This window comes from Homarus americanus, unplaced genomic scaffold (assembly GCF_018991925.1).
Source record: "Homarus americanus isolate GMGI-L3 unplaced genomic scaffold, GMGI_Hamer_2.0 scaffold51859, whole genome shotgun sequence".
In the NCBI taxonomy this organism is placed as follows: Eukaryota; Metazoa; Arthropoda; class Malacostraca; order Decapoda; family Nephropidae; genus Homarus; species Homarus americanus.
The window spans coordinates 9,574,715-9,646,803 of record NW_024711292.1 but is presented as its reverse complement, the minus strand read 5'-3'; the positions used below and the strand labels follow the sequence as shown (position 1 = coordinate 9,646,803).

The 72,089-nt window shown below is 44.1% G+C and overlaps 2 protein-coding genes and 1 long non-coding RNA gene across 3 annotated transcripts in view; 1 reads left to right on the top strand and 2 right to left on the bottom strand.

The window, feature by feature from the left end:
- Window positions 1–33,325, top strand: part of LOC121878087 — a 105,499-nt gene extending 72,174 nt beyond the window's left edge. Inside the window, exon 4 of the long non-coding RNA XR_006091096.1 lies at window positions 33,290–33,325. This is a non-coding gene — a long non-coding RNA (uncharacterized LOC121878087). The remainder of the gene's footprint in view (window positions 1–33,289) is intronic.
- A 10,791-nt stretch (window positions 33,326–44,116) lies between these two features.
- On the bottom strand, window positions 44,117–58,486 carry LOC121866312 (adhesive plaque matrix protein-like). The gene is made up of 3 exons (XM_042365962.1): window positions 58,384–58,486; window positions 48,747–48,855; window positions 44,117–45,485 (listed from the first exon to the last, which is right to left on the bottom strand). The coding sequence occupies exons 1-3, from the start codon at window positions 58,484–58,486 to the stop codon at window positions 44,117–44,119; spliced, it is 1,581 nt and encodes a 526-aa protein (XP_042221896.1).
- A 667-nt stretch (window positions 58,487–59,153) lies between these two features.
- Window positions 59,154–60,531, bottom strand: LOC121866216 (mucin-6-like). Its single transcript, XM_042365859.1, has 2 exons — window positions 60,480–60,531; window positions 59,154–60,313 (listed from the first exon to the last, which is right to left on the bottom strand). The coding sequence occupies exons 1-2, from the start codon at window positions 60,529–60,531 to the stop codon at window positions 59,154–59,156; spliced, it is 1,212 nt and encodes a 403-aa protein (XP_042221793.1).
- Between the last annotated feature and the right edge of the window lie 11,558 nt (window positions 60,532–72,089).

Below are 72,089 nucleotides of genomic sequence, written 5' to 3'. Positions count from 1 at the left end.
CCTGCGCTCCTGCCTCACCATATAAATCAACTCGCTCGCAACCATCATCCAGCTCATCATACTTACCATCATCATCATCAAAACCAATATACCCCAAAAAAACCCTATGGCGATGGGGACGGGCAAAGATGACTGCCGGGAGTCTCTCGTCACAACTCTGCACATGATTGGGATAAATTAAATGGTCGTTTATACACTGGGATTGAGGCAGCAGCGCAATCTGGTCCTGTCTTTGCGACTGAGCAGCCCTTTCGAGGAGCCACTCTGCTCACCCCACATGGGGAGGGGGCTAGCAAAGGTGCCCTAATCATAGCCTGCCAAAAGAACCAACCTAACTGAGCAACTGGATCCACCGCAAGCCGCGCTTGCCCATGGACCCGAGGACTCCACCCCCGGCTACCCTTTCCCCATCGGCATGCCGGCACCTGGGGCCCATTCACTCCAGTTCTCCACATCAATTGACCACCATGCAGAAATGCTAGTGGACTACGTATCTACGCCAAGAAGGACGTCCCCTACCAACCTCTCAACATCCCCCTTGAGGCCGACACTACCGACGTACACGCCATCACAATCACACTAAAAGGTATGTTCCTCAATATTGTCAATGCCTATGGCCTGGCACTTGACATTATTAGGGACCTGCCATGCTTTGCCATAAACAGATAAATTGTACCAGGAAATTTCCCCCCACACACTCATCATTCTGTCACTTTATGTAACTTGCTGACAAAACCCATGACCCTTCAGGCTTTTATGCCCTAAATGCATGAGTCAAAAGGCAAGCATGAACTCCGCATGCTTCCAAGATGGGCGCTGTAAACGCTTCTCCGCTTCACCTTGCACAGGATGTAAGGGGGTGCCCAATAAACTAGCCCCCTCGGGGGCAATCTAAAAAAAAAAAATCTTATCATATCACAGATCAAAACTAAGACAAACTATACAACCTCTTATGGTTGCTGCATGGAATGGCAGGACCCTTTTGGATACTGGCACAAAAGAGCATCCTGAAAGAAGAACTGCCCTTGTGGCAAAAGAGCTGGCTAGGTATAACATCGATATAGCAGCCATGACTGAGACTCGGCTCCCAGATGAGGGTCGACTCACAGAACGAGGGTCTGGCTATACCTTCTTGTGGAAGGATGAGCTTGCTGCGGAGAGAAACAGCATCTATGAAGTTGGCTTTGCCATCAGCCACTACATCTTACATAGGCTAACTGAAATGCCTATTGGGATCAATGACGCACTGAGTCCCACTGAATCACTCACGTCATGCCTTCTTTGTAAGTGCATGCACCCCAACACTGAATGCAGAGGATGACATCAAGGAAGCCTTTTACCCTGACCTTGATAAAGTGCTAACCTCTATCGGCAGAGAAGATAAGGTTGTGCTCCTAGTTGACTTCAATGCTAGAGTTGGCAGAGATGCTGACATTTGGCAGGGAATCATAGGGAGAAATGGACTAGGCAAGTGTAATCCCAACGGCCGACACCTCCTCAGCAAGTGTGCTGCACACAACCTCACTTTCACCAATACCTTGTTTAGGCAGGCCGACAAGTTCAAGGGTTCGTGACAATACCCTCGATCCAAGCACTGACATCTCATTGACTACCTTATTGTCAGAAAAAGAGATCGCCGAGATATCCTCATCACTCGGGCCATGCGTGGCTCAGACCACTGTGACACTGATCATCGGCTCGTCAGAGCCAAGTTCTTAATTCATGTCGCCCCAGAACGGCGAGGGCAATTAGCCTCTAGAAGAAGTTTTAATACAAGCGTCTGGAGGATTCAGCGGTAGCACGTACCTTCAGACAGCAGCTCGAGCATGGCTGATAAACAACCTGACAACAAACAACCCAAATCCCATTGACGAATGGGGTATTCTTGGCACTGTCATGACAAAAACCTGCTGAGAGACCCTTGGCCAGATTGAAAGAATATACCAGGACTGTTTTGATGAAAATGGCCTGGAAATCAGTGTACTCGCCATTGATAAATGTGCTGCTTTAACTGACTTGCAGAAACACCCTCAGTCCAAAGCTGATACCTTCCTCAAGAAGAAAGCGGCGGCCCAACATGAACTTCGCAATCTAAAGAACGACTGGTTTAAAAATGAAGCAGGTGAAATGCAAAAATTTGCAGATCAACACAAGATGCATTCAATTCCACTACTACATTTTATAGGCCAATCACCCACCGCTTACCCAAAGGTGACTCCTTAATTAACGACGAAGAAGGCATCCTTCAGCGCTGGAAAGAGCACTACCATTCGCTGCTCAATCGAAACACCGTTGTGGATGTCCTGACTACCCAGCAGGTCCCTCAGCATCCAGAGCTGACTCACCTCAATTATTCTCCATCCCTAGATTAGGTAGCTACTGCACATCAAACAGATGAAGAATAAAAAATCCTCAGGGCTTGATGGAATTCCAACCGAGGTATATAAAGCAGGAGGACCTTTGCTTACCAGCCGTCTCCACTCTCTCCTGGAGAATATATGGGAAAAGGAGGAAATCCCCCAAGTTCTTAAAGACGCCTCCATTGTCAATATTTATAAGAACAAGGGAGACCGGTCAGACTGTGGCAACTACCATGGGATCTCGCTGCTGTCCTTAGCTGGCAAGATTATCACCCAAGTCCAAAACAGACTTCTTCCTGAGGTGGAGAACTTCCTCCCAGAATCTCAATGAAGCTTTAGACCATCACGTGGCACCACTGACGTGATCTTTGCTGCCCGCCAGATACAGAAACAATGCAGAGAATAGTGTCGCGACCTGTACATGGCCTTCACCGACCTAACCGAGACCTTCAACTCGGTCAACAGGAATGCCCTCTGGCGGACCCTCAGCCGTTTTGCCTGCCCACCAAAATTCATCGCTATCGTGAGGCAACTCTCTACGATGGCATGAACGGTAATGTCTTGCACAATGGCGCCCAGTCTGAGTTCTTCCTCATCCAAACAGGGGTAAATCAAGGATGTGTACTGGTACCAACTCTCTCCCATTTTTTGGGCTGCCTTCCTTACTCGTTCCAGTGCCAATTTAGCCGGCGGGGTGGACATCCAGCACTGGATGAAGGGTCTTTTCAACATAAGATGACTCCAGGCAGGAACAAAGGTGTCGGCAGCTTCCATTACTGAACTTCAGTATGCAGACGACCTCACCCTTGTCGCTCACACTGAATGCTACCTACAGGATATCCTAACCACCTATGCAGATACGGATACGTATGCACACTTTGGCCTTGAGGTGAATTTATGTAAGACTCGGATTCTCTTTCAGCCTGCCCCTGGTTCAGCCACACCTCCACCATCCATCCAGCTTAATGGTACTACCCTCTTTAATGTTACCCACTTTCTGAATGTCGGCTCCCACCTGTCCACCACCGTGAACATTGATGAAAAGATTCAACATCAGATCAGATGTGCCCCCCAAGCCTTTGGCAGACTCCGAAACTGTGTTTTTAGCTGTAGGGAGCTGAAATTATCTACAAAGTTGCACATACAGGGTATATCGAACAGTGGTCCTGCCCACCCTGCTATATGGCAGATATGGCAGGGAGTCATGGGTGACATACAGGAGGCACCTCAAGGCACTTGAAAACTTTCACCAACTTAATCTACATTCCATCCTCCGAGTTTGCTGGGAAGATAAGAGAGCAAATGCCAGTATTCTCGCTGACACCAACTGTAGGAGGTTCGAGGCTACCATTATCCATGAACAACTACGTTGGACTGGCCATGCTACCCGCATGGACGACAGTAGACTGTCAAAGCAGCTATTTTACAGTCATCTAACGAATAGGAAACGTAACGCTAGCGGGCAACTGAAAAGGTGTAAGGATAGACTTAGGACAAACCTGAATATGTGCCAGATCGACCTCTCTTTCGGGAGACGGTTACTCGACACCGTAACGCTTGGAAGAGCACCACTCGAGGTGTCAGTACTTAAGAGTTATCCTGACTGCATGCCGAGGCAGAGAAGCACCAACGCCGGAAAGACGCTGCCGCCGCCCTTCCCGCACTAGATGTAACCCTCCACAGGTGTAACATCTGTGGACGACCCTCAGAGCTCAGCAAGGAAGGTGACATCCCTAATAACTCATATTTGAATGATCATCATACTTTATAGTGTAATAATAATAATAATAGTAATAGTAATAATAATAATAATAATAATAATAATAATAATAATAATAATAATAATAATAATAATAAACGGTTTATTGAAAAATTTCTGCCGTCCAAAGGCTGAAAATATACATTGGACATAAATTATTACATACATTGGTGGTTAACAAAAGCCTTCATAAGAGAAAGGTAAAGGAACTTACAGTGAACATACAGATTAATGTTACAGTGAAGGTCACGTAGATCTTGTGCGCTGAGGTGTTGAACAGGTGGTGTTATCAGGGGCATCGCGTGGTGTAGTAATTCCCTCACAGGTGGTGTTATGAGAGGCTTGACGTGGTGTATTAATTCCCTCACAGGTGGTGTTATAAGGGGCATCACATGGTGTGGTAATTCCCTCACAGATGGTGTTATGAGTGGCTTGATGTGGTGTAGTAATTCCCTTACAGATGGTGTTATGAGGGGACCTCACATGGTGTGGTAATTCCCTCACAGATGGTGTTATGAGGGACATGACGTGGTGTAGTAATTCCCTCACAGATGGTGTTATGAGGGACTTCACATGATGCTGAATCAATTATAGCAAATAGCATCCGATCGCATTTAGAGAAAAACAAATTAATCTACGACTCTCAACATGGGCTTACAAAGGGAAAATCTTGTGTAACAAATCTGCTGACGTTTTTTAGGAAAGTCTTCGAGGTAGTAGATAATGACGAAAATTACGATGTTATTTACTTAGACTTTAGCAAAGCGTTTGACAGAGTACCGCATCAGAGGCTTCTGAGAAAAGTTAAGGCTCGTGGTATCGAGGGGAAAGTTTTAAATTGGATAAAATCATGGCTCACCGATAGAACACAGAGGGTCAGCGTAGATGGTGTTAAATCTGAGTGGGGCTGTGTAACCAGTGGGGTTCCCCAGGGGTCAGTACTGAACCCACTCTTGTTCATAATCTACATAAACGATCTAGATACTGGGATCAGCAGTGATATAGGCAAGTTTGCGGATGACACCAAAATAGGGCGGCAGATTAATCCAGGGCAGGATGCAAATGCACTAAAGGAGGATTTGAATAAACTGCAGGAGTGGTCAGAAAAATGGCAAATGAAATTCAACACCAGCAAGCGCAGCGTACTTGATATTGGTAGAACAAATACTGTCAATGTATACAGCCTTAACAACGTCAACCTAGAGAAGTCGACTTGTGAAAGAGACTTTGGGGTACTTGTAAGCCCGGACCTATGGCCTAGAAAACAGGGCGTTAATGCTCGAAATAAGACAAACAGAGTATTAGGTTTTATATCTAGAAGTGTAAGTAATAAAAGTGCAGAGGTCTTATTGCAACTATATCTTGCGTTAGTCAGGCTGCACCTCGATTATGCTGTTAAGTTCTGGTGCCTTAATTATAGAATGGATATCAATTCACTGGAGTCGGTGCAGCGAAGAATGACGATAATGATTCCGGGAATTAGAAATCTTCCATATCAAGATAGGTTAAAGAAACTAAACTTGCATTCCTTAGAAAGACGAAGAGTGCGGGGAAATATGATAGAAGTATGTCAGTGGGTGAAAGGAATCAATAAAGGAGATATAAATAAAGTTTTTTTAATATCCGAGCAGGATAGGACTCGTAGCAACGGATTTAAGTTGGAGAAGTTTAGGTTTAGGAGGGAGATCGGAAGGAACTGGTTCACAAATAGGGTGGTGGACGAGTGGAACAAGCTTAGCAACTTTGTAGTAAGTGCTGGAACTCTGGAAAGCTTTAAAAGGAGGCTTTATAGATGGATGATAGAGAGTGGTAGTAACTCTCGACAGGAGCTGCCATGCACAGGCCAACCGGCCTATTGCAGACTCCTTATTCTCTTATGTTCTTATGTACTACTTGGTGTCCTAGCATGATGGGGATACCACGTGGTCTGGTGCCACAGGACCTCACTCACTCAAGTGAGTGAGGTGTGGTCCCAGGCCTCCCTATCGTGGACGTATTAATGCATAGCTGGTGTTGTTGAATCTCATGGGCAGTTATCACTGGGTACCTGGGACCTCACTGTGTGAAGGTTAACTTGGGTACGACTCCACTGTTACTGTTGAGTTTCTTTCACTGGCTTAAGCACTGTTCACCACAATTCAACACTGGTTCCATTCATTTTCTAAATGAAATAGTAACTTCTGGCGAGAACTTGTTGATATTCCGGCGGGGAGGAGGGTTAAGGGGAGGGAGTTGGTATGGGCCAACATAACAGCTGACCTGGCTGCTGCCAGAGCAGCGCCGTGTATGTCTTGACCCTGTGTGTGTGTGTGTGTGTGCAGGCAGGCAGGCAGGCAGGCAGGACGCAGTACAGCCGGCCAGACTTGAGTGCTCTCGTTTCTTCCCTTGATGGGCGTGCAGCAGCGACAGTAGCTTACCTCCGCTAGTGCTGGCTGTGAATTTACCACCAATGCTGGAGATGGAAGCTGTACCACGAACTTAGTTTAGAAACCAACTCCCAAATTTTTTATACAAGCTTAACACGGCTAATTTAACTTACAGTCAAGGAGCCAGGATCAGCTAAAGTTAAGGTTTGATTAAAGTTCGGATCGGCGGTTTTTGAGTAAGTGAAGTTTTAGTATTCTGGGTTTCCACTAAAAATATTTTACGCCAAAGTTAATTGAGGAACTTAGTTAAGTCGGGCAGGTTAAGTTGAAATTTATAAAGCGGTCCTTAAATAGATTCGCCATAAGCAACAGACAAGTATCTTAAAGTGGGACGATGTAGTCAGGTAGTTTGTAAATATTAATATTTCGGGTACATACTAGTGTGTGGGGGGGTTGTGTGGAACACGCCACTGTTGCTGGGGTGTACACGCGGTAAAAAAAAAAAAAAAATCTGTCCAGATGGGTCCCATGAATTTCGAAAGATCATTATGATTCGTGTTGTCTCTGTAGGGTTGTCAAAACCTTTCGTCCGTGGTATCTTATTGTTTCACCCAAAGTGTGGACATAATCTTTTTTTACCATTTGTACCTAGTACCTGTGCTCTCAACATAGGTCCTGGGGTGTACCTAGTGCCCGTATTCTTAACATAGGTCCTGGGGTGTACCTAGTACCTGTGCTCTCAACATAGGTCCTGGGGTGTACCTAGTACCTGTGCTCTACAACATAGGTCCTGTGGTGTACCTAGTGCCCGTATTCTTAACATAGGTCCTGGGGTGTACCTAGTGCCTGTGCTCTCAACATAGGTCCTGGGGTGTACCTAGTACCTGTGCTCTCAACATAGGTCCTGGGGTGTACCTATACCTGCTCTCAACATAGGTCCTGGGGTGTACCTAACCTGTACCTGTGCTCTCAACATAGGTCCTGGGGTGTACCTAGTACCTGTGCTCTCAACATAGGTCTGGGGTGTACTATAACATAGGTCCTAAACCTGTACCTGTGCTCTCAACATAGGTCCTGGGGTGTGCCTAGTGCCCGTATTCTTACCATAGGTCCTGGGGTGTACTAGTACCTGTGCTTTCAACATAGGTCCTGGGGTGTACCTATACCTGTGCTCTCAACATAGGTCCTGGGGTGTACCTAGTGCCTGTATTCTTAGCATAGGTCCTGGGGTGTACCTAGTACCTGCTCTCAACATAGGTCCTGGGGTGTCCTAGTACCTGTGCTCTCAACAGGTCCTGGGGTGTAACCTGTGCTCTCAACATAGGTCCTGGGGTGTACCTACCTAACCCTGGGGTGTACCTAGTACCTGTGCTCAACATAGGTCCTGGGGTGTACCTAGTGCCCATTCTTAGCATAGGTCCTGGGGTGTGCCTAGTGCCCGTATTCTTAACATAGGTCCTGCCCCTGTGCTCTCAACATAGGTCCTGGGGTGTACCTAGTGGTATTCTTAACATAGGTCCTGGGGTGTACCTAGTGCCTGTGCTCTCAACATAGGTCACCTAGGTCCTGGGGTGTACTGCCAACATAGGTCCTGGGGTACCCTAGTACCTGTGCTCTCAACATAGGTCCTGCTAGGGTCTGGGGTGCCTAGTGCCCGTATTCTTAACATAGGTCCTGGGGTACCTAGTACCTATGCTCTCAACATAGGTCCTGGGGTGTACCTAGTACCTATGCTCTCAACATAGGTCCTAGGGTGTACCTAGTACCTGTGCTCTCAACATAGGTCCTGGGGTGTGCCTAGTGCCCTATTCTTACCATAGGTCCTGGGGTGTACCTAGTACCTGTGCTTTCAACATAGGTCCTGGGGTGTACCTAGTACCTGTGCTCTCAACATAGGTCCTGGGGTGTACCTAGTGCCCGTATTCTTAGCATAGGTCCTGGGGTGTACCTAGTACCTGTGCTCTCAACATAGGTCCTGGGGTGTACCTAGTACCTGTGCTCTCAACATAGGTCCTGGGTCCTGTACCTGCTCTCAACATAGGTCCTGGGGTGTACCTAGTACCTATGCTCTCAACATAGGTCCTGGGGTGTACCTAGTACCTGTGCTCTCAACATAGGTCCTGGGGTGTACCCTAGTGCCCGCATTCTTAGCATAGGTCCTGGGGTGTACCTAGTGCCCGTATTCTTAACATAGGTCCTGGGGTGTACCCTGGTACCTGTGCTCTCAACATAGGTCCTGGGGTGTACCTAGTACCTGTGCTCTCAACATAGGTTAGTGCCTGTATTCTTAGCACATAGGTCTTGGGGTGTACCTAGTGCCAGTACTCTCAACATAGGTCCTGGGGTGTACCTTGTGCCTGTGCTCTCAACTTAGGTCTTGGGGTGTACCGAGTGCCTGTACTCTCAACATAGGTCCTGGGGTGTACCTAGTGCCTGTATTCTTAGCACATAGGTCTTGGGGTGTACCTAGTGCCAGTACTCTCAACATAGGTCCTGGGGTGTACCTTGTGCCTGTGCTCTCAACTTAGGTCTTGGGGTGTGCCTAGTGCCTGTATTCTTAGCATAGGTCCTGGGGTGTACCTAGTGTCAGGTGCTGTGTAGTGGGTGGCTACACTTTTACACTTACTATCCTTCGGCAACAGTGTTGTCCTCTACGGTTTGTCTTGGTTGTTTTCTTGGTTATCTGGGGTTTTCATGAGTAGCTTCACTGTTCTACTCTTATTTTAAGTTCACCTTCACGATTTACAATAAGAATTTAACAAAAACACCAACCATCTGTGTACACTTGATTTTCTACTATTTACGTACGAATTGAATTTTATTCTCCCGGCATCAGCTTTCTTTTGGCATTATGGTAACAATTGTTAATGCTTCGTCACCCCCACAGTGTTGTTGTCTCCTTACAACATGTTTAGTGTGTTAGGGCCACGGTTTATGGTACTCTAATAATGTAGACTGAGGAATGAACTTTAATGGCCGTAAAATACTCGTGTCTCCTCATTCTTTATCCGCATAACGCGTTGTACAACATTTATTTATTATTTTCTTGTGATTGTGATGTTGACTTTTCACAAACAATCAGAAACCTGAATGCTATTAGTTTGTTGCTGAAGTGAACCTCGGGATGAGTTTGATTCACCTGGCTTATCGCCTTTTCGTAAACACAATGTATGATACAAATATCAGGTACTAGAATAATATAATGATCTTTATTTTTAATGGAAATAAAAAATTCGATTTGGCAATCATTTTTTCGTGAAAATAGTGTTATATTTTGTATAGGTGTAAATTACTATAATACCTTCGTAATTTATACTGTAGTACATGTCCAAGAATATGGCGACCAGATTAAGAATAGAGGATTCGGCGGCCTTTCTCTTCTCTGCATGAGACTCAGGATGGGAAACGGTGGAAGGTAACTCGTATTGGTGTGTGGCACTTGACCTGGCCCATGTTGTGAGGTGGGGGTGGTTATATCCCTTAGAGTACGATGATTTATCCCTTTGAGGACGATGGCTTAACCCTTTGAGGACGATTAATTAACCCTTTAAGGACGATATATTAACCCTTTAAGGATGATTACTTAATCCTTTGAGGACGAGAACAACCCTTTGAGAACAATGGCTTTAGATTTCGTCCTCAAAGGGTTGAGTTCCAGATTGTGTGTTGTCTGTCCGTTTATATATACGTTTATGGTTCTATATTAACTGAAGAAATCCACTGAAAAAATTATCATCAATTTTCTTCTCTAATTCCAGACTACTTACATCTTGAGCTGAAATAATCATAAAAGCTTGCCGGGATACTACATATGGAGTAAATTAGAGAGAGCTTACAAGTGTGTTTTCATTTTCCATGGACCTTTGTATGGATAGTATATACTGTTAGTTATTATAGTCGTTGAATGAGTAACTCGTGTCCTGTTGACTCATTTTTTCTCTCGTTTCTGTGATCTGTTTTCTCATCAAACTGAATTTGTTTCTTTAAGCAATCTCCCATTTTCTCTCGTTATGGTGACCTATTTTCTTTCATTTCAATGACCCATTTCCTCTGATAATTGGCCTATATTCTTTCTTTAGTGTCATTTTTCAATTGGTTTGCCCCCTTTTCTATCTCGACACTGACCTATTTCTTTCACCTAGTTGACCTAGTTTCTCCCAGAACAAATTATATGCTTTATCAACCTATTGACGTAGGTTCTTAGACTAACCCTAATTTTATATACTGACCCAGTCTCACCCACCCAGTATTGTGACCCTGTTTTTATCTCTCTTTTCAGATGACCAAATATCTCGGCCTAATTGCCCTAATTTCTCAAAAGTGACCCGGTGTTTCTTCCCATTTAATTTATTTTCTTTCCAGTGACCCAGTCTCTGAACAGTGACCCAAAATTTCACATCCCTCATCCAATACCCCATCAGTCGCCCAGTGTTTTCATCTCCATGCCTGAATCTCACTAGCGACCCAATTATTTTATCGTAGTTAAGTGTAGCTTTCATCAGTGACCCAGATTTTAATCACTAGAATTTTTATCTGAATAGTGTGACCTTGTTTCTTATTCTTTCTGTAGGTATTAGGCAGCTACCAAACAGGGAGGTACTATCGCCTGGGAAGATATTGGAAGCATAATGTGTTGTCTAATGGTAGACCCTGCTGCCATATGGCACCACAAAAATTGTGACCAAGTCCCAGGTTGCTGATATGACTTTATGCCTCATTTAAACACACTTGCAGGGTCTCAATTGTTTCTCTTACTTTGACAACACAACATACATACAGTATATTGTTTCTCACTCTTGATTTTTTCTCAGTTTTGTATTTCTTTATGGTTCTTTATTATTATTACTATTATTATTACCTGTATTATTATTATTATTATTATTATTATTATTATTATTATTATTATTATTATTATTATTATTATTATTTTCATTATTATTATTATTATTATTATTATTATTATTATTATTATTATTATTATTATTATTATTATTATTGTTATTATTATTATTATTATTATTATTATTATTATTATTATTATTATTATTATTATTATTATTATTATTATTATTATTATTATTATTATTATTATTATTATTATTATTATTACATTTTCGCCCCTTTGGCCCCTGTGTGGGTCAGTGACCTGTGCCCAGGTGGGCTAGTCCCCGTAAAAAAAAAAATATCCTCGTGACCTCGTGGTAGCACAGGTAAGACAGTCGGTGTCTTAACATGAATGTCCGCGCCATAACTCGAAGTAGGAAAAGATATGAAGTGTTCATACTTAGATCATGAATTAACCAGGATGCGTATAGGCTCTTAAGATAGATCCGTGAAGATTCACCGCCAACTTATATCAGCGGATGATTAAACACCCTAATGCAATTTGAGTTGGATTAGTGTTAGATTAATGTTAGGTTATGTTTGGTTAATACTTGGTTATGTTAGTGTTAGGCAAGGTTAGGATAGTTAAGGTTAAGTTAGGTTAGTGTTGGGATAGGGTAGATTAGTTTAGTTTAGGTTAGGTTAAGTTAAGTTATGTTCGTTAACCATAGCATTACGGCGGTTAATCTTAAGATAAAATAAGCAAGGGGGTAGAGGAAACTGACAATACCCGTATTAAGATTTTCTGCGCTAATCATCATGTGTTCATTTTATTTACTTCAGGGCATCAAAATGTCAAGGCCATACAGCTTTGATAAATGACTTTGTCCACGGCATGATCGTGGACGGCAAGACTTACTGTATAGTACGAGTATACCCTGAAATACCTGTATACTATTGATGTATTACAGGACACAAGGTCACAGTTTTCATGGTTTTCTCTTTCCCGTTATAATTCGATAATGGGAAGAGCAAGAAACTACCATTTTTTTTGGGGGGGGGGTGAAATTTTGGTTGGTCAAAAAGATGTAATTCAAGAAACATTTTTGAAAAATTCACTTGTGAATGACACCAGGCTGGAGACGGCATAATTTAATTCTCTTAGAGTTTTTTCTCGTGATTTTCCAGTTTAATGCCCCAGTGTTGTTGTTTATCGTCGTGATAGCTTTAATACCCGCGAAAGAATAAATTTTAGTATGTGTTGTAAGTAACCTATTTTCTTATTACATCGACCCACCTGTACAGTATATACGCACACCTGCAGAGTGGTGTGTGTGTGTGTGTGTGTGCGCGTGTGTGCGCGCGCGCGCTTCAGAGAGAAAGATTTATTCAGTTCTATACATTCATTAGTATCTTAGTATAGCCCGAAATGTAATTATAACACTCACACCAGGTTTTTACATATGTCGTTAGTGTAGACATTTTATGTTGGATAGGCGAATAACCATGACAACTCCCTCTCCAATATCTTCTCCCTCCCCCATCCATCACGAGGTGTGCGTGTGGTGACCTTTGGCGGGTGTTGGTGCAAGTTTTAGTTGACCTGCTGCTGGTGGGAGCTTCTCCACCTCACCAGAGTCTGAAGTTTGAGACGTTGATGCAGTTGTGTTGAAACGTAACGGAAGCTGTTTATTTAGCCAGAAAATTTACAGATGAATAGTTTACGGTAACATGAACCCTAAACTTGGTCGTCAGGGAAAAAAGGCACCGTCAAACACGCATAACAATAACCATTTAAACTTAGATACAACCAGAAGAGTTATATCCTGGCTATGTCATCTTTTGACCCTTTTTTTTTTTAGTTTATTATACCCTGCCTGGAAGTACACATTTTATTTATTTTTTTTTATTTTTTATTTTTTATTTTTGCAAAGCTTGGAATACTATTTGTCTACTCTGAGTAATTCAGTCAGGTCTTGACACTGAGGGGGCAAACACTTCTCACTGCCATGCAGGACAGAGGTTCATACACAAAAGGGATAAAAGTATAGGTCATATTCATTAATAGTATTGGGTGCTATCACTTTTTACTGCCACATAGGACAGAGGTTCATACACTGGTACGTGGTATAGGAAGGTTCTTGTCTGTTGGTGTTTACAGCTGTCTGCCTCCATACTGTCTGTAGTAACGTTGAAAGTTTGTACTCAATTATGTCCATGTTGATCGAGATGCAGGCTACACCTAGGAGTAACTTTTTTCCTTACTATCTCTTCCCCCCCTCTCTCTTTATCACCACTTTCTCCTCACCATTATCTCCCCCTCCTTCCTCACCATCATCTCTCCCTCTCCACAGCAAATTAAACTGCACCACACTAACAAAGCGTACAGAACCAAACTGCACCACGCTGTAACAAAGTGAACAGAACCAAACTGAACCACACTGTAACAAAGTGAACAGAACCAAACTGAACCGAACAAACCAACACACGTAGGGAACCAAACAGCCTGACTGAACTGATCCTACCTGAACCATATTCTCGCGAACATAATGGAGCCTCACCTGCACGATACATACGTAAACGGTGCACGTAAAAATATCTTGAAAAGTCAAATTTGCTGACGTGTGATTGGTTAGACTTTAAATAGGCTTATTATTGCTTCTAGCCATTATTGGTGATGGTGATTCGTCTAAGGTGACAATATTTACCCATCGATTATTTTCAGTGGTACATGGCAAGGTACTGTGCGTGTTTGGTTGTTTTCAGTTTGATCAGTCGCCGCCTGTCTGGGCTGACCGCTCGAGAACTGTTTTGTCCAAATAAGGGATTTTTTTGTCTTCATATTCTTATTATATACGCTGCCGGACGTATGATCAGATCAACAACTATAAAGCAACTGTGACCAATTCTAGGCTTCATTTTCCGGATCACCTGCAGTGTAGGCACCCTAGTTTATTTCACATGATGATTAAACGCCCTAACGCTCCCCTAACATAAACTAACCTTACTAGCCCAGGTAGCATTAGGGAATGTAATCATCTGGTGAAGTAAGCTGGGGTGTTTAGTCTTCAACTGAGGTAACTCCCATTTTTTCTTGTATTGTTTTTGTTTAACATGGAAAGGACTGTTTAGGGCCAGCGAGTGAACCGGCGGCACCGCCCACTCAGACGCATGAACCTGAAACATTTACAAGGCGATCGCGTCATCGATCACGTGGGTCTGACGTCACGTTTGACAGGCAGGTTGAAGTAGGACAGGTGTTGCTACCAATATGACTGAATGTTTTTATAAACCACTGGAGAGTTTTACGTCGAGGGGTTGTTACTTTGGTATTACACCCGAGATGGGGGTGTGTGTCTTTTTTTTTGTCAGGATATTTGTGAATCATTTGGGAGCCAAAGTGACATATGGTTATACCACTTGTACTACCTGACTGACAGGTTGAGATGGGATAAGGTGAGCTACCGTGTTTTCAGTTGATATTGATAGAGGGTGTGTTGTAAGGGGGTGGGGTGAGTCATGTTGGTAGAAGATGGAGGTGTGTGAGTGGAGGTTTGGCTACAGTGGGTGAGGAGGTCCAAGATAAACAGTTTACCCTCACACTGTCGTTGCTGCAAGGTAAACAGTTTACCCTCACACTATCATTGACTGCAGGCCCTGAACGCCACATGATCTCCTCCCCCTACCTGCCACACACACACACACACACACACACACACACTTTTATTTATTGTTGTAGAGGAGCGGACTTGAAGATCTCGACCTCTTCATACTCTTAATTGCCGTCTTCCTCCTCCCCCTCCTTACCACTTGTCCTCTTCTTCTCCCTCCTTACCACTTTTCCTCCTCTTCTCCCTTCTTACCATTTGTCCTCCTCCTCCCCCCTTACCAATTGTCCTCCTCCTCTCCCTCCTTATCCCTTGTCCTCTTCCTCTCCCTCCATTTCGTCCACCAACCGTGTTTGATTGCATCCATCGAGTTACACCGAAAAAAGGACATTCGATGTTTTCCGGTGAAAATAGGGAGTGTTGATATACCTAAGTTAGATGGAATATGACATACATTCTTTTATCGTTGCCTTAATGGTCAGTGTCACTCATTTCTCGTGTGTGTCCATAAAAGTCTGAGCCATTAGAGGGAAGACAATTAAGGGTCAATGCTCGAGGCTGTGTCACGTAATATTTTTGTTGCTACTTTTATATCAAGACTCAAGAGTCACAAAATTTAACACTTGCAAAGTTGTTTATAACTGAGATTATAAGGTATTAAGAGGATATTTTGTGCGTCTGTGAATCATATTTTGAGGCTGTGTCACATACGATTTTGTTGTTGTCCTCAATATCATATTGGCATTCAATACTTCTGAGTTTCCTATTATTTTCAGTTATTGTCATGAAATTTGGTGTGTTTGAATCACCACTAGAGGATGTGTCATCTCTCGAGATATGCTGCCATGAAGGTCATAAGACAAATTCAAGGTCCAGTTGAAAGTCAGGATATTAATGACTCTACCAAAGGGTGTGTAACTTATTTACTTTTTTTTTTGTCACCCTCATATCCACTGTATAATTTCACAGAATCGAGGATGATAATTCATTTCCCTGCTTGTTAAAACGTAAGACCCCGAGAAGGTGTAATCAAGTCATTTATAATTGAATAATGTGAGGAATTTGTGGCCATATTCGTTTAAGGGCCATATATATATATATATATATATATATATATATATATATATATATATATATATATATATATATATATATATATATATATATATATATATATATATATATATATATATTTCATGTCGCCTCTGAAGATGTCTTGAATAAAGACGAAAGCTAAGGTACTGTTGTTTCCATTTTCCGTGTGATTTTATCAAGATATATATATATATATATATATATATATATATATATATATATATATATATATATATATATATATATATATATATTATAATGTGTGTGTGTGTGTGTTGAGCGTGTAGCGTTGACTTGACTGCGTTTGTTTTGTGTAGTGATAAGCGTGTAGGGTTGATATAGGCGAGGGAAACAATGTGTGTGTGTTGAGAGAGTAACGCGTAGGATTGGCTGTGTGTTGAGGGAGTAACGTGTAGGGTTGACTCAGGCGCGGGGAACAGTGTAGATGGCGCGACGCCCCCCCATGTAATGTGTGTAATACATGGCGCTCAATACCCGCCACAACCCCCAACTTGGCACAGCGTTCCCCCTCACTCACTCTATCTCACTGGTTCTTCCATCATTACTCGTCACCCTCTTCCCTTTATCCTATCCATTCTATCCACTCTTGAGTACCTCTTCCCATCCCAGTTAACCCTCTTCTCCTTAACCAGCCGTCACCAGATGTTGCTTTTTTGTTTAGGTAGTGAGTTAGTCAGCTAGAGGTGGTGTGGTGTTACCTGGTGACAAGCCGTGCACTGTAAACGTGAGTAGTGTGCGTGAGAGAGAGAGAGAGAGAGAGAGAGAGAGAGAGAGAGAGATCTGTTGATGTCTTCATTATACTTGAGTCTCACACTTTTACATAACTTTAATCTTCCGTAAGGTTGTTTAATCCAAGGTGTGGTTGGTGGGGATACAAGGGGCAGATGCCGTCCGTCAGTGAATTTTTTTTTACAGATAATTGCAGTGAGAAATGTTTTGAAACTGTATCAGCGCTCTGCACCTTCCTGGGATGATGAGACACCCCCCCCCCTTTTGTGTCTTTAAAAAATAAAAATATATTTTTTTGAAAAACAAAGGATTCTTTTTTTTTCAGATGTTTCAGGGGTCATTTAGCGGAAGATACGTGTTGATAATTGTTTATCGTCATGTTTGTCACTTTAATGCGATCCTTCTCTTTTGTAAACAGATCCCTCTCCCGTTCTTCCCGCTTACCTCTTCTGTTCGACTTTTCTTTCGTAGCTCACTTCTATTGTATTTCCCTATAATTTTGTGTGTGCTCAAGTATTTGTTTTCGACCGTCTCATTCTATCCCTTCCTATCTCTTTCTACGCCTCCACTTAATCTATATTCTCCCTTCTATACACTCCTGCTAATGATGCTCTTCGCTTCACTCCTTTGCCTCCCCCTCCTTCTCCACCTCATTACCTCCTCCACTTGTCCATCCACTTCCCGTCATCACCGCACGGCTCAGCCCCGAACACCTCGCCTATCACTCCAACAACGTCTTATTCTTTGTTAGCTTAGTAATATAAAGATACAGTTTTGTGGAGCACTTGATTGTGTAGTTCTGCAAGTTTTGTGTTTCAACGACGTTCATTTTTAACGTAACCTTCGTGTTTATGTAGGTTTACTGTAGTTGTACTTGTTGGCTGCGGTTCTTGATGTACACTACACAAGACCGTGCCCACTGCTACGGGTGTAAGACGGGCGAACGTTCGTCTGGCTCAGCTTCCGTAAGCTTACCATTGCGGGATGGGTTGAGAAGGGAACACCAAGCGCTAGTGATTTCTCGAACCGGCGATATTTTTGTGGTAGGGGTCTTACAAGTTGTCGTTCCAGAGGATGATGGTTTGATTGCCTGACTGTGTGAACGGAGGATGAGGTGGTGCCAGTAAGAGAGGCACGTGGTGAAGAGCGGCAGCAGCAGTGATGACGGGGTGGTGCAGCAGCAGGTGGAGGGAGTGGTGTAGGGCGTGCAGCTCCCGGGGTCGCGCACGCCCTCCCAAATGTCAGGGGTCAACGCTGCCACCTCCTCCGTCCTCCTCTGCGCCTCAAAACAGCGCTGGCTATACAGACCTCCTCCTGCTGCTCTGCCACACCGCTACTTCATACCCATCCCTGCCACACCAACCTTCCGCCGCCTGCCACTCTGTCACACCTTTACCACACTATCTTCTCACTTTTGCCACACTCATTTCTCTCGCACCTTTCTCTGCCACATGCACATCTATAACACCCAACCTTGCCACACCCACCTCTGCCACGCGTACTTTTGCCACACCCACCTCTGCCACGCCTACTTTTGCCACAGCCACCTCTGCCACGCCTACTTTTGCCACAGCCACCTCTGCCACACACTCTTTTGTCGTACCCTTTTCGGTCACACCCTCTTCTGCCATACCCACCTCCGCTACACCCACTCCTACCACACCTTTTTTGCCACACCCTCTACCACACCTTATTTTGCCACACCCACCTCTGCCACATCCTCTTCTATCACATCCTCTTCTGCCACACTCCTACACACCTTTTTGTCACACCCTCTTCTACCACATCCTATTTTGCCACACTCCTACCACACCCTTTTGCCACACCTTCTCTTACCACACTTAATCCTACCACACCCAATCCTACCACACCCTTTATTACCACACTTACTTCTACCACACCCTCTTCTACCACACCACACCCTTATTACCACACTTATTACTACCACACTTATTACTACCACACCCTCTATTACTTCATCCTCTTCTACCACACCCTGTTCTACCACACTTACTCCTACCACACCCTTATTACCACACTTCTACCACACTTATTCCTACCACACCCTCTATTACTTCATCCTCTTCTACCACACCCTGTTCTACCACACTTACTCCTACCACACCCTTATTACCACATTTACTTCTGCCACACCCTTATTACCGCACATTTTTCTACCACACCCTCTTCTACCTCATCCTCTTCTGCTACACCCACTCCTACCACACCCTGTTCTACCACACTTAATCCTCCCACACCCTCTTTTATCACACTCACTTCTACCACACCCTCTTTTACCACACTTACTCCTACCACACCCTCTTCTACCACACCCACCCTTACCATACCACACCACACCCTCTTCTGCCACACCAACTCTTACAGCACTTTAAACTAGAAATAATCAAGATTAAACTCATTTTTCTGTACAGTAATTACAGGAGAACTTTTGTTGTAACTGTTCTCGAGTGGGTGTTTGTGTATGCTTGTTTTATATATGTTTAAGTGTGTGTATTATTGATAGGAGTTGTAATATTAGAATTAGTATGTATTAGTTTTGAAAGTAGTAGTAGTAGTAGTAGCAGCAGTAGTATTAAGTAGTAATAGTATTAGTTGTTGTAATAGTAATATAGCAACAGACGTAGGGTTAGTAGTAATAATAAAATTAATAACAACTATAGTAGTAGTAATAGTAGCACTAGTAGTATTGGCAGTAACAATAGTAGTAGTCAAGTAGTAGGAGGAGGCGGCAGGTGGTGGGCCAGGGTGGTGCAAGTAATGATTACACGTTATTATCCAGTAACACACGAGGTCACCTCCACCTGCTGCGTCACCCTCCTGCACCACACTCTTTGTCCTGCACCACACTCCCTTTCCTGCACCACACTCCCTTTCCTGCACCATACTCGCCGTCCTGCACCACACTCACCGTCCTGCACCACCCTCATCCTCCTGCACCACCCTCATCCTCCTGCACCACACTCACCGTCCTGCACCACACTCATCCTCCTGCACCACCCTCATCCTCCTGCACCACACTCACCGTCTTGCATCACACTCACCGTCCTGCACACCACGTTATATAACTTGTGTCTGACCACACCACCATACTAACACGCCGATCTCGTCCGGCCTCCCACTGTCCCAGAAACAGCTTCTTGGAAGATTGGCATTGCAGAAAATGGACACTGCAGGTGGTATGACAGTGCGGAAAGTTGACACTGCAGGAAGTATGACAGTGCAGAAAATTGATACTGCAAGTGGTATGACAGTACGGAAAGTTGACACTGCAGGAAGTATGACAGTACAAAAAGTTGACACTGCAGGAGGTATGACAGCGCAGAAAGTTGACGCTGCAGGAGGTATGACAGTGAAGAAAGTTGACACTGCAGGAGGTATGACAGTACAAAAAATTGACACTGCAGGAGGTATAACAGTGCAGAAAGTTTACACTGCAGGAGGTATGACAGTGCAGAAAGTTGACACTTCATGAAAGTTAGTACAGCCATAAGTATTGGAGGCTACAAAGTTACGATTTTATGCATCAAAATTGGCACTGAGGAAGAGGACCGCGATGGTTGACTGGCAGGAAGGCCGTGAGGCTGTGGAGGGGAGGGAAGGGTGTTGGGTTGATGGGGCTGGTGCGGTGTATGGTAGGGTTGTTATAGTGTGTGTGGGGAGCTGAAATTATCTATAAAGTTGCACGTACGAGTATATCAAGCAGTGGTCCTCTCCAAAGTCTAATTAAACCAAGTCAACCCACGCGCAGGGGCAGAGCTTTATGTGCCGCTGTTGGCCATAGTGGAAGATCACGGTTGTAAGGGAGGACTCGTATATTATACCCCGGGTGAGACCGTCCTACTGTATTAGAAGATATTATTGCCATATATCCTGATTTTCTCATCCCCTAGCACACTATCTTTCAGTTAGCCACTTGAACTTCTCATGTAATCTTTATTTTTATGATATTCCTATTCTTAGTATTAAAATTTTATTAGAATTTTTATTAATAATCCTCTTCTTCCTTTTTTATTATTATTTATACTTATATGATTTTGCTGCCAGTATCAGTGTAAAAGCTAATAAGGAATCATAGGCATATGGGCTAGCTATTTACGGGTTGGGGGCAGAGAATTAAATAGAATAGTTAAAAAAATAATATAAAAAAATATTAATTATTGTTCTCATCATTTTCTCTCCCCAAGCTATCACAGTAAATCAGTGAATACAAGTATAAATGTGTAGAGGTTTTAAATTTATCAATATGGCCACTAGATATATTACAGATGACGAGCCTTTACAACAGCTTCAAGCAACAAATAGCTACTGTCTCTTCATATCCGGTTTCCTGCCCGAAGTTAGACTTTAGGGAATTTAAATTTAAACCTGCCTGTGGCTCTCAAGTATTGCCCTTCCTACTGTTGCACCCTGTATATTTGCTGTATGCACAATAAAATCCAAATTTTTATCTTTTTCGTCCTTTGTAAATCGATGAAGTCTGAAACTTTTAGCATGTAGTCTGTAATTTGATATGCATCCCCAATATGGAGCATTTATCAGGCATTGTCACAGACCTTGGCACCACGACGGCCAGCTGGTAACTAAGGTTCCACCCCGGAGCCTGTACCACCCCCGGGCTGCCGGCCAGATGACGTCATGCGCAACGAAGGACGAATTTCCGACTCGAAGTGGGTTGACTTGGTATAATTAGACTTTGATCTTCCCCACCCTGATATATGGCAGTGACATGGGTCACATATAGGAGGCACTTCAAGGCACTTGAAAACTTTCACCAACGTAGTCAACTTTCCATCCTCCGAGTTCTCTGGGAAGACAAAAGAACAAATGCCAGTATTCTCGCTGACACCAACTGTAGGAGCATCGACGCTACCATTATCTATGAACAACTACGTTGGACTGGCCTTGTTACCCGCATGGACGACAGTGGACTACCAAAGCAGTTACCTTACAGTCACCTAACGAATAGTAAACGTAATGCTTGCGGGCAACTGAAAAGGTATAAAGATAGTCTTAAGACAAACCTGAATAAGTGCCAAATCGACCCCCTTAACTGGGAGACGATTACTCCACAGCCACACCGTAACTTTTGGAGGAGCACCACACGAGAAAGTGTCAATACTTTCGAGTTAACCCGACTGCATACCGAGACAGACAAGCACCAGCGCTGGAAAGATGCTGCCGCAGCCCCTCCCACACTAAATGTAGCCCTCCACACGTGCTACATCTGTGGACGACCCTGCCGATCCGTATCGGCCTCTCGAGTCACCTCAGAGCTTACTAACAAATGTGGCATCTTTAATAACTCGTATCATTGTATCATAGCTGGATGATCCTCATACTCGATTCCAAATGACAGCAAAGTAGTAGTAGTAGTAGTAGTAATAGTAGTAGTAGTAGTAGTATACCTAGACGACGATGACCTCTCACCGGGTAGGGAGTCTCATCGCCACCTTCCTCATAATTCTCCCCTCCTCCCCTCTCTTTCTCCTCCCTTTCTTTCTTCACCTCTCTCCTCATTCCTTCTTCCCTTCTACCTCTTCCCCTTGTATTTGATGTTTAGTATCATATTAAGCGCTCCCCAATCAAAACGCACGCACGCACGCACGCACGCACGCACGCACACACACGCACGCACACACACACACACACACACACACACACACACACACACACACACACACACACAGTTTTATCTTTTCCCTTCTCACGTATATGTGACAGATTATTGTCACCTTTACACAAGGGGGAGTAAGGAAGAGAGTAAAAATCAGAGACGTGTTTAAACAAGTCAAGATGATGTCGAGTATCTGTGTTTTACCGTCCATCAGGTTGGTGTGATGTTACTGTGTGTGTTCCAGGCCTCCACATCCGGGTACACCCGTTACTAGTTCTCCAGACTATATATATATATATATATATATATATATATATATATATATATATATATATATATATATATATATATATATATATATATATATATATATATATATATATATATATATATATATATATACTTACTTTGTTGATGCGTCGTTGTGTCAAACCTACCTTGTGTATAGAAAAGGCTGTGTTGGTGGCAAAGGACAAAAGTAACCTCACCACTCACATTCACATTGGGAATATTACACGGCCAGAATAGTGTAACACTCAGCCTTCACCAACCATCAACCATTTACCTTGTTTGGATTAGCACATAAAAGTTTTGCTCTTTCTATGGCAACGCAAAACTATTGCTAACAGCTTACCCCAAGAGTGTGTGTGTTTAACACATTCCTCAGTTGATTTAATATCACCTACTGTACACCACTCGATGCTTTTTAGCCCGTTAGGGCTATTTACATACACTTATTTTTCGGACCCTGTCTCAATTGCAGTTCTCTTGTTAAATGTTTATTCTACATACATAATTATGTATTTCATAAGTCCTCCACGACCCCATCTCTTCATTTGCTGTATACAACCATTATTTTATTGCTACTATGTCATTATCTCTCCTTTTATGTTTGGCCACTCAGATCCCATAGCGTTATGTATCCATTATTACTGTCACTGCTACAGTAACTCGTACATATTGCATGGAAACACTTGTGCGCTACTCCGCGACACCCTTCATCACCTCCCAGGTACTTCCTTTACAACATGAATGATGAGGGAAGGTAACCAGTGTATCAGGGGTGACAGTCTGACATTGGTGGGGTACTGGAGGGTGACACGCTGACCCCTCACCTGTCTACAGTGTGGTGTACAATGAAAGACAAAAGTTATGTCGTGGCAATTTGGTGAAAACGTACTGTATGTGGAAGAGCTAAACTTTTGGATCGCTCTGCCTTGCGGACAAAACCACGACACGACTTTTGTCTTTGCTTTTACACACATTTCTCACGACACCCGCTCAAACAGTAACATGTTTGCATTTCTAGATATTAATTCCATATCACGTTGTTTACTCAATCTGTCATATGGAACCATACTCTATATTGTTGCAACGTAACACCTGAACCTACATTTAAAAACAAATACGTGTCTTTAACTTACATTATGACATATGTTGTGGTCATAGAGTAATTGTCTGACTGTTTTTATCGCTTTTATCGTCGTTAAGTGCGCCAGTGACATAAGTTCTCACATTTCCATTACGGGAGATATTTATTTAAACGAGTCTTTTAAGTACTGGGTATTGAGCACCTTTAAGATACTTAAACCATATATGGGGAATTATTGGAGATGTGTACACTCGGTAAAAAAAAGTATCTTTACAATTCTTGTGTGAAACAAAATAACACCACGAATGGAGGTTTTAGTAACCAACTAATTTTATATTTCAAATGTAATAACTAAATTAAGCCTACCATAATAGGAAGCAAATCTCTTACAATCACGCCTACCATCCTTAGTGAGACAACACGATTATTCAGTTTGAAATTCATCGGACCCCTCCTAAAAATAAGATACCTGTTCAAAATTGTGTTGAGGATATAATATGACACAACGGACTAGTGATTTTGACAACCCTACCGAGGCAACAGGAATCGCAGTGTTCATTTTGAAATTCATCGATACCCAAGTACAGATAGTTTTTTGAGTGACTGTTCTAGTTATTTTTCATAACTGCAACTGCTGATTCTGAGTACATGCTGCTTTCTGGCGCTGAGTAAGAGGAGGCCGAGTGGTGGTAAGGAGAGTCTCGCCAGTGTTGTAAGCTGCGCTAGTGCTGAGGCGGTGTGTTTAGTGGGGTTTTAAACTAACCAGTCAGTTGTCTCTGAGGAAGCCTTGGTCGGTCTGCGCTCTTTTAGTCAACACCCCTTTGCTTTGCTAGCACTACTGTTGGCTACTGTCGCCGCTTGTTGTTACCGACTTCACTTATGATGTTATTTGCCTGTTGCCGCTTGTGGTGGTCATGACTTTCGTGTTGATGTCACCCATAGGTTGGTTGTACAGCAGCATTCCCTGTTTTCTTCATAGCCATGACTTCTTGATGCAGCTCTTGTGCTCCTGCGTCAATGTATGTACAGATAAGATGATGTGAATGATGATGGTAGTGTGTGCGGGCCAAGAGATAGGTGTAGCAGACTTGCGTGCTCTAGGTGTTACTGTATGTGTATGTGTATGCAGTATGGGAGGTAGATGTAGCTGCATGTGTATGTGTAGATAGTCAGAGGAGGTGTTACGTGTGTGGTGAGGCCGGGAGGGTGGTGTAAGAGGATTAAGTAGAGAGGTAGACAGGGCAGACAGCACTTGAGTGCCTTCCCTGCCTACCTGCTGGCCGGCAGTGCTTCAGTGCCTATCATGGTGTGGCCGTGAGTTGCCTCGTCTCTGGCTGTACCACACGCTTCTTGTGGTGCTATACTTTACTGTGTTGTGGATATTCCAGTCGTGACCCAGTGATTCATCCTGGTGGATCAGCTGAGCGTCACTGGTCGTACCTCACCAGACTTCTTACTCGAGGACCATGTTTCCACTCCCGCCCAGCACACTGTCACCGTGTGACATCCTCGCTTTAGGGGTTCAGTTCCAGTCAGAGTTACTACAGAAGAGCCACCCGACGCAGGGTTATTGAAACCATGGCATACTGTTGCCACGCTAGCTGCCCCCTGCCGGTGTAACGGGGTGAGCATTCGCACCTAGTTTTGTTCCTCCACTTCTTGGCAACACACAGCAACCATTCGTCCACGCGACTCCCACCCAACTAGCGTCTCCAAACTCATCTTTGGAGACTTTGCTTCCCGTGGAGATCATTACAGCCTTGTGTCAACACAACTTTAATAATGAATTAAAGTGTATTTTCCAACACCAGCAGAGATTCAGTGAATGGGCTCGTGCATGGGAATACCTTTATATCTGGCTGTGGGACTACTGTGTAAGAAGAAAGGTGGTGAGGTGATGTGGTAACAATGGAAGGGAACAAGAAAGTGTTTCCTCACAGGGATCAACTTATAGCTTGTGGATGACGAAACCTTGTGGAGGGGAGTAACTGGGCGGTGGAGGAGGGAGGCTTGTTACACCGAGAGAGAAAAAATAAGAATATTGGCAAAATCTTGAGTGTTGCTAGTTTGACTACATTTATATGTGTGTTTACCTTGTTGGAAGATAGTGCCAGTGATATGACCTGTTTTACTCAGGGGCTACCACAATAGTGTGTAGCGATCATCGTGTAATCTAAGACACCACATCACTAGCACCAATAGTGCCACTAGTGCATAGTGATAATCTTACAGCTGTGCAACACTGTTAGTACCAGTGCTGTGCTTGCCTTGTAAGTGAGCCGCCACAGTGGTGTGTGCAGTGATTACATTTAGGATACACCATCAGTGTCACCATCCAGCCCTCTTGTTCTGACCAACTGTTCCTTGATAATGACTCTACACCGAAGTTTTGGCTGGAAATACTCGAGTGTTTGATCGTCAGTGAATACTTGACCCTACAACTCATTGTAAGTATACTGTATTTATTACTTGTGACTGAATTTTTCTTGCAGTTTTGGAAATTAGAATTGAGAAATAAGTTACTAAAGGGGGATGATGTAACCCATTCTGCATTGTCACTTCTGGTGACGGAAAATATTTATATATGGCTTCAGAAGGTTTTTTTTTTTTTTACCATAGGTGAAATTAAATTAACTTTAAACACATACCGTGCCTTAAATACCTGAGTTCCTTTTATAACTGGAGCCTGACACTAGTTTTTACTGAAGGAGGTCTTCCGTTGTCTCTCTTTCTCTCTTTTTGTAATTAAACAAACTGATTCGGTAATTAAGTGGGTGTTAGATAAAGGTGTTGTAGAAGAGTGACGGATACGTTCATGTAGGAGGACTTTAATTAAATCCTTGTTCCTGCTCCCTCCGTGCCCAGCCCGCCTCTGTCCCTCAAGGCGTCCCAGATGTAAAATTAACTATCACTCGCTGGAAGAGCAAGTTGTCTTTCTCTCTCTATCATAAGCAGAGCACTTCTTTATATATCTTATTCCCCAGTTCCAGTTCGCTTGATTCTTTAAGTGATAATATAGGTAGTGCTGCTTGCCGTGAAGTTACTCAGTCATATTATCGAAAGTGTGGCCTCTATTGCCCCTCCATCACTCACTGCTATATATATATATATATATATATATATATATATATATATATATATATATATATATATATATATATATATATATATATATATATATATATATATATATATATATATATATATATATATATATTATGTATTTATTTATTTATTTATTATTCACGTTTATTTTTTGGACACGTTTTGTCATAGGGAAAAGAAACTGAACCAGAGAAGAACATTTTTACTGGAAAGTCAATAATGATTGATTAATTAATTGATTTTTTTTCTGTTAAAATCATCTTGTATTTTTGCATCAACTTAAGCATTTAAATAAACAGTGTAAACATACATAATAAACAATTTATATATGTATATTACATACGTAAACAGTGTAGACATTCAAACGTAGATAACGTAGATATACTGTACAAGCATAGACAGCAGGGGCACACATTAACAGTATAGACAAAGGTAAACAGTATATAGATCTAAACCAAGCATAACCCATAAAAGCAAGTAAAGACTTCGGATTACCTGCATATTGGACCCTTAGCTTATATCACCTTAAGATTACTCTCTCTCTCTCTCTCATTTTTGCACGTTTTTGTTTAAGTTTTCCGTAGAGAGAGATAGAGAGAGGGAGAAGGGTGTTAAAAGAATAAATTATACCAAAATAAAAACATTGGAACACCTTAAGGTAAAACTATTATCAGGATGTTGGTAAGGCTCGACACGCCGTTATCAGTGTTGCTTCAGCGTGTACTGCATAATGAGCTGGTCAAGTTTATGGCGAGGGTGTAGGAAGGGGGAGTGTGCTATAAAACGTAGTGTGTGCCTTTACACCTGACGACCTCCTGTAGTATTATGTTTAGGGTAGAATTAACCAATCATTTCAAGGTTTTAGTTAACCAGCCATTTGTAGGATATAATTAACCAAACATGCAAAATGCTCAGAACTATCCTCCATGGGTAGGACAAAATAACCATCCTTACAAAGATTGAAAATTACCATATCAAGGTTAAAATAAATTATATTAAAGCTAACATTACCCCCGCGGGTGCCTCGGTACCAAGAGTCCTTTTCGCACGGATGGGGTCGATGTATCGATTCCTCGCCAAGATTTTTGAGGTCTGGAGTGTATCGATTCATGTCATACCCTTTGTTTTTGAGGCTTCAACGAGAGTGGAGAGACACTTTAAAGTGACCGCCCGTGTGTGCGTTGGTGTGTACGTGCGCGCGCTTTTGTTCTGTATGCTCCATGGTACCGGAATTCAGTCGAAAATGTTGATGTATGCAGTGAAAATTATTCTCCATGATAATTAAGATTAGGTGTACCCTTTGGAAAGGTGATTTTAATATCATTATTATTAGTAGTGCAGTGGTAGTTATGATAATGTTATTATTACATCACAGTATCATTTTGTTTAAAGGGTTCAGAATATTTTTCTAGAGATTCCTTGGAATGGATTGCGTTATTGAACAAAAGCCAGCTAGAGTTAAGCTTTACTTGCGTTAAGTAGCTCTTGAAGAAATATTCTTCACACACAGACACCATACATCAGTTGTGTCAGGAAAAATGAATAACAAAGCCCGATACAAGAATATTATGTTAGACTGAGTAACCAAGTACATTGTACAGTCACTAATTATATTGTACAGTGAACTAGTAAGTGTGTGGTAGAGTGAACTAGTAAGTGAGTGGTAGAGTGAACTAGTAAGTGAGTGGTAGAGTGAACTAGTAAGCGTGTGATAAGGCAGTGTATTGTGTGGAGTGAGGCAGTAAGTGTGGGCAGGTTCATTAACGTAGTGTAGGTAGAGAGAGTGTGGCCGGCGGCTCACCTCTGGTATGTAAAGCTCATACCATGTAATTAGTGTGTGAGGGGAGAGAGAGGCAATAGAGGAGTAGGCTTGTACCTCGCTGTGACCCAACCTCAACATAGGTGGGTGGGGAAACTGGTATGTGGGCCATTGGACAATTCTCTATTCGACTGAATCCTATGAAAAAAAAGTTCCACCAGACATTTTCCCCCTCAAAAAACAAAATTGACAAAAAACAAGGACTAATAGCACGTTATCAGTATCAGTTGGTGAAATGTCTGTTTTTATGAGGTTAGGTTAGGTAGGAATTTGACTCGGGGTCAGTTTTTATTAAAGTTGTTTTGGGTTAGATATAATATAAGTATAGGGGAGGCTAGAATATATATGTGTATTAGAATATATTAGAATAGATTCGGGATTGTAAAACTCTTGAAATTGGATGAGTTTAGTCAGCGGTTAGATTAGATAGTCTTACGTGTGTTAGATGAGGTTAGAGTAACTGGATTGGGTGTGATTAGTATTATTTTGTATTATTTTTTGGTTAGATTTAGGTTAAATTAGATTGAGTTGTATTAGTTAGGATTAGGTTAACTGGGACACGTCGTCGCTCGGATACGGTGGCACCAGAACACGGGCAAAGCCTTGGGTGGCGGGTAATGGGGAAAGACCTGAAAGGAGGATGCTTAAGCCCGTGTTGACATATTATTAAAACTGGCGGGTGTGTGGTGGAGGGGGGGGGGGTCTTGTTTACCAGTGTTGACACAAGACTCTCTGTTCTGGTCGAGACTTGACGCAGTGCTAAGCATGTCAGTAACCCACGAGCTCCACTTATTTATTTTATAAGAAATAACTGGTCTTTATCGTGTGGTTGGTCTTTGGGAGCCTTTGTTTACACAGTTTAATAAGATGTAAGAAACTTTACAAGGTGGCAGCTCCGTCTCTTAATGGCAGGACACAGAGCTGGATTTCATCATGATGAATATAAAGTTGGAGGCAAATAATGAAAGAATATTATAAGATACTCACTTATAGAGTAATGAAGCTGTTTTTGTCGCTGTGGTGGATTGAACATTGTGGTGCATCTTATATGTTTAAGATTAACGTGTGTGTGCGTGCGTGCGTGCGTCCGTCCGTCCGTCCGTCCGTCCCAGATGGAGTGGCATAATGGTTTTTACTGAGTTCTAGTAGTGTTTGAAACCGTATAACTTCACCTATTTTTTTTCTTTATCTGATGTGATGATAAATTTCGGTCCTTTCATGGAAAATGGACCGTGGAGTTCCAATTGTATTGAATATGTTGGGGAGACAGAAACTGGGTCGAAACGTTGCAGAAGTTTAGAGAATGGGTGTATGGGTAACTACAGTATTTTGGCAGAATCTCTCTCTCTCTCTCTCTCTCTCTCTCTCTCTCTCTCTCTCTCTCTCTCCATGCATCTTTAGCTTTATTCTGTTACCGTCAGACTAGTTAGGATTAGATGTTGTTGAAAGTATTCCTTTAATAAAGATCACCATTGTGTCCAAGGTAACGTGTGGGTTGGTGAGTGTACGAGTTAAAAAAAAAGATGGTGAAGAAAGTGAAAGGATGGTGAAGAGAAAGAGGAAGGCGGGGTTGTATGAACAAGTGGTAAAGAACAAAACCTTGGTAGAGAGAGTGAGTGTGGTAGAGAGAGTGAATGTGTGGTAGAGAGTGAGTGTGGTAGAGAGAGCGAGTGTGGTAGAGAGAGTGAGTGTGGTAGAGAGAGTGAGTGTGGTAGAGAGAGTGAGTGTGGTAGAGAGTGAGTGTGGTAGAGAGAGTGAATGTGTGGTAGATAGAGGAATGTGTGGTAGAGAGAAGAGGAGAGGTGTGTGGTAGGAGTGAGAGGAGAGGAGTAGAGAGTGAGTGGTAGAGAGGATGTGGTAGAGAGGAGTGGTAGAGGTGAGGAGTGGAGAGAGGTGGAGTGTGGTAGAGTGAGTGTGGTAGAGAGTGAGGTGGTAGAGAGGAGTGAGTGTGGTAGAGAGAGGGAGTGTGGTAGAGAGAGTGAGTGTGGTAGAGGAGAGGGTGTGTGGTAGAGAGTAGAGAGAGTGAGTGTGGTAGAGAGAGTGAGTGTGTAGAGAGAGGAGTGGTAGAGTGAGTAGAGTGAATGTGGTAGAGAGAGATGTGGTAGATAGAGTGAATGTGTAGAGAGTGAATGTGTGGTAGAGAGAGAGGGAGTAGAGAGGGAGTGTAGAGAGGAGTGTAGAGAGGAGGTGGTAGAGAGAGTGTGGTAGAGAGAGAATGTGGTAGAGTGAGTGGTAGAGAGGGAGGTAGAGAGTGGTAGAGAGTGAGTGTGTGAGAGAGAGAGTGAGTGTGGTAGAGAGAGTGAGTGTGGTAGAGAGTGAGTGTGGTAGAGAGAGTGAATGTGTGGTAGAGAGTGAGTGTGATAGAGTGTGAGTGTGGTAGAGAGAGTGAGTGTGGTAGAGAGAGTGAGTGTGGTAGAGAGTGAGTGTGGTAGAGAGAGTGAATGTGTGGTAGAGAGCGAGTGTGGTAGAGAGAGTGAATGTGTGGTAGAGAGTAAATGTGTGGTAGAGAGTGAATTTGTGGTAGAATGAATTTGTGGTAGTGAGAGTGTGGTAGAGTGAATGTGTGGTAGTGAGAGTGTGGTAGAGAGAGTGAGTGTGGTAGAGAGAGTGAATGTGGTAGAGGGAATGAGTGTGGTAAGAGAGAGTCAAGTCAGTCACTTGGTCAGTCAATCAGTCGCTACAGGGCAAGTAATGGTTGCCCCTCGTGTAACGAGGATGGCCGGCCCAAGGGCCACCTAGGCGTGAATTTGTTTAAGGTGTAGAAGCTGTCGCCAACACAACAACCACACCCTGAGTTAACGTGCTGCATGACTCAGTGTCAAGGAATAGTTCGAGAAGACCGGACAACTCGCCAACTGCACTGGCTAACCATTACCCCGGAACACGATCCGCAAATCAATTAACATCCAGGTTCCCAATTACTGCTGGGTAGACAGAAGCAAATGGCGTAAAGAAACTTGCCCATAGTTTCATCCTGCCCGGGGAGGCAGGGCAAGTAACAGTATGGTGAAGGGTTACATTTTTTGTCCCGTCTGTCTGTCTGTCGGTCGGTCGGTCGGTCGGTGTCTGTCTGTCTGTCGGTTGGTGTGATTATAATGTAAGAGAAGAGAAGGAAATAAATTGTCATGATAGTGGAGATGAGAGAGGAAATTAGAACGTCAATTATAAAGAAATAATTATATGTAGTGATAGACGGTAGTTGTCGGATGGTGTAATAAGTGATGGTGTAAAGGAATAGTTAACAGTATATTGCGATAGGTAAAATATAGGTATTATGTGTTGTAGATCATTGTAATAGGTAGTAATAATAGTATATTGTAATGATAATATAAAGTAATAATACGATAAACTGTAGTATTAGTCGAAGTTAAAAGTGATAAAAAGTTAACAGGAAGGTGTAAGACCAAATAAAAATGAATTCACACGTACAAAAACAAACATTGTGTATTAATGATATATGTAAACAGGAGGAAGATGGTGTCAAGGACGGAGAGAAGTCCCCCCCCCTCCCTCCCCTCCCAAGATGAAGGCAAGAGTAAAGCAGAAATAATGAAGAAATGTGAATGTAATAACAGCAAGAAAGCGCGTGTGTATATAATAATATAGAAAGATACAATAGAGGATCCTGAATGAATCCCAGTTCACCTCTTTCCCCCTATCCTTTCCTGCCAGCAAGTGAGGAGAGAGAGAGAGAGAGAGAGAGAGAGAGAGAGAGAGAGAGAGAGAGAGAGAGAGAGAGAGAGAGAGAGAGAGAGAGAGAGAGAGAGAGAGAGAGAGAGAGAGAGAGAGAGAGAGAGAGAGAGAGAGAGAGAGAGAGAGAGAGAGAGAGAGAGAGAGAGAGAGAGAGAGAGAGAGGGGTATTGATTGTACCTCGCTCCCATTCCTGCCTCCAATTCACCTCTCTCCGCCCCACCGCTCCACATACCTCCCTCCCACACTGCTTAAATAGCCCCCACCACGGGCCCCCACACTACGTAAGTGGTTCCCCTTTTGCCAAAGAGGTCTCCACTCTGCTGAAGTGTGTCCCACTTTGCCCAAGTGGCCTTTCACTGTTCAAGTGGCCTCGAGACTAGTTAAGTGGTACCCACACTGCTCAGTCGCCTACGTATTGGTTAGTGGTACCCACACTTGGTTGTTGTTCTTAACACTAATTAAGTGGCACTCACTGCTTAAGTGGCTCCCAGACTGGCTAACACTACTTAAGTGGGACCCATGCAGTTTAAGTGGCTCCCACACTGGTATTAACATAGTTCACCAAACAACCTTAAGACCTATGCTGTGCTGGTAAGATTTTATCCAATTTATTTGGGGGATTTTCTTGGTAATTTTTATTCCATTAGGATTTTGTCATGTGTGTAATAGTCTTTTGGGAATTATGTACTGTAGCAAGGTTTTATTCGTTGGGATTTTGCTGGTACATGTGCACCGTTACCATTATTAACAAGTGAATCATTAAAGATAATTCTATTTCACTGACTTTAGAAACTTATTCTACCCTTACACTGTGTTTGTTCATAACACTATATTATCTTTATATATTATTGACGTGTATGTTTATGTAACGTGTTACTGACCTCTGTATTTCTTCTTCTTCAGATTCTCCGGAACTTGGATGTATAGGAAGCTGAAGGTAATAAGTCAATTTGTTTTGTTGAAGTCTCACCTTGGGGGGCCTCTTTTACTCGTTTTCTTTCTCTTTCTTCAGCGTGTTTTGTCCTATCAATAACTTGAGAATGGTTGGAGTCAGATCAATTCAAACTTACATCTCAGGTCCACCGAGGATAGATATTTAGTTGATTAATTATCCAGACCAATCCAGTCACCTTGACTTAATTTCTTGACACTGAATCTGTAGGGTTAGAGGGAGGAGAGCCATGAGGTTTCCTGCACTAATAATGCACGTCTTGTTGTTGCCTGTTATTATCAACACTTAATTAAAGCCCAGTATAAGTAAGTCGGAATATTAACAACTTCTGCTCACTGGTGATGCTGATGTTACAGATTACTTGAATCACCGTCTCCTGGCCTATACGGCACCGCACCTTTTCTTGTTGCACTTCCAAACGTTTTTCTTGTGCTGCTCTCAAACGTTTTTCCTCTAGTTACTCTCAAATGTTTTTCCTCTTTTTACTCTCATATCTTCTTCACTCGTTATTCCCTTCAGTATTTTCCTTGCATATAATTTTTTAAGACTCCTACACATAAATGTTTTCTGTTTTGCACAAGTTCTTGGTATCTTGGATTTTACATGTTTTGGAATCAACATTTTTTAATTTGTGTTTTATGTACACGTTTTCAACCTTGTATCCTTCACAATCTTGTTCTGTTTCGGGTCCTACGCTAACGTCTTCTCAGGTGGGTTCTTCATGGGGTACAACAGTGTTCCCTTACGATCCGACACACTCATGGAAAACATTTACCTGTGGGCCCATCACTTTAATCAAATATTTTTGTGCATCCCAAATTGAATAACTCTGGGATTTTCCCTCGGTCCACACGACCTAACCCGAACTCGTGCTAAGTCACATCAATCGGAACCAAGTTTAACTCTTGACCCAATCCGGATCTAACCTGATCTAACCAAACCGAACCTAGCCTAGCTTAGCCTTGTCTAACATAACCTAATCTAACCTTTCCTACACCAATTCGAACCTTACTTAACCTAACCTAATTGTGTGGACCGAAACCAAAGCAAACCGAACCCAACCTAACCTAACCTAATCTAACAAAATGGAAATTTATCATAACGTGACCCACACTAATGGTGCCCCCCTAAACCAAACTTAATCAAGAGTAACGTAGCTGTAACCAAACCTAACCCTACCATGCAGGGCAGTAGGTCTTAAGAACCGTAAACTGGTGTAATTTCGTTCATTGTTATTTTGATGGAAGGATATTGTCCAGTTGGAAGTTGTCTGGTGGGTCTTCATGGTTGTAGAAGATCCCACGAAGACACGGGGCTTATTTCAGATGAAAAGTTACATGTGTTGTGGGGATACACCAGCCTAGAGCTGCTCCTCTAAAAATAATACAATATGCGTTATATTACTTAATTATAATAACATATACATTTTTGTGGTTTAATGGTAATTTTAATAGAGAGATAGAGGTTATGGCTGTAGTGGCACGTCATTGCTGTCTGACATAAAAAAATTTCTACGTCAGAAATTATGGAAAAAAAGTCAACAGCAGGAAGTAGCAAGACGTAGGAGGTCTGCGACTTTCCGAATGAAGAATATATATATATATATATACTTGTATATATATATATATATATATATATATATATATATATATATATATATATATATATATATATATATATATATATATATATATATATATATATATATATATATATATATATAAACGTCGGATATTTTACGTTAAATCCTTAAAGATTACGTGCGCTTACGTTCCCGGGTAGTCCTCGTGTGAGAAATTTTAAAGAATAATAAAAAAAATAATGTTAGTTCCCGGAAGGCGAAAGAATTTTCTGAACCCTGCACGTGCATGTCGACTTTTTTTTGTGCCTCAAGTTTTGATCCTCGCCTGCAGGTGTGGGGTCTCCTGGCATCTCCGACCTGCAGGTTTTTCTTAGTTGATACGTGTTGACGTTTTCTTTCGTGGCTTCTGCATTCACACGTCTTCTGGCTTTTTGTGTGTAATCAAACGATTTCTAGCTTATTTGCCGCATTCAGACGTTGCTTCAGCATTCACAGACGTCTGGTTTTGCTTCTATATATGAAAGTCCTCTTGTTATATGTTATGTGGCTTCGTGTGTGTGTGTGTGTGTGTGTGTGTGTGTGTGTGTGTGTGTGTGTGTGTGTGTGTGTGTGTGTGTGTGTGTAATCATAATAATAATTAGCTGTTCATTGAAAAGCACAGCAGCCAGAAGCTGAAAATATACAATGGACAAACAATTACTTACAGTACAAGGTATTTAGTTATAGTGCCCTTGATTGGATTGCTTAACGAAGGCTTTCAATACTAAAAGGAGACATGGAGTGAAAGTAAAGGTTATGTACAAGTCACTACTAATTTGGTGTGGTAGAGGAAACACGTGGTTGTAGGCCTCCCTCGCTGGTGATGTGGTGTGGTGTGTTGTGTTAGTCCATTACTACCTCAGGTGTGTCCAGAGCCACCTCAACCCCGCACTAGGGTGCCATGGTCCACTTCACGGCCTCTTCAGAACCAGCCTAGGGTAAATTTACCGAATTTAGGATCATTTCAGGGTAAATTGACTAACTTCATAAATCATCTCAGAGTAAACGGAAATGACTTCAGGTTTGCCTGGGAGTAAACCCACTCACCCCAGGATCGCCTTATAGTGCTCCAGGCCTTGACGCACCTTTGGGCTTCTTTAGAGTGCCCCGATCCACCTGAAGTCCACCGCGCCCCTCGTTAGTCCCAACCCAGAATGCCCCGCCCCTTCTCAAGAAAACATCAGTGTTCTTAGTCGTTGCCAAGCCCACTTGATCTTGCCCCGGCCCACCTGAATCCCACTTCACCTTAGACCGCTCCACCTAAGATCCACTTCAGCTTACCCTGCCCACCCAAGGCTCACTTCAGCTTGCCCCGACCCACGTGAGGGCGCCCCGGGAGCCTCACTATACCTGAAGGAGCACCCGGTGTTTACTCTCACGCTCCACTGACATTTCCTCATTGTTCTCGCCTGGAATTTTGAAGGATATTAATTTCTATTGTGTGTGAGTCCCTCTTAATTGATTATTGGTGTGTGGAGGTGCCCGTCTTCCTGCTGTGTGGTGAGTAGCGTCGCCCACCACACTCTACCGCACCACACCTCACCTGTCTCCGCCACATTCTACCACACCATACTTCACCTCTCTCCACCACACCACACCTTGCCCTTCTCCACTACATTCTACCACACCACACCTGACCTGCCTCCACTACACTCTACCACACCACACCACACCTGGCCTGCCTCCACCACACTCTACCACACCACACCTGTCTCCACCACACCGCACCTGTCTCCGCTACACCACACCCGCCTCTGCGACACTACCACACTACACTACACCCCATTTGTCTCCACTACACAACACCACACCATACTTCACCTGTCCCCGCCTCCCTCTACCACACCACACCTAACTTACCACACCACACTTCGCCTCTCTTTACCACACTACCACACCAAACCTCATCTCACCGCTCTCCACCACACTCTACCACACCTCACTCTCCACTATTCAGCTTTAATCATATGTATTGTATTTCTCCCTCAATAGTAGACGTCGTGTTTTAAATCATGTCTGCGTCACCCTCCTCACCCTGGGTCACCCTCCTCACCCTGGGTCACCCTCCTCACCCTGGGTCACCCTCCTCACCCTGGGTCACTCTCCTCACCCCGGGTCCTCTCCCCCCCTGGGTTTCTCCACCTTCGTTCACATCCTCACCCTGGGTCACCCTCCTCACCCTGGTTCACCCTCACCTGGGTCACCCTCCTCATCCTGGGTCCTTTCTCACCCAGGGTCACCCTCCTCACCCTGGGTCACCCTCCTGGGTCACCCCATCCTGGGTCACCTTTCTCACCCAGGGTCACCCTCCTCACCCTGGGTCACCCTCCTCATCCTGGTCTCCTTTCTCACCCTGGGTCACCTCCTCCCTGGGTCCCTCCTCACCCTGGGTCTCCTTTCTCACCAGGGTCACCCTCCTCACCCTGGGTCACCCCCCTCCTCACCCTGGGTCACCCCTCATCCTGGTCTCCTTTCTCACCCAGGGTCACCCTCCTCACCGGGTCACCCTCCCATCCTGGGTCTCCTTTCCCCCTGGGTCACCCTCCTAATCCTGGGTCACCTTCCTCGTCCTGGGTCACCCTCCTCACCCTGGGTCACCCTCCCTCACCCTGGGTCACCCTCCTCACCCTGGGTCACCCTCCTCCCTGGGTCACCCTCTAATGGGTCCTTCCTCGTCCTGGGTCACCCCCTCATCCTGGGTCTCACCACCCAGGGTCACCCTCCCCTGGGTCACCCTCCTCACCCTGGGTCACCCTCCTAATCCTGGGTCACCTTCCTCGTCCTGGGTCACCCTCCTCACCCTGGGTCACCCTCCTCACCGGTCACCCTCCTCACCCTGGGTCACCCTCCTCACCCTGGGTCACCCCTTCCCTGGGTCACCTTCCTCGTCCTGGGTCACCCTCCTCATCCTGGGTCCCTTCTCACCCAGGGTCACCCTCCTCACCCTGGGTCACCCCTCCTCACCCTGGGTCACCCTCCTAATCTGGTGCCCCCTCTCATCCTGGGTCTCCTTTCTCACCCAGGGTCACCCTCCTCACCCTGGGTCACCCTCCTCATCCTGGGTCCCCTTCTCACCCTGGGTCACCCTCCTCACCCTGGGTCACCCTCCTCATCCTGGGTCTCTTTCTCACCCTGGGTCACCCTCCTCACCCTGGGTCACCCCCCCTAATCCTGGGTCACCTTCCTCGTCTGTTACTCTCATCCTGGGTCCTTTCTCACCCAGGGTCACCCTCCTCACCCTGGGTCACCCTCCTCACCGGGTCACCCTCCTAATCCTGGGTCACCCTTCCTCTCCTGGGTCACCTCCTCACCCTGGTCCCTCCTCACCCTGGGTCACCTCCTCACCCTGGGTCACCCTCCTCACCCTGGGTCACCCTCATCCCCCCTTCTCGTCCTGGGTCACCCCTCCTCATCCTGGGTCTCCTTTCACCCAGGGTCACCCTCCTCACCCTGGGTCACCCTCCTCCTGCGGTCACCCTCCTAATCCTGGGTCACCCCCTCATCCTGGGTCCTTTCTCACCCAGGGTCACCCTCCTCACCCTGGGTCACCCTCCTCATCCTGGGTCTCCTTTCTCACCCCTGGTCACCCTCCTCACCCTGGGTCCACCTCCTCTCACCCTGGGTCACCCTCCTCCTGGTCACCCTCCTCACCTGGGTCACCCTCCTAATCTGGGTCACCTTCCTCGTCCTGGGTCACCCTCCTCATCCTGGGTCACCCCCTCATCCTGGGTCCCTCACCCAGGGTCACCCTCCTCACCCTGGGTCACCCTCCTCACCCTGGGTCACCCTCCTCCACCCTGGGTCACCCTCCTCACCCTGGGTCACCCTCTCATCCTGGGTCACCCTCCTCATCCTGGGTCACCCTCCTCACCCCTGGGTCATCCTCCTCATCCTGGGTCACCTTCCTCATCCTGGGTCACCCTCCTCACCCTGGGTCACCCTCCTCACCTGGGTCACCCTCCTCATCCTGGGTCACTTTTCACCTGGGTCACCCTCTCCCCTGGGTCACCCTCCTAATCCTGGGTCACCTTCCTCGTCCCCAGTCCCCTCCTCATCCTGGGTCATCCCTCATCAGCCTCCTTTCTCACCCCTGGGTCACCCTCACCCTGGGTCACCCTCCTCACTGGGTCACCCCTCCTCACCCTGGGTCCCTCTCCTGGGGTCCCTCCTAATCCTGGGTCACCTTCCTCGTCCTGGGTCACCCTCCTCCTGGGTCACCCTCCTCATCCTGGGTCACCCTCCTCATACCCTGGGTCACCCTCCTCACCCTGGGTCACCCTCCTCACCCTGGGTCACCCTCCTCACCCTGGTTCACCCCTCCTCATCCTGGGTCACCCTCCTAATCCTGGGTCACCCTCCTCATCCTGGGTCACCCCTCCTCACCCTGGGTCTCCCCACCCTCACCCTGGGTCACCCTCCTCACCTGGGTCCTCCTAATCCTGGGTCACCCTCATCATCCTGGGTCACCCTCCTCACCCTGGTCACCCCTCCTCACCTGGGTCATCCTCCTCATCCTGGGTCACCCTCCTCACCTGGGTCATCCTCCTCACCCTGGGTCACCCTCCTCATCCTGGGTCACCCTCATCATCCTGGGTCACCCTCCTCATCACGGTCACCCTCTAATCCTGGGTACCTTCCTCGTCCTGGGTCACCCTCCTCACCCTGGGTCACCCTCACCCTCATCATCCTGGGTCACCCTCATCATCCTGGGTCACCCTCATCATCCTGCGTCACCCTCTCATCCTGGGTCACCCTCATCATCTTGCGTCCTCATCATCCTGGGTCACCCTCATCCTGGGTCACCTCATCATCCTGGGTCCCCTCATCATCCTGGGTCACCCTCATCATCCTGGGTCACCCTCCTCATCCTGGGTCACCCTCATCTGGGTCACCCTCCCCTGGGTCACCCCTCCTCACCCTGGGTCACCTCATCATCCTGGGTCACCCTCATCATCCTGGGTCACCCTCCTCATCCTGGGTCACCCTCATCCTGCTTCACCCTCATCATTCCCAGGTCACCCTCATCATCCTGGGTCACCTCATCATCCTGCGTCACCCTCATCATCTGGGCACCCTCATCATCCTGGGTCACCCTCATCATCTTCGTCACCCTCATCATCCTGGGTCACCCCTCATCATCTGGGTTCCCCTCATCATCCTGCGTCACCCTCATCATCCTGGGTCACCCTCATCATCCTGGGTCACCTCATCATCCTGGGTCAACCTCATCATCCTGGGTCACCTCATCATCCTGGTCACCCTCATCATCCCACCTCATCATCCTGGGTCACCTCATCATCCTGGGTCACCCTCATCATCCTTAGTGTCACCTCATCATCCTGCGTCACCCCCATCATCCTGGGTCACCTCATCATCCTGATCACCCTCATCATCCTGGGTCACCCTCATCATCCTGGGTCACCCTCATCCTGGGTCACCCCGAAGGTTGAAAATATACATCAGACAAAAATGACGTATTACATACAAAGACTTGGGGTGGGTGGGTCGTTTAACAAAAGATTTCATTACTGAAAGGAGAAGGAACATGAACTGAACATACATATTACTATAGTTTGCAGCTGATGGCCTGGACTGGTCTCTTGCCATACTGTGTGAGGTCACATAGGCCTCGTGGTGCAGTAACTCGTCCGTAGGTGTTGATATGAAGGACCTTGAATTGAATTTGAATTGAAACAGTTTATTTAGCCAGAAAACAGAGATACAGTGTGGATAATAACAATAATATTAACATGGCTGAGCCAGTTGAGAACCTGGGCTCTCTTTTAGGCACCTGATAATTATATACTATACATTTATCTCAAGGAAGTATTATGTAACATTTAGTATCATCTGGAATAGTACAATAGTATGGTGGTAATACGAACATCTCATAATGTTACAACGGTTATCACTTTAATTTTTTTTTATTTTTTATTTATATTTTATGTATATATATATATATATATATATATATATATATATATATATATATATATATATATATACAGGAATTACAGTGGAATTGAAAACATAAGTATAACGGGGGAGCAGTACAACATGGGTTGTACAGTAATAAGGTTGAACAAGAGGACAGAGCTGTCAGGATTATGTCTAGTTGGCAATTATGTTTATTGCAATGGTAATTACTTATATATTTACATGATAATTTCCGATAAAACGGTTTTGATGGTACAATAAAAGCAGGTACTGTAAATATAGTAGGTGTTACAAGAAATATTAATACTTAGACAATAGATATTTTTCAAGATATGATTTAAAGGAAGGGAGCATAGTCTTTGCTCGGATGGGTGGGGTAAGTTGTTCCACACCTTCACACCATGATATTTTATGGAGGTCTGGGACTGAGAGTAGCGCATGGGGGGGGTGGTCTTAGTAGCTTTGGGTGCCTTAAGTTCCTCACAGGGTCATGGAGACACCGAGTGTGTGTGTGTGTGCGTGCGTGCGTGTAACCTCTGTTGTGTTGTAGAGTGTGTGGCAGGTGAAGCCGGTTCTCTAGCCAGGTGATGTAGTCGTTGTAGGTTTTCTGACCTACAAAGTCGTCAATTTGTAGGTCACTGAGGAGATTTTTAATTGGGTCCTTGAGCACGTTAACTAAACCCTGCCTTCGCTGAGTACAGTGTCAGCGTACTCGAGGGAGTAGTAGGTCATGATATTTATTGGGTTAAGACATCGTACTCGAGGGATTGAATCATCCTACTCAAGGGGTTAAGATATTTCACTTACTGAGCTAATTCATTGTACTCTAGGGGTTGGCATCGTACTCAAGGTGATAACGTTATGGTGCACTAAAATTCGGGAAAAGGGAAAGGTATTCTTCGTGTAGTAGAGTACAGTGTTTCAGTATTTGGTTTGTCCAGATTTATACCTGACCAACAGTACAGTACAGTATTTAGTACCCGTGTTGGGACTTGATGCTCCTGGGGGAAAAATGTGCATATGTGTTTGATATTTATTGTTGTGTGTTCTTGATGGCGCGCGAATATTAACTGTGAGTGGTGGCTGATTTTTGTGCGTACAGTAACACACACACACACACACACACTACAACATGCTAAGTGAGGAGTACCTGCCGTTGGTTGTCCCTTGTCCTTCAATGACCACCTATCTAGGCGCTCACTTCCCTCCCCCCATAAAAGCAGATGTCCGTATACATTTCCTTTAGTTTCTTACCACTATTGACCAGTGGCATAGAGATAGGGAAGAAAAAATAGCGTCGACAACTCCTTAAGACTACACCGTGAGAATCTTTAAAAGTTAATCCTGATACAACCAAGCAGTCTCCCCCCCCCTCGCTTCTTTCTCCTTCTTCCCCTATCCTCTCTCTTCCTTTTTTTCCTTCCTCTCTTCTTCCTTCCATTCGTCTTTGCCCCTTCCTCTTCCACTCTCTTCTGTCATCTATCACTCTTTTTCTGCTACTTCTCACCCCACGCCTTCCCTCTACTTCCCCCTTCTCTGTTTCTCCGGTGCCCGCTATGTCAGACGTAATCCCCGGCACTTATGTAGTGTCTCTCTCTCTCTCTCTCTCTCTCTCGTGTGTGTGTGTAAGGGAGGGAGGGGTCCTGGGACGACATGGTGTGTGTGTGTGTGGGGATAGTGACAGTACAGATACCTGGTAGTTTTGCGTGGATGACCTGGTAGTGTAGCGTGGAGACAGATGGGGTCAATTCATTTTTGTCAATTCAATTCCAATTCAGATTAAAATTTTAATTAATCAATTCAAATTCAATTTAATTCACAAGCTTTTCAATTCAAATTCAGTTCATTATGGTCGATATTTCATTCAATTCAATTTAAATGCTTTTCAATTCATAATCAATTCTAATCTACCATTAATTTAATGAAAATGAAAAAAAATCGAGGTTTCAAATTAACTTTTTTTATTTTTTATAAAAAAAAACTACCACACAAACCAATCACATTCTTTACCAACCAAAAGTACAAATAGTTTAATTCTTTGTATTAGTTAACAAAATCTGAATGAATCCAAGTTACTGAGGATTGCATCTGATCATCATAAGCTGCTCAAATCTTTTATCTCTTAAATTGCACACCTCTGGCCTGAAGAGCTTGCCAGCAATTGGAGAACAGTCGTTCCACAGCAGCCGATGTAGCATGAATGGCCAGGTACTTTGCTGCAAGCCTGGTGAGGACGGGAAACTCAGGTTGCTTGGCCTTCCAGTAGCCAAGGGATCACCAGCTTCCTGTAGACATGGCTGGTTGAGGTAGAGTGAGACCTCAGTTTCTGATGGAGTTGGTCTTGGTGTAGAAGACCGGTTGGCCAGGCCAAAGAAACTGTTACTTTTCATCGGTGGTGGTTCAGCAGGGGAAGTGTCTGTTGTTGTAGGCTCAACACTGCCTGCCATATTGTATTTCACAGTCAGAAGGTCACGAATGTCTTGCACTTCATTGTCATAGTCATGACACCAGTCCAGCTTGTAACGTGGGTCTAAGGTGGCAGCTAGCCGGAAAGCCTCCACAGACTCAAACTTATTCAGACGAGTCTCTGTTGAGGACTCAAGTAGAGAGACAAGCTTGCTTTTATACACTTCATGAAGACTAGCTAAAGCAGCACGAAGACCACCAACACAGTTAACTACCAGACTAGATGTCACCATGTTTTGTCCCTGAATCTGATTAGTCACATACTCAAATGGCTGGAGTATATCACAGAGCTCCTTGATGTTTTCAGCTCATAATGCTTCAGCTTGTAGGGAGTGTCAAGTTTGTCCCACACTTCAGATGAAACTCGAAGTACTGACCTCATCATCGTCAACTGGCTATTCCAGCGTGTACATGTTGCCATCTGGAGCTTGAATTCATTTGAGAGCACTTCTGCAGCCACTGTTGATTACCTGCAGAAGCTGAGGAGCTTTGATACTTTTGCAAGTATTTGCTTGATCTGGCCATCTTGCTCCATGCCATCTTTCATGAGATGCCATGCCAACTGTATATTTTAGTTTTTATTTGAATATAAGTTAATTATTGCAAAATAATGAAGACTCATATTACAGGATAATATATTATTTTATCAATTCACATCATTCATTACATCAATTCATATCATTTCACATCAATTCATATCAATTCATTGATATCAATTCTAATTAAATTAAATTAATTTGAATTTTGTATTGTTTCATTTCCAATTCAATTCATAATTGACCCCATGTCTGGTGGGGGACCTAGTAGAGTAGCGTGGAGGACCTGGTAGTGTAGCGTGGAGGACCTGGTAGTGTAGCGTGGAGGACCTGGTAGTGTAGCGTGGAGGACCTGGTAGTGTAGGCCTGGTAGTGGCGTGGAAGGCCCTGGTGAGCGTGGAGGACCTGGTAGTGTGGAGGACCAGGTAGTGTGGCGTGGAGGACCAGTGTAGCGTGGAGGACCTGGTAGGTGTAGCGTGGAAGGCCTGGTAGTGTAGCGTGGAAGGCCTGGTAGTGTGTGGAGGACCTGGTAGTGTGGCGTGGCCGGTGTGTGGCGTGGAAGGCCTGGTAGAGTAGCGGAGGACCTGGTAGTGTGGTGGTGGCCAGGCCTTAGTGGAGGACCTGGTAGTGTGCGTTAGTGTAGCGTGGAGGACCTGGTAAGTGTGGCGTGAGGACCTGGTAGTGGCGTGGAGGACCAGGTGGTGGTAGCGTGGAGGACCTGGTGGTGTGGTAGTGTAGCGTGGAGGACCTGGGTGTAGCGTGGAAGGCCTGGTGTGGCGTGGAAGGCCTGTAGTGTAGACGTGGAGGACCTGGTAGTGTAGCGTGGAAGGTGGCGTGGGTAGCGTGGAAGGCCTGGTAGAGTAAGCGTGGAGGACCTGCGGGAATGGAAGTGTACGTGAGGACCCGTGGCCTGGGTGTAACGTGGAGGACCTGGTAGGTGTAGTGTGGGGGACCAGGTAGTGTATGGAGGACCTGGTAGTGTAGCGTGGAGGCCTGGTAGTGGTAGCGTGGAAGGCCTGGTGGTGTGGCGGGGTCGCGCGTGGAAGGCCCACTGGTAGTGTAGCGTGGAAGGCCTGGTAGTGTGGCGTGGAAGGCCTGGTGTGTGGGTGGAAGGCCTGGTGAGTGTAGTGGAGGACCTGGTAGTGTGGCGTGGAGGAAGTGTAGCGTGGTAGTGTAGCGTGGAAGGCCCTGTCAGTGTAGCGTGTGGCTGCCTGGTAGTGTGGCGTGGAAGGCCTGGTGGTGTAGCGTGGAAGGCCTGGGTAGTGGTTGGCGTGGAGGGCCGTGGTGTAGTGGAGGAGTGTGGCGTGGAGGGACCCTAGTGTAGTGTGGAAGGCCTGGTGGTGTAGTGGAAGATCTGGTAGTGTGGAAGGCCTGGTAGTGTAGCGTGGAGGACCTGGTGTGCGTGGAGGACCTGGTAGTGTAGCGTGGAGGACCTGGTAGTGTGGCGTGGAGGACCTGGTAGTGTAGCGGAGACCAGGTGGTAGTGTAAGGGGTGGAGGACCTGTTGGACTGGTAGTAAGGGTGGTAGTGTAGCGTGGAGGACCTGGTAGTGTAGCGTGGAGGGCCTGGTAGTGTAGCGTGGAGGGTCTGGTAGTGGAGGTTGTGTTACTGTGACGTTGCAGGATGTGGTGGTGTAGTAACCTGGTCTAACTCACTCTAGTTATCACTGGTGGGAAATTGCTCGACGGGATTACCTCTTCTGGCATATTGTCTCGTTGGGAAAGTTTGACGTAGCGGAGGGTGGTGTTCATAATGGTGGCCCCAGAGTTGGCCGTCTCGGAGGAAGGAAGTCCTGCTATCAGGACCAGGAGTAAAAAGGCCTCCCGGAAGTTCTAATTGTTGACTATTGACGTGGTGGGGTGCTTGCTGCTGCGTAGTGTTGTACTGCCACTGTCTTGTCCTCCCTTTTTTTTTAATGATAAATAATATTGATAATACGGTACTTCTGCTGCTACTACTACTACTACTGATAATGATGATGTAAATAATAATAATAATGATGATAATAATAATAATAATAATAATAATAATAATAATAATAATAATAATAAGAAAGATATTTATAAAAAGTATCGGGAAACCATTATTTTGGGGATATTTTTTTTCATTGCACTTCGTCCTTCCATTTATTTCATCCAAACATTTGTTGACGCTCGGTGCTAACAAACTAAGAAGGACCCACCGACTGAGCCCTTCAGTATCCTGGACGATATCGAGGATTTCATCAAGTGCTGATAATAGTCAGGTGTCAGCTGAATCACCGATTATATTAAGTTTGTATAAACACCATATAGGAAAACTTGGCTGACCACAGCATTTTGTCCTGTGACACTGTAGGCTAATGTGAGCGGATATGACGGTAGGGTTTTCACTCAAGAGATTAACTAGGCTTGGTTTGTATCTTGTACAATATGGTTATCAAGCAGTTGATTGTGTTACATCAAGGTTTAAGTGACTTGTTTTAGTAGGCTTTAGATACGTGTACAATATATTGTGTCTGAGTCAGTTCTCAACATTTCTCATGCTATCACCAAATGATGTGAATATAATATTATAAATGATTTTTTCTGTGTCGTGCGATATCTCTAATGTAAATTATTAATCATGTAATTAATTTAATAATTACTATTGTGAAGAGATTAGCTTTTACAATTAATTACTCATTGGGTTAATGACTTGTACTCAGGAAGTCGGCATCGTACTCAAGAGGTTGATGTTGATTGTCATTGATGATCTGTTCTTACTGCTTGTGCGTTTGTGTATATTGAGGTACAGTGGAATTTAGTCTCAATACACAAATTTCCACATTAGCAATGTGACCCATAACTTCCAGTATTGAACCTCGGAAAGAAATTCAGATTAGTTTACAGACCATCTCGGTTTAACAAGTGTATGTGGAAGACCACAAGCCGAGCTGTAATTAGTGTTTCTCAGGATTAGAAGTGCATCGAGTAAGGCCTAGTAATAGAAGAACACTGCCAAGAACACGTTAAAAGCTCACTGTTAACATACGAACCTCCAGAGAATTCTTGTTGAGTTTGAAAACCGTTTCCCAGAAAATAAGTGCGGTATCTGACCGTCTCTCAGCATGAAAGATGGCTGTCTAGTGTTCCAAATTATCGCGGTTGAAATGTTTCATCCCGTTAGTTCGGTTCCGACTTTCTGCTATTTGTTTAAAAATTCCGCGCGAAGTTCTTATTTACAGAATGGCTTATATCCCAGTCCTCGGCTGAGAACCTTAGCGGTATATAAAGCTCCAGCAGCCGTCTCGGATCGACCTCTCCCTTTCAGTATCTACGGTGATGCTGTGACAAAAATAAGATGGATATGTAAGACCATTCCTCGATCAAAGAACATTAATAAGTTAGGTCAGGAAAGACGGGGGAAATATTTATTGATCGCCTACCAAAAAATGACTCTTTTTCTTTGTATGTGGAATGGAACCTGGATTGTTGTGCCAGAGGTGTAGGTGTTCACACTACCTGTCTGCCAGCACTCGCACTGAAACATAATTCTGAAAGGTTCGTACGTTTAGAGTTCACGCAAGCTGGGGACGAAAGGTTGCGTCCAATTGGCTCACTTAGAAACGGCGTCCTAAAGTGTCTCAGTGTGTGTGTGTGTGCGCGTGCTCGCGTAGTTTTTGTCAGATGGCGTAGTTGAATACATCCACCTCCCAACATCGGTGGTTGTGACAGAATGGTGGTACACTGGCGACGGTAAAGTAGTGGTGATGGTGCTAGTGGCAGCAGGTGGTACCTCATCTCCCCCTACACTACTATAAAATGTTTTACACCGGCTTATAGCTGGTTTATGTCTCAGACTGACAATGTTTTCTTAAAGCGGGTGTAAGCACCTGGCTGTACACCTACCATACTGTACATTGTACTCTCTCTCTCTCTCTCTCTCGGGGGTGTGTGTGTGTGAGGGAGGGAGGGGTCCCGGGACGACATGGTGTGTGTGTGTGTGTGTGTGTGTGGATAGTAACAGTACAGATGTGTGTGTACATGGAGGGTGACGGTTGTATTAGAGAGTGGCGGTCCTGAGAGGAGGAGGAGCTGTTGGTCGGGAAGAGGTGGGGAGTGAGAGGAGGGAGAGACGGATGGTGAGGAAGGAGGGGGGAAGGAGGGTACGTAGTAAGGAGGGAGGGGGAGCACTGGGTGGCGCGACCTCCTCGACTTTCCGCCGCTGTTTCGTAACGACACAATCGATATGTTGGATACATTCCCGCCGCCTGACAGATGTAGGAGGACATACGTCTCCGCCTCTGGCCTACACCTTCTTCCTCCTCCTCTTCACGTTGACGTGTGTGAGAGTGTTAACGGCTGTGTGAGAGGTGCGACAGGGTGAGAAGTGTGATGGGCGTACCTATAAGAGAGGAAGGGACGACTGGGGTCACGCTTCCACAGCTGGTGATGTTGGGTGGCTCGTCCCCCCACACTGACATCGACACATCCTTCACCTAGCCTCAAACCCTCTCCCTTAAGCTGCCACACTCGTATATCTAGTCACAGCTCATGTGACCCAGTTAGGTGCGTTCTCACATCTCCAATTAGGAGGAAAATTTAACATTAGAAACATTTCAATATCCATCGTTGTGCCACACCTTAATTAACCCAGTTAGCTGTGCTCTCACACTACCACTTAGAGGGAAACACATTTAACTTTGCAAATCTATGAGAATTCTCTCCCTGTGATTTAGATTGAATGAGAGTTGGATACTCTTCCATATCACCAGCTACGGGAAAATAAACCTAGGAAATTAGAGAATCTAATTTCTGTGTCTGCGCGATTGAGCTTGTTAAATGTATTTTGAAATCACCAGTTGGGGAAATATTTTACGTTTCGAACCTTTGAGATTCTTGGTTCTCGGATCTCATCTTCCGTGAAGCTGCCGCCGCCACACCACCAGCGTTCACTGCTTTCTGCCAGGCCACCCTAGACCCAATGTGGAGGATACCTGAGGGCGGAGGTTTGTTAGCGGAGGTGATTGTGTGTTTGTGTGGGGGAGGAGAGTGGAGAGTGCCGTCATCACCAAGCAGGTGATTGTTGGTTGCTAGGGTTGAGGAGAACATTGTAGATGATTGTTTTTCTCCGGTCTCTCTCTCTCTCTGATCTATCACCTGTTATGCTGTCTGTAGCCTAGGTCATTTATTTATCCTATAATATTATTTTATTACATTGTTGTTGTTTGTTAGGGATGTATTATTTGCTTGGGGAAATTATTATTATTATCGATTCACCGTTCATCGATTCATCATCATCATCATCATCATCATCATCATCATCATCATCATCATCATCATCATCAAAACAGCACTTGTTATTAAAGGTTTATTACCATCACAATAAGGCTGAGAGGCGAGGCGTAACACCTACAGGTACACGTGGCTATGAAGCATTATCATCACCTAACCTCCCGTATGGACTTTAAAGTTAGACAAAGGCACCTGGCATACCTGTACACCATGATAGTGTCTATGTCACTCACCCGTGACTTAAAGGACAGGTTCAACAGCAAAACATTGGAGGTTAAAGTTACTTGGGTTGGGGAAGGGATTAGCAAGTTCATTGGATTTACAAATGGGTGATAAATAAAATTAGCATGTAAATGTAGTCTCGTTCGTCCATGGTATTTAGGTTGTCCTCCCCTTTGTTTCAGTAGTGTGTAAAGTGTATGAACCTGTGGATATTGTTGATACTGGTGTGTATACCTGGCCTTTACACAGACAGATATACCCTGGCTTTACACAGCTAGATATATTCTGGTTATAAGCCTATAGATAATACGCACACTATACAAGTAGGTATACCTAGGAACTGTGTAGACATAGAGTATATATCCTAAGCATTACACCTAGGCATTACACAGATATACCCAGAATGCCATGTGACCGTGCCATTTGTCGGGTTATCGGTAACATTGGTGTCATGTGGGGTACCAATACAGATGCTGTCATATACTGTATGGAGTACCAATATAGATGTTGCCATATGTGGGGTACCAATATAGATGTTATACCTGGGGTGTCAATAGAAATGGTGCCATATGTGTAGTGTCAGCTGTAGCGGGGTTGGCTTATCAGCCGTGGAAGCGTCAGTGCCGGCACGTGTTTCCTTTGTGTGGTGGGACCTGCTGGCTTTATCACCTTCTTGCCTTTTAAATGGGGGTTAGAGTAGGTTTGCTGATATGGGTGTATGGGAGGTCGTGGGAGGTCACAGGCCCTGGCTGGTGCACTGAGGAGGAGCTGTGGTGGGGAGGGACTAAGGTGGGGAAATGCAGTAAGGTCGGTGGCCCAGACTTATCAATAAGATTAATTACAGTCGGCGTAAAGGAAAAAAGACCACGGGCATAATTAGTCTAAGGAATTTCTTGAAATAGGTCAGACCATATTGTCTTGTAGAACAATAATGTAATGGTGAGGCCATGTAGAAAAAAAAAGTGTGTGGTTCAGTCCCTCTCGCGCTCAAAAAAATAATAAAATAAAAATGTCGTGGGATCGATTTTCATGCCTAGAGAAAATAATAGTGAATCCTTGTTTACCACAAGTTTGAATCGTTCTCTAATTTATGGGATTTTAAGTGGGATTATTTCGTACACTATGGCGGGTATGCGGGTGTTACAACTATGAGCGGTGAACCAAGGATTAATTGTTTTGTTCATCAGTTTAATATTATGAAGGTCACACGTAAGACGAACACCGAATAATTTTTATACTGTATTGAAGCTTGCAAATTAAAATGACTACACATATTTTTAGTTTCAGATGAGAAAAATATGTGGAAAGAAAAACAAAGGGTACTATAAATCTTTTAAGTTTGTGAAATTAAAAGATAAAATGCCACCAACCTCGCCTCTTTTTTAATGCAATCGTCCTGATATTTCCTAATAAAATTTTTAATTATTTAATATAAAAATATGTTCCCTTGATTACGTATTATATATATACAATAACACGTATTTATTCTCCCTCTCAGGTGAGTGCTGTGTGGAGGGTGTCGGAGTAGCGAGAGGCAGGTATGGTGTGTACAGAGTACATTGGAGGTGAAGACAGGTAGCTTTAACACTAGAGAGAAAAGTAAACACCATCACGCACTTGATCTGGAGAGAGAGAGAGAGAGAGAGAGAGAGAGAGAGAGAGAGAGAGAGAGATTATTTATACAAAAGGGTGAGGGTTCAGTGGCTTCTGGGATTATTATTATTATTATTATTATTATTATTATTATTATTATTATTATTATTATTATTAGTAGTAGTAGTAGTAGTAGTAGTAGTAGTAGTAGTAGTAGTAGTAGTAGTAGTAGTAGTAGTGGTGCTACTACTACTGTTATTTTTATTTATTTATTTATTTATTTTTATTTTTAGAAAGTGGCCTCCATCCTCCCCCTATAGCCACACCTTCGCCGCCATTTTATTGCCTTAAAATTGAATATCCTAATTATTATAATTACTACAATATTACTTAAATTTAACATTATTATTAATAGTACCATTCTTATTGTTATTTTATTAGTATTATCATTTTTCTAGTATCTCTTTTTTATCAGCAGGCATTATTAGTTACGAAGGCTGTAGAAGCTACTGTACCATGATTTTTTTTTATTATTATTTTACGTGTTTTCGTGCTGAGCTTTTTGAAGATGAGTGATTACTCGGCTAACTTTGGGGAGTGTTAAAAAGTGCATTTAACTTTCCAAGCTCTTATGAAACTGTGAGTTAATTATAAAAGTTCCCCCTCCAAATTGTACGGGGCTTTTTCTCCTGGACGCGGAGTGTGAAGACCACCTCCCTCCCTCCCTCCCTCAGCCGATAGGAAGTTATCCTCCAGTAGCTGATGAATGGCCCACGCCTGAGACTTGAGTGCCAGACTGCCTGTTTTATATTGTGGTTATGGTGGTGCGTGTTAGTGTTTGCGCCTGTGTGCAGTACGAAGTTAATCTGTTACAACAAACGTCAGAGATATCACGACACGCGGAGGTTCATTATTTAATTTTCGTTTATCGTGTATAATTTTTTTTTATCCACTCGACAGATATGAGGGGAGGGAGTATAAAGCTATCTGTGTGTGTGTGTGTGTGTGTGTGTTTCGAGCTTTTATAAGGATATAATTCTGAGGCGTCTAGCATAGGAATGACGAACTCACCAAATCATAGTTTTGAGTAAACGCACGTCAAAGTTTTAGAACTGTAAAATCACACAGCGGCATGGAATATTGATAGAATTGCCTCAGTTATGTTCTATGCATGTATTGATAATTTTTGTGTTTACAGTTGGTGTGCATAATACAATGACTAGCCATAGAAAACGGATTTTGGGGGGGACTGGCGAGTTCGTCCCTCCTACGCTAGACGCCTCATATTATTACGGTAAAATTATATATTATCTACTTAAGAAATAATCTTATAGTTTATTCAGGGAAATGTATAAAATAATGTCGTCTTTTTGTTTTCAATGGAATATAAGACAGCTTGGTATTGTGGCGCCTGTGGGTGGATGCAGTACTGGTGTCTGGATGGTTCCACTCTGGTAAGTATGTCCGTCTGCACCTATGGTAATAAAATCAACTCGACCAGTAGTTATTGGCGGAGTTTATACATCTTGTTAGGAGAGTTATATCCCATTCACCACTGTCGCAAAAAATTTTACCTCAGTATTACCCTTTACGACGAAACTCCTGGCCAACAAGGTGTCACACGAGAGACGAGTCGCTTGTGAGAAGTTTGTAAATAAAAATGAGATGGTGACTTTACTGGGGGTGTTTTACTAGAGACGACTGGTGTAGGAGGCTATGGTTGTGAGGGGTGTGAGCACTTGTGTATGATCGGTGTGGTGAGGATGAGGTGCAGTGCGGTGAGGGGAGGATCAGGGGAGAAAATTTTAGATATATGGGTGCAGTGGAAGGTAGAAGGTTGAGAGAGAGAGAGAGAGAGAGAGAGAGAGAGAGACCGTCGGCTGTAGGAAGAAAAAGTGTATGAGGGAGGAGGAACAACTTAGTAAGGGCATTACACGAGGGAGGCAGCCAGACTCAGGTGGCATTGCCAGGGCTTCACAACCCATACAACATACACGTAAAAGATATCTCCTTGGCAAAAAGTGTATGAACTGACCCATAGACACCAGGCTTGTTGGGTCACACACATATTGTTTAAATTTATCTCAGGATCTAAATTTAAGCAGTGTCGAGTATCATTTGCTATTTTAGCGCATTGTACCAGATATATATTTTACATTGATTGTTAAAATTGTAGAATAAATTCTTATATTATTGTGTTTTACTGATATATTTATTGAAGGAGTGGGGCGAAGTTTTGTATAAGAGTACTCGTTGGGGCAAATATATATAGTATTCGATACTTTGATTTCCCCTAGACACGACAGTTATAATAGTGTGTTACGCATCTCCTAGTCGGGGTCCTCGTCCTGTAGGAGTACTGGCATGTTCCTCCAGAGGAAGAGAACTTGTCATAGTGAGGCTCGCACGTTCTATGTCTGACCCATTAGTGTCTGACCCATTAATTATATTACGTCATGCAACAGGAGACGCCAGGGAACCATCGTGACGGATGATTGTCATCGTAAAGACAATTCATATTTGATAATTCCAACATCCGTTCGTTAAATTTTTTGTTATATAAACGGTGTTAAGTAATTTTAGTAACGAATTCATGACTTTTCCATATGGTTCGAAATTTGCAGAAATAGACCGCTGGTAACCACCAAAGCGCTTATGCTATGTCATTTCAGTGTTTAGTTTTCGTAAAGGGAACAATGAGGACGTTAATATCGGATTTGTTTTATTATTTAAGTTGTAACATGTTAGAAGTTTTTAGAAATTAATTTTACATACTGAGCTAAATTAATGGTGTCTTCTGTCCTCTTGACCTCTTTGTTGTTGTTAACTGTTAATTTATGCCATGTCACGCCTCAGACCCATTTCGGTGAATATTTTTTTTCACATTATTTATTTTACGCTGACGCGTACGAGAATATTGTTTTTTTCAAGTGTACCGACATTAACAGTTATAAAAGTAATGGGTCCTGGTTTAACTTTTTTTAATAGTCACCCCTGATTGTCATCTCCGGTGTGGAGGAGAATGCCAGACGTTCTTTACTGCTCGTGCTGTCGCTGGTAGGGTAGTTAGTCATGTTGACATTGTGAGGGTGCCGAGCAAAAGACAGAGTCAATACCCTTTAAGGTCCATCACCGGGTGTGTGCGTGCGTGTTTACAATATTTTATTGTACACCTACAACAACTTAAGACATCGCAATAGTATTGGTAATCAGTTTCAGCGTGATGGTAACATGAACAATCTAGGGGCAGGAGTCACCACGTTTCAGTATTATCACGGTAAACGTTAAGGTCTCTATCTCTCTCTCTCTCTCTCTCTCTCTCATAAAAAGGCTCTTTTGAAGTAAGAGATGGAGTTATACAATTTTAATATATAAGATGTATAGGATTTTGGAATTGACAGACCTCGCGTGTATATGATATATATATATATATATATATATATATATATATATATATATATATATATATATATATATATATATATATATATATATATATATATATATATATACACACCACAGCGTGCCGGTGACTTATTTGCTTACATAAACATTAAAAGTTCGAGTGTTTACATTTTCCACGCCACTGTTGCCTGAGCACGTGATCTGAGACTGGCCACAAGAGCACCATGTTGTTGATATTGGTTGAGGTTAAATGATATACTCCACCCAGTCCGGTAGTGAAGGTATATATACTCTAAAGAGGCGTTTACTACGGGGATGAGTAGGTTGGTCACGGGGTGTAACGATGAGACCGAGTCCAAGAGTGGCCATGACAGTAGTGGATTATGAACTGTATGAACATTTGGGGGATTTAAACAAACATCTGGACGCGAACCATCATGTCCAACCAATATTTACTATATCTTCATGTAAATAAATCGGAGGTCAAGGGAGGGGAATAGGTGTAGTCTACAGACATCAGACCGACAGTTTGGAGTAATGTGTATGCACTCGAGATCTCGTGATTGTTTTAAAGTATCCGGGAGAAGTTTAGTAGAGTTTGCTGCCATCAAGTCGCGATTCCCCCAAATAGATTGTAGGGAGGAGCAATACTTCGGCCACTGTTTTGACTCAACTTCATGCTCAGTTAAAACACGTTTACATAAAATTTAATGGAAGTATTAAGATTGGGAATGGGAAGAATTTCTAGTATCAGTTTTAGCTGTGTGTGTGTCATCTAGCGCTATTGTGATGCTGGCGTCGTTAATGTTGATTGTCGATATTATGTTACTTTAACAAGTAACGTTTAAGGTAATTGAGTATTCCTGGACACCTGTGGTAGCGTCTGACACCTACGTAGGGTCATGAAGGTGAGGAGGATTGGCATTTTCACCTCTATTCATCAGTTTCTTCTTGATATTTAAATGTTTTTATTGTTGGTAGTGTGACATTATACACTATCAAAATAACGTTCACCAGCTGTAACCAACACTTGTACAGCATATGTCCAGAATTAGGTGCCAGATGCAGTGGGAAATATCGAGGTTTTTTTTGCCACCAATGTGCACCTAAAGCTTTGCCATTTTTTCAGTGGCGTTTATAACATAGTTAATGATTACGCTGTATTATTTACCCATCAACACCCAGGTTTATATATAGTAAGTCATAATAACAACTGTTGTGTTAACAGTGTGTGAGGTGTTGGCTGGAAACCTAAACGTGGAGGGGGTCTACGCATGCTTATACAGTAACTAGAGAACTAGTTTGTTGTACAGTCAACCAAAGATGCATCGACCCCCACCCTGGCCCTCGTACTCGCAATTTTACTTGTCAATACTTGTAAAATATGCCTGTATGTAATGGGGATTGTGATTGGTGGATCGATTTTCGGCTCTTATCACTGTCTGGATAAATATTAAACAATCCATATGTAGAATTTCTTTAATAATAAACTATTCATTGTTATTTAGATCATAAGAATTTTCCAAATGTTCGTATATTTGATTAAATAATGAAGAAATTGTATTAATGAATTGGCAACTCATCTACAACGAGGGCTCCCACAAGACTCTCAGTTCAAATTTTCTTCATTATTTAAGCATGAACGGCAGTGTCCTGCACAATGGCACCCAGTCTGAGATCTTCCCTATCCAAACGGGGGTAAAACAAGGATGTGTGCTGGCACCAACTCTCTCTTCCATTTTTTTGGCTGCCATCCTTATTCGTTCCATTGCCAATTTAGCTGGCGGGGTGGACATCGAGTACCGGATGAAGAGTCTTTTCAACAAAGACGACTTCAGGAAGGAACAAAGGTGTCGGCAGCTGCCATTACTGAACTTCAGTATACAGACGACCTCACCCTTGTTGCTCACACTGAACGCGACCTTCAAGAGATCCTGAACATTTCCGCAGATGCGTATTCACACTTCGGCCTTGAGGTGAATGTACGTAAGACTCGGATTCTCTTTCAGCCTGCACCTGGTTCAGCCACACCTGCACCATCCATCCAGCATAACAGTACTACCCTCTCTAATGTTACCCACTTTCGGTCTCTCGACTCCCACCTGTCCACCACCGCGACATCGATTAAGAGATTCAACATGGATCAGATGTGCATCTCAAGCCTTTGGCAGACTCCGTGCTCGTTTCTTCAGCTGTAAAGAGCTGAAATTATCTACAAAGTGCATGCATATCGAGCAGTGGTCCTTACCACCCTGCTATATGGCAACGAGACATGGGTCACATACAGGAGGCACCTCAAGGCACTTGGAAACTTTCACCAACGTAGTCTACGTTCCATCTTCTGAGTTCGCTGGGAAGAAAAGAGAACAAATGCCAGTATTCTCGGTGACACCACCTGTAGGAGCATCGAGGCTACTGTATGTATATTATGTATGCTGTATTATATATTATGTATGTATATTATGTATGTGCTCCATTTATATATATTATTTATTCAGCCTAGCTAGCAGCGTGTGGCAATGTAATTACCATGTCCCACATGTTTAATTAATGTGCCTGGCGACATATGGAAGCTGTTAGTGTGTCACTTGCCATACGTCGTCTATAGAGCAGTTGACCAGCGGACAGGTTGAAGAGCGCTACTCCCCTTGTGTACATATCTCTTATCCAGTAAATCGAACCTACAAAACTATACAGGTGTTTGTGTTCGCTCCTGTATATTGAACTTATTACCCAGAACACGAACAGCTACCATTATCCATGAACAACTACGCTGTACTAGCCATGTTACCCGCATGGACGACAGTACACTGCCAAAGCAGCTGCTTTACAGTCACCTCACGAATAGTAAACGTAACGCCGGCGGGCAACTGAAAAGGTATAAGGATAGTCTTAAGACAAACCTGAAAAAGTGCCAAATCGACCCCCTCACTTGGGAGACGATTACTCCACACTGTAACGCTTGGAGGAGCACCAGACAAGAAGGTATCAATACTTTCGAGTAAGCCCGACTGCATACCGAGGCAGACAAGCGCCAACGCTCAAGGACGCTGCCGCCGCCCCTCCCGCACTAGATGTAGCCTTCCACACGTGCAACGTGTATAGACGACCCTGCCGGTGCCGTATCGGCCTCTTCAGTCATCTCATAACTCACCAACGAAGGTGATATGCTTAATAACTTACATCATTGTATCGTAGCTGGATGATCGTCATACTCGATTCCGAGTGACAGCAAAGTAGTAGTAGAGAGTGTGTGTGTGGTGTGTGTGGTGTGTGTGTGTGTGTGTGTGTGTGTGTGTGTGTGTGTGTGTGTGTCCGTCCGTCCGTCCGTCCGTCCGTCCGTCCTGGAATGTTTGAGGCAGTTGTTTTTAGAATGGATTGGGTGTTTTTGATGGCTGTGGTAGTTTGATGGCGTACAGACAGACAGACACATGGTGGAAGTGAAGCTAGGGAGGCTGTTTAGGACAAGGACAATGAGTACCTCAACAGAGCTGCAGGTAGTATTAGATAGTGTCATGTTGTATGACGGAGAGACTGAGAGACAATGTCATGTAATGGGACATATAGTGTGAGATCGTGACAGGTAGTGTGAGGAAAAGAGACAGTGTGAGATACAGATGCTGAGCTCGAGAAACAAGACCACAAATGAACATGACGGTTTGATGCAGAGACAGGTAGAGACTCCCCAGCATACAGAGAAACATAAAGATGCCTCATCATCGGGAGAGAGACACACATAAACATAGAGACAGCATCACCAGGAGAGAACTGCTTCTGGTGCTCCTCATTTTACGCCGCGACGTCAATATTTGAACACGGCTTCACCAAACACAGCCGTGATTACTGGAGGGGCTTACTACCTCTTCTCCCTCCCTCCCTCCCTCTCCCTGTGTGGCCTCCACCTCCACAATGGCTACCACCTCCACCCCACGGCCTCCACCACCACCCCACGGCCTCCACCACCACCCCACGGCCTCCACCACCACCCCACGGCCTCCACCACCACGAACCTCTACTTCCACCTCGGCCATCACCACCATCTCGGTCTCCACCCCCACGGCCTCCATCTCCCACCCCACGGCCTGCACTTCCCACCTCGGCCTCCACCACCATCTCGGTCTCCACCCCACGGCCTCCATCTCCACCCCACGGCCTCCACGGCCTCCACCTCCCACCACGGCCTCTACTACCTCCGGCCAACACCTCCACCTCGGCCTCCACCTCCACTCCACGGCCCCACCTCCCACCACTGCCTCCCCACCACTTGGTCTCCACCTCCACCCCACGGCCTCCACTTCCACCACCGCCTCCACCACCACCACACCACCGCCTCCACCACACCACCGCCTCCCACTACCACCACTCACCTCCACCACCTCCACCACCACCTCCACCACCTTCACCACCACCACACCGCCTTCACCACCACCACCACCTCCACCTCCACCACCACCTCCCACCACCTCTTCACCACCACCGCCACCTCCACCACCACCACCCTCACCACCACCACCCCACCTCACCACCACCACCGCCTCCCCACCACCACCTTCACCTCCACCACCTCCCACCACCACCACCACCGCCCCACCACCCCACCACCGCCTCCCACACCCACCACCGCCACCACCACCACCACCACCGTCCGCCACCACCGCCTCCACCACCACCGCCTCCACCACCACCACGGTCTTCACGTCCAACTTGACTTCTACCGTACACAGGAGATAACGGCCGCGGGTGATAACGGGCGCAGGTGATGATTGGCACAGGTGAATGACTAGCGCAGGTGATGACAAGCGCTGGTGACAAGCGCTGGTGATGACAGGCGCAGTTGATGACGGCCGCGGGCGATAACTGGCACAGATGTTGACGGCTGCGGGTGATGACTCACATGTTGACGGGCGTGGTGATGACTGGCGCCGGTGATTACTAGCGCGGGTGATGACAGGCGCAGGTGTTGACGCAGTAATGACGGCCGCTGGTGATGACTGGCACAGTGGTGACGGCGGGTATGACGGCCGCGGGTGATGACGGCCACGGTGATGACGGCCGCGGTGATGACAGCCGCAGTGATGTTGATGATGACAGATGTGGTGATGACGGCAGGTGATGACTGGCGCGGGTGATGACGGTCGCGTGATGACTGGTGTGGTGTGATGACGGCGGGGTGATGACAGGCGATGACTGGTGTGGTGATGACGGGCGCGGTGATGACGGCGCGGGTGATGACGGGCGCGGGTGATGACGGGCGCGGGTGATGATGGGCGCGGGTGATGACGGGCGCGGTGATGACGGGCGCGGGTGATGATGGTGATGCAACCGCGATGACAGCCGCAGATGATGACAGCCGTGGATGATGACCGCGGGTGATGAATGGCACGGGTGGTGACGGCCGCGGTGATAGCCGTGGGTGATGACAGCCGCGGGTGATGACGGCGTGGGTGATGACGGTGCGGTGATGACAACCGCGGTGATGACAGCCGCGATGACATGATGACAGCCGCGGGTGATTGACAGCCGCTGATGATGGCAGCCGCGGATGATGACGGCCGGGGTGATGACTGGCACGGGTGGTGACGGCCACGGGTGATGACGGCTGCGGGTGATGACGACGGGCGCGGTGTTGACGGGCGCGGGTATTGACGGGCGCGGGTGTTGACGGGCACGGGTGTTGATGGGCGCGGGTGATGACGGCTGCGGGTGATGACTGGCACGGGTGGTGACAGCCGCGGGTGATGACGGCGGGTGATTGGCGTGGGTGATGACGGGCGCGGGTGTTGACAGCCGTGGGTGATGACGGGCGGGTGATGACAGCTGCGGGTAATGACGGCTGCGGGTGATGATGCACGGGTGGTGACGTCCACGGGTGTTGACTGAGGTGGGTGATGACGGCCGCGGGTGATGACTGGTGTGGGTGATGACTGGTGTGGTTGATGACTGGCGTGGATGATGATTGGTATGTGTGATGACTGGTATGGGTGAAGACGGACGCGGTGATGACGAACGCGGGTGATGACAGGCCAGTGTGAGGACGGGCGCGGGTGATGACGGGCGTGGCTGAGCCAGCCGGCCCAGATATTGATTATCCTTCAGACACAAGTACCAGTCTTAAGTGGTCCCTTGGCCTGCCTCTCCGTTCTGGCTCCTCGGCTCATAGTTCGGTTTCTCGGCTTACAGTTCTGCTCCTCGGCTCACAGTTCTGCTCCTCGGCTCATAGTTCGGCTCCTCGGCTCACAGTTTGGCTCCTCGGCTCACAGTTTGGCTCCTCGGCTTACAGCTCGACTCCTCGGCTCACAATTCGGTTCCTAGTTCGGCTCCTAGTTCGGCTTCTCGGCTTATAGTTCAGCTCTTCGGGTCACAATTCGACTTCTCGACTCACATTTTGACTCCTTGGCTCATAGTTCGGCTCCTTGGCTCATAGTTCGGCTCTTCGGCTCATAATTCGGCTCCTCGTCTCATAGTTCGGTTTCTCGGCACACAGTTCAGCTCCTAGTGTCACTGCTCGGCTCCTCGGTCTACGATTCGGCTCCTCGGCTCATAGTCTGGCTCCTCGGCTCATAGTTTGGCTCTTCGGCTCAAAATTTGGCTCCTTTGCTTACATTTCGATTCCTGGGCTCACACTTCGACTCCTTGGCTCACACTTCGACTCCTCGGCTCAAAGTTCGGCTTCATGGCTCACAGTTCTAGCTCCTAGGGTCACAGTTCGGCTCCTCGGCCTACGTACGGTTCGGTTCACACACATTTATAATATAACGTTAATGCCTTTTTGAAATATAGCAACGTTTGGTTAATGAAATTGTTTAAAAAAATATCTTCCTAATTAATAAAGTTTTCATTTTTGTCTACTCAAAATTAATTTTCCCGACTTTCTTAGCGTTTTTTAGTCTTTTCGTAAAATAAAAAAATCAACATTATCATGGCTAGGCGCTGATGGACGCCATATTTATTTCTGGTAGAAGTCGAAAAGTAACAGCCAAACGTAACCTAACATATCTAAACCTAACTTATCCTGACCCCAAAGATTAACCTAGGAGCGTTACTTAATTTGAAGAAAAAAGTGGTGGTACTCAAGTGAGTCGGCGACAAATGGTGAGAAGCAATCCACCGAGTCTGCGGAACTGGCAAGTCAATTATTATTGCTAAGTATTGATAACAAATTATATACATAGTACTGATGGCAGTTTTTATGATAGCTGATTGCATTTACAATTTACTAGGACAAAAACAGCACAGTACAAATTTCTTATTGCAACTAAACTAGTGGTAACCAAACTACAATAGGTACTACTCATATGTATATGTGTATATATATATATATATATATATATATATATATATATATATATATTAATATTATATATATATATATATATATATATATATATATATATATATATATATATATATATATATATATATATATATATATATATATATACACACACACACACACACACTTCATTTTTAATCCATATAACACGCGGACTTTGAACATATAATCAACGACCTCACCAGCCAGGAATCGAACCCTCGACCTACCTCCCAGTAGGTCGAGGGTTCGATTCCTGGCTGGTGAGGTCGTTGATTATATGTCCAGAGTCCGCGTGTTATATGGACTAAAAATGAAGTATATATATGGTACCTCGTGTTTCATACCAGCTGGATTCGGTAAAATGCTACTGACACCACATACGAGGTCCACGGCGCCATCAGCTCGATGAACAGGCTTTGTGTGAAATATAACAGAGTCTAGGACTGCTTTTAGTGTCCTTGTGGGTTGGTCGGTAGCGTTCCCTAGTCCCACCCAGTAGGTCGAGGGTTTGATTCCTGGCTGGTGAGGTCGTTGATTATAATAATATATATATATATATATATATATATATATATATATATATATATATATATATATATATATATATATATATATATATATGGTGTGTGTGTATATCGCAAAAAAAGGTGCCGGAACGCTGTTTCGGTGAGTTCCCGGGAAAAATTAAGCATTACATTTTGGTTAGGTTAAGATTGGATCGTGTTGTCTGCCGTCTAGCTATAAAACACAATCACACACATGCACCCTTCTAACAGTGATGATGGTTGTGTAGCGGCGTTACCACTGTTACGCATTCTGTCTCAGAGTTGTTTTCAGCATGGATAGACCACAAAAATAATGTGTCGTGTTGTTGTCATCTCTTGGCACTGCTCAGTAGGGTGGAAGATGTGCCTGTTTAGCGGTTAGTCGGGTAGGGATGGATGGTGAAGAGTAAGAGGGAGGATGAAGGGAGAGGTGTGAGTGAGTGAGTGATAGATAGAGGATTTCTAACGCGGCTGTAAATATTCTGCGTTAATTGGTTAACGTTAATCATATATGAGTACAAGTGGTCAGTAATGTAAGGGTTAATATCTTCCACCCTCCAGTATCACTGTCTGTTAACCTCTTCGAGTACGACGACTTAACCCTCTGAGTGGAATAAATTAACCCTAGAAGTAAGATACATTTACCCCTTAAATACGATGATTCAAGCTCCAGAGTACGACGACTTAACGGCTAGTGTACACTCCCCAAAAACTATAGGCCCCCCTTGGGCCTGATGGATTTAGAAATGAACACAATAACATGTGCACAGCAGTCTCGGTTCAGTTGGCATTTCTGATCGTGTTGCACCTTTCATTCATTCCTCTTGCACCTGATAATCACCAAGATATCTGCAGTATACTGTACCAACTATTCTCTACATAATGTAATGAAATAGGATGAATTGTGATACCAAATGCAAAACCAACAACGTCTTGAGTAACACCGCTGATTTATGCACCTAGATACTATTAAATTTCAGCCCCCGGGGATGAGGTGCCAAACAGGAATATGACGTTACTATGTTTTCATGAACCGAGGTTACACTGGAATCGCTTCAAACGAAATATGAAACACTGTGATCTGATATTACATTCATTTGCAAATATAGTAATTACAAGTGTATTATGATGCCATATCCAATTACAATGTTATTATGATTTACTGCATTCCGATATTATTTCTACCTCAATTGATGAGGTAACAATTATGAATATAACGTATCATCTTGTGATTCATGCTGGCAACGGAACATTATCTGATACACACTACCAGACGATGTCTGTCGGGACAAGCTGTGTTTACCAGGAGTCTCGGGTACTAGTGTTAGACATGGATTTCCAGCAGAAAACACCCACTATTTGGCTGCCGTTGATATAATTTCGCTACATTGGAGCACGGTGATTCACCGTAATTACAGCAAATGCCAGAAATAATAACTGGCAACCTCACAGATACTAGGAAGGCAGGCCTACCAACATAATGGCAAGAATCACAATTAGTGATTGGAAATATTCATCCATTGTGACACATTGTATCGATGAGGAAAGGGGCCGATACTTTTTGGGAAAAGTGTACATTGGATTAGGTCAAGTGGGTGATAGGCGTCGAAACTCAAAGGTTGACTGATCCACCATCCTAGACTGACTTGAACTTTACTGTAGTGGTGCCAATTGAACATCTCCGGATAACACGTGGAACCTCAGTTGTAATTAAGATATTTTCCTCCACATTGTTTTAGCGTAAAGTCTTTGGACATTAGGAATATTTATCGTGCGGATCTCTGAATCTGACTCAAGCATAAATAAGGTAGTGCATTTTCGTAGCGACATTTTTGTCTTATTGTCTTAAGTCTTCTATTGCGAGAAAAACTTATCATAGGAATCTTTGTGAGTCTACCACTTTCTAACAGCCACCAGGACGGTAACAACCAATATATGAAGGCACGTTAATGGCAACTCCTTTAACGTTATCTCTCCCTTAGCTCCTCACACTCTGTCGCCTCAGGCCTTTTTATTTTGTTTATATTATATATATTTTATTATTATTATTCATTTTTTTGGTGGGGGGGGGGAGAGGAAATAGTGTATCTTATATACCGTGTCATCCTCCCAGGTTATGTTATTTGTTGATTTATTTGAGGTATTTAGGTAACGTTTTAATTTTAATTTATTTTGTGCATTGATAGTTTATTGTTATTTGTTTCTCATTTCTTTGTTGCCAGGGAAGACGCCCATCGTGATAAAACTACGACTACTTTGCTGTCACTCGGAATCGGTATGACGATCTTCCAGCTATGGTACAATGATATGAGTTATTAAGGATATCACCTTCTTTGGTGAACTCTGAGGTCACCCACACACACACACACACGTAGCTGTGTCACCGCTCAGAATTGTTATAATTCTTATCTAAAAACCCTCAGGTCGATTCTAACACCGAGGAGACCGCGTTAGTAGGGCGGTTGGTGCCGTGTTTCTCCGTATATAATAAATAAACTATTATGGATGTTTGTATGTCTGTCCATAACATGACTTGAGGACGACAAGAGCTATAGTGTTGTCTTAAGGTTACTCGGTCAACGGTCAAGGTCACAGTTCTGAAAAACAGCACCACTCGGCACCTCCCTCTGTATTATAAGGTAATATAACTTCTTTTGATACGATGACTTAATCTCTCGGAGGAAAGTGACTCAACCTCCCTTGAGGAAAATGACTTAACCCCCCTTGAGGAAGGTAACATAATCCCTGGAGTGTGATGTTTGAACCCTTTGAATACGGTGACCCCATCCTTCCTTGATAAGATGATACTGTATTCAAGGGGTTAATGTGCTGTGTCTAGAATTTATATCACTTATTTCATAATAATTATAGACGGTAAAAGTAATTATGTATGTTTTGGCTTTCACATTCGTCCGAAGGTATAACTATTTTCATGATTTACTTCAAGTAAGTAAGTAAGTGTGTGTGTGTGTGTGCGTGTGTGTGCGCGCGCGCGCGCGCCTGAGAAAGAAGTAAATGTTTTCTACCTTTTTCTTATTATTTTTTTAAAGGGGATAAAAGTATCAAGGAAGGTTTTATATGCTTATATTTTTATTTACGTAATTATTTCATTATTTATATATTGATTTAATATATTTTATTTTTAACTTTGTCAAGGGAGCTTACGTAGGTTTTGTTTTACTCCCTTACTTTTTAGTGAAAGGCCAAGTGGTTATGTTTTGTTTATGTATGACGAAGTTATACTCAGGCGTTAGGGATGAGGGTAGTAGTGTGTCGGGAGTGAACTAGTGGAAGATTTGGTGTTGGCGAGTGTAGGAAGCCTCGCTAGATGGAATGGTAGACCAAGAGGGCTTTGCCTCTGTCTACCCAGCAGCGACTGGGGACCTGGATGTTAATCGATTTGCGGATCGTGTTCCGGGGTAATGGTTAACCAGTGCAGTTGGCGAGTTGTCCGGTTTTCTCGGAATATTCCTTGACATTGGGTCAGGCAGCTCGTTAACTTAGAGTGTGGTTGTTGTGTTGCCGACAGCTTCCTTCATCTTAAATAAATTCACGCCTAGGTGGCCCTTGGGCCGGCCATCCTCGATTTCGAGGGGCATCCAATATTTATTATAGAGGGGCATCCAATATTTATTATAGAGGGGCATCCAATATTTATTATAGAGGGGCATCCATTATTTATTATAGAGGGGAAAATATGTGTATTTTGGTGGATGATGGGAAAGGGTGTAGAAGGACGAGCATTTTAATTGTTCTTTGTTAGGAACTTCGGGAAAGTGTAGAAGTACGGAGAGTGTGGGTGTCTATTTTGGGGTGTAGTGGGAGGGGAGGAGGTGATTCGGCGAAGAGTACTGGTGTGCCAGGGTGAGAGCACAAAGAGAGGGCGCTCAGGTGTTTAATGTAGACCCTCTGGGTGTACAGTATGTATTAGTACAGTGGGTAGTTGGTGGCCTTGAGCTCAGTGGTGTGTGTACTGTATACTGCCCGCTGTGTGCTATGTCGGGGGCGTGGGCGAGGCTATTGGTGATGGTGGCTTACGGAAGGTGGGTGATGGTTAAAGGTGGAGTAGTAGTGGTTACGAGGCTTGAGCTTTGGGGAGGAAGTAAGCTTGGGGGGTGAGCCTTGGAGGTGATGGTAAGCTTTGAGGGATACTGGTGAGGCTTAGGAGTGGTGGTGATGGTGGACGTGGGTACTGGGTAGGTTGGTGGGAGGGACGGAGGGAGGGAAGGAGGGATGGAAGGTGGGAGGGGACCTGGAAGGAGGACATTGGGTGAGGAGGGCGTGGTGGATAGTGGGCGTGGAGTGGGCCTGGAAAGAGGCCAGTGGGTGTGGTGGCGCGGTGCCAAGTTCACCAGGACACGCAGGAAAGTTCCACATCCAGTATCTGGCTTCCTCCTCTATCCGTCCTCCTCAACCCCACGGCTCCTAGGAAACTCATGCCACAATAATAATAATAATAATAATAATAATAATAATAATAATAATAATAATAATAATAATAATAATAATAATAATAATAATAATAATAAAGAAATAATATTTAAAAGACCGTAATACAAGTAACTATAATGGTAAATGATGACATAATTGTTTAATATCAGTAAAAATATTAGTAATAATTTAAAATAAAATCGATCACTTGGTTTAGGTTGTGTTTGAGGTGGTGTTGGGAGTAATGTGGCAGCAGTAGTCAAACCGAGTAATTGTGTAGTAAATTATTCGTTATTAAAGAGTCAAACCCCTGTAAACTGGTCACGTTGTAGCAGGTCTCAAGTCTTCTCAAATATTTTTAGGTAGACTTTTCCTCGTAACTGGAGACGGAGGAACCCATAAAACTGACTGATTTAGGCTAAATACCAACCTAAAACTCCAGTCTGTCGTCAAATTTGTACTGAGACTACCTTAAAATTGTTCTCTTAGCATCATTTACGGGACAAAATTATCGTTTTTTTTTTTACTCAGCTTCAGGTCTCGAATTGTCAAGTGTTTCTCACAATATTTTCTATAAAATGTTTATTATTTGAACATCATTTAGACCGCTCCCTTTGCGTCATGCCATGAATGAGGCCTGATAAAAGTATAGCCTAGAACCTTGTAAAAATCACTGTGTGCCGTAGCTTAACCCTTTTGCAGCTGGAGGTTACCTTAAGCTGAATAAAATCGTCTGGCGGTAGCCAGAATAAAATGGCAAGTGCGTGAAACGCGGCGAAAAGGTTAAGGGAACTACTCAAGTTACCTCCAGTGTGTGGGGAAAATTCTAAACAATCTTTGTGACATAGCGCAAATGAATCATTTAGATGTTTCACGGCTCTCCAGTTAGGGGCAAAAATTTCGCTCACCCACCTTTGAGAAATCATCTCTGTGGCGCAGCTTAAATGAAACTCTTATCCATTGAGTTGTGAAATTCAACATTCGAACCTTTCAAAACCCAACTTTATGCCTTAGCATAAATGGATCATTTAGATGCATTCATGCTGGTAAAGTTAGGGGGAAATCTCACATACGAATTATTGAGTATTCATCGGTGACGCAACTTAATGAATCACATCTTTGGTAAGTGAGGAAATTTAATGTATTTAATGTACGAACCGTTCTTTATTGATATTTGTGCTTTAGTAAGTCAGCTTGATCTTCAATTATTAAATCTTTAACTGGGGAAAAATTTATTGCACAGGGATTTGAAAATGTGGACCCTGACAGGTAATTTCCACACCCATCCACAGGTAGGAGACTTATTGTCCGCCATCAACAAGACTAGCGTGGTTGGGTAAACATACTGGCACGGGGCTCATTTATAACGCAAATGTTTACAAGTGTGAGACCTCATATGAAACTAGTGTTTAGTATTGGAGATGCTTGGGCCAGGGTGAGGTGTATGGCTGTTTATATATGAAGGTGTGCGTGAGGCAGTTTATATGTATAATGTGAATGTGGTGTATGCGATGTGTTTGAGAGGGTGTATTAATAATACAGGTGGTAATAATGATAATAATAATAATGATAATAATAATAATAATAATAATAATAATAAAAATAATAATAATAATAATAATAATAATAATAATAATAATAATAATAATAATAATAATAAATGGTCTATTGAAAGAACATGACAACCAAAGGCGAAAAACATGAAAACAATAATGATAAAAGCTACCTGTACATAATTGTGGTGTGTGTGTGTGTGTGTGTGTGTTTTATGTAGGATGTAGTGTGTTGGTGTTTGATGTGGTGAATCTTACCCCACTTGTCACTTGTCTCTTCTTGGCCCGTGTTATAAAAAACAGCGCCATCCCGAGTGATAATCAGCTGCTGGAAGCTACGCCAAACGGCTGTTCGTCAGGCCTTTTGTGTGCAGTGGGCTCTTTTATGTTAGGAACTTAGGAGACTAGATGTTATGGGGTGTGTATAACTAGGCAGCAGCCTCAGTGTTGTGGAGGATGATGTAGAGGTTACCCCCACTTATTGTATTAATTTCCTTGCTGAAAACCATTGTACAGTATTTTTGTGGTGTCGTAGGTTTGTTAATAGTCAGCTGGCTGGTGTCGAGTCAACACGTGTTTGTTTTTGGTAAGTGGTCGGCCTTAAGGGCCATATTGATGATATATCACGACAGGGGAGGACTAACCTCTTGCAACCAGTAATAGAGCCAGTGGACAAAGATGAAAGATCAAGTTTTTGCGTACTTATTATAACTATACTAATGCACAGCAAAAATCCATTTACTTCACACCAGTATGTAGTGGTGGTTATCACACTTTAATATGTTGGCACCACTGATCACTAGATCTCTCGTGGTGGTTATCACACTTTAATATGTTGGCACCACTGATCACTAGATCTCTCGTGGTGGTAATGAATTAAAGTTCACACTTTGCTTTACTATAACAGAACACTCGACAATTAGAACATACAACTGACCGTGTCTTTAAGTAACAGTCACAACTATTTAGGGTAATATCGCCGTGGTTTGACGTTAAGTAAGTCGCAGTGTGCTGTCATTACTGGGGGCACTTTTAGTGTCCCAGGATTTATCCGAATCCTAATAGGATTCCAGAGTAATCAAGACTTATATTTCACACAGAAACGTTTGGATCACTACCTCTTTCAGAGAGAAGGCTAGTCTGAACTGATTGCTCACCCTCTCAATTAGGACAGGTCTGGTATGAAGTGAAGACCTTAGGTTCAAGTGTTCGCTGGCAGTACACTTCTGGGCTAACTCTCTCATTCCTAAGCAACTTGGGTTACAGTCAAACCTGCGCCGACTGCAGTTAACTCGGGTCCGGCACACTGGGTCGGTCTACGGTCACACGGCTTATGCCCCCCAAGTGCCAAGCTGTAACAGCTAATCTGGCAGTTGCATAGTATCAGAGTTCTTTACTAGTGTGTGAATGTGGGACCATGCCTCCCAACACTGGTACTGTACTGTGGGGTACTGGAGATGGTGGGGGGATCTGACTGCCGCAATTATGACCACTTTGCTGAATTTTCAAAAGCTGTGCTTCGCTCTTTTTTGACGTCCACCTGGCATCGATTCCGGGCACTCTTCCTCCTACCCCAGCCAAATCAATAGAACCATGTTGATTGGCAACCTTTCCAAAGAACTTCTCAAATTCTCTCTTGAATATCAAGGGTGTTTGTATTTGCTGGTAACAAGTTGATAAGTCTCGAGCCGAGGATGTTAATGTCATTTCCTTTGTTGGCACGTATGACATCCGTCTCAAATCCTCCTTTGATAATACGGTATCTTCAATTAAAAATAAAAAATAAAGTATATTTTTTTTTACTCAATAAACATACTGATACATTTTTCTGTGGAAGTACATTTACTATATTCCAGATGACGACAGTATCATGGAGGTGATGTACAAGTAGAAATGAGTAGAATTGTGTCAATAAAAATTACTTTCCTCAGAATTCAGTGTAATGTGTCGAGGAGTGGTTGTGTTGGTAGTACGTCAGCCAGTGTCCCCACCCTCTCACCTCCTTCACATTTTACACGGTTCTGATTTGTTGTAGCATCATCCCGGACACAAAGGCAACCCGTCCCCTTGTCCAACAATAGATCTTCCCCCTCATTCCTCCTCTGGTGTGAGAGTTTTGTGTGTGGTGTGAGTCTGCACTTGTAAGACCTTGCTCGTATTTGTAAGGAAGTAAAGTCTGTTCCTCAGGAAAGGTAAAATAAGCCCTGCCTACATTCTTTCCTCTGGCTCGTGATTGGTCGGGCTGATGCCATCAATATTGTCAATCAGGCTGACAGCAGGAGGGACGGGACACCTCCTTCACTTTATTGAGCAAAAAGTCAAGTGCTGTCAGCTTTCCTCTCTCATAAATTTTTATAATAAATATATTACTTAATAAGCAAGGAAGAACTCTATCTGACCAGTATAAGTTGTACTGGTAAAATTGTATACCTGCGGTGAGTGTCTCAGCTGATAGTGTTGGAGTCTGTCACGGTTTGTCTGTGTCATAACATGGCGTAACAACGAGAAACAACAGTCATTTATAATGTAGGTGAGCACTAATATGTTCTTCTTTTTAGATATACAAGTATTACGTATGTATTTAAAGTCTCCATTTGCTGTCCCTATATAGTAAAAAATAAATACAAATCTGCACCTAGGGTCTATTGGCCTTCCAACGATCAGTGACTTAGGCGATATTTATTTGGTAAGGTTGGTACTTCTGATTGTGTAACCAATACGATGTATTCTGTATATCACGTATAGTTAATACAGAGAAATTTACAGGAATACATTAAAACCCGTACGAAATCCATACAATCTTCAAAATTCTTGGTCCGGTGTGTTATTTTATAGCATCGTAAAGTTGTGGTTGAATGTTTATATACTGTAGACGATAATAAATGGTAAGGTGGAACCAAGATATCATTGACTCGATGGTATGTTAATCTAATAAAGAAATGACAAATATCACGTGTATGCTTAATAATATGTCGCATTTCATCTCCTTGGGAAAAGCGTAACACTTACAATGTTAAAACTAAAGTCTCGTGACTCAGGTACTAATAACAGTATCAAGCAAATCCTTCTTTTTCTGTTTCATCACTGTTTATCTCACTGATATAAGGACTTTTAATGTCATCGAGGAGTATTGTTTCTTTATTCTCCTGTTAGACACACCATCTTAACTATGCTCATATGAGGTTGTCTTTAATATTGCCGAAGTTGTGTAGGGAACATTAAAATAGCAAGTTGCTGTAAATTAGGTTAGTTCCGCTACGTAGTGGTCCCCATCACCGTTACTAAACACCAGAATTTGTAGAAGGCGACTGACTGCTTCAATACAGTAGTGATATTGATTAAATATTAGACTTTAGACATTTGTTAACATCTGCCGTGGCTACTTGTTCCAAGGGCGATGTGAGTTAGTGTTTGTTTAATGACCAATTGGTTTTAAAAATAACTTGTGAAAATTGAGAGGTGAGGCAATTATGAGGTGCAGGGTAAGGCTAGTGAGGAGTGAAGGCGAGTGTGTTGGCATTGTCTGCTACTCCGGGCATTGTTTACCTCTCTCACCTGCCGGTCACCCCACTCTCTGTCACCGCTATCCTCAGCTCAACCTATATAATAAGCCCAGCTCACCCCAGTCAAGCCCATTATGAATTCCAATCCAACGTCACCCTAAACCTGCCCCATGCGGCCATGCCCATCGAAATCACTTTGTCTCGCATCAACTCCTGCCTCGCCCAGCCAATTTTCAACTTCTTCCAAAGTTAAATGGGTGTCCCTGGGACTAACACAGTGGTGACTCACTCACCGTGCACGCTCTGATACCCCTGGCAGTGTTCTAACAGTATGGTGGGGAGCAGTGGGTGTGTGCTGTGGTGATATAT

Excerpts from the sequence above, each read along its gene's own strand:
- LOC121866312 (XM_042365962.1), bottom strand. The coding sequence starts at position 58,486 with ATGGTGGTGGAGGCCGAGGTGGGAAGTGCAGGCCGTGGGGTGGGAGAT. Across the intron at positions 48,856-58,383 it reads TGGCCGAGGTGGAAGTAGAG|GTATCCTCCACATTGGGTCT; the intron begins GTTCGTGGTGGT and ends CTCCGCCCTCAG. Across the intron at positions 45,486-48,746 it reads GAGAACCAAGAATCTCAAAG|ACCCTCCACGCTACACTACC; the intron begins GTTCGAAACGTA and ends CTCCACTACCAG.
- LOC121866216 (XM_042365859.1), bottom strand. The coding sequence starts at position 60,531 with ATGAGCCGAGGAGCCAGAACGGAGAGGCAGGCCAAGGGACCACTTAAG. Across the intron at positions 60,314-60,479 it reads CAAGGGACCACTTAAGACTG|TCATCAACCACACCAGTCAT; the intron begins GTACTTGTGTCT and ends CATCCACGCCAG.